Source organism: Acanthochromis polyacanthus, chromosome 5 (assembly GCF_021347895.1).
Source record: "Acanthochromis polyacanthus isolate Apoly-LR-REF ecotype Palm Island chromosome 5, KAUST_Apoly_ChrSc, whole genome shotgun sequence".
NCBI classification, from domain to species: domain Eukaryota; kingdom Metazoa; phylum Chordata; class Actinopteri; family Pomacentridae; genus Acanthochromis; species Acanthochromis polyacanthus.
The window spans coordinates 4,587,420-4,648,367 of record NC_067117.1 but is presented as its reverse complement, the minus strand read 5'-3'; the positions used below and the strand labels follow the sequence as shown (position 1 = coordinate 4,648,367).

At 39.4% G+C, this 60,948-nt stretch overlaps 3 protein-coding genes across 6 annotated transcripts; all 3 read right to left on the bottom strand.

Annotated features, from left to right (window-relative positions):
• Positions 1–610: 610 nt before the first annotated feature.
• On the bottom strand, positions 611–30,238 carry LOC110955599 (potassium voltage-gated channel subfamily A member 10-like). 4 transcript variants are annotated; one of them, XM_051947904.1, is made up of 4 exons: positions 24,490–30,238; positions 16,158–18,226; positions 14,327–14,390; positions 611–4,139 (listed from the first exon to the last, which is right to left on the bottom strand). In XM_051947904.1, the coding sequence occupies exon 4, from the start codon at positions 3,971–3,973 to the stop codon at positions 2,282–2,284; it is 1,692 nt and encodes a 563-aa protein (XP_051803864.1). In that variant the 5' UTR covers positions 3,974–4,139; positions 14,327–14,390; positions 16,158–18,226; positions 24,490–30,238; the 3' UTR covers positions 611–2,281. The 4 variants fall into 4 exon arrangements, with proteins under 4 accessions (XP_051803864.1, XP_051803863.1, XP_051803865.1 ...); XM_051947903.1 differs by lacking the exon at positions 24,490–30,238 and having other exon boundaries at positions 16,158–18,963; XM_051947905.1 differs by lacking the exon at positions 24,490–30,238 and having other exon boundaries at positions 17,919–18,963.
• Positions 30,239–30,354: 116 nt separating this feature from the next.
• On the bottom strand, positions 30,355–38,423 carry LOC110955598 (potassium voltage-gated channel subfamily A member 2). The gene is made up of 2 exons (XM_022200655.2): positions 37,500–38,423; positions 30,355–36,501 (listed from the first exon to the last, which is right to left on the bottom strand). Exon 2 carries the CDS (start codon positions 36,362–36,364, stop codon positions 34,868–34,870), a length of 1,497 nt encoding a protein of 498 aa, XP_022056347.1. The 5' UTR covers positions 36,365–36,501; positions 37,500–38,423; the 3' UTR covers positions 30,355–34,867.
• Positions 38,424–53,167: 14,744 nt separating this feature from the next.
• LOC110955597 (potassium voltage-gated channel subfamily A member 3-like) lies at positions 53,168–56,037 on the bottom strand. Its single transcript, XM_022200654.2, is given in 2 exon segments — positions 53,168–55,030; positions 55,033–56,037. Coding segments are annotated over 2 exon segments (1,542 nt in total). The 5' UTR covers positions 55,412–56,037; the 3' UTR covers positions 53,168–53,867.
• Positions 56,038–60,948: the final 4,911 nt, after the last annotated feature.

Sequence of the window (60,948 nt, the reverse complement as noted above, 5' to 3'; positions counted from 1 at the left end):
CATTAAGAACATTCACAAAAAATCCAGCAAATTTCTGATGTTTTACATCAAATTTTTTCAACATTTCTTTTTTCCATCAACAATTTTTTTTAAAAATTCCCAAAAATGTATAAAATGTCGACATCAGAGGTTTCACTGTGAAAATATTTTTTCTCATATTTTTAAACTTTAACTTTGCAAAACCTTCAGAAAGAAATTTCCAATAATTCATTAAAGTTTCCCTAAAAAATTTTATTTTTAAAAAAATTACCCAAATTTGGCAAGAAAATTCTTGTAAATACTTTCAAAAATGAGTAAAACACAGCAAATTTTATTGGGTTTTGGCAGATTTTTTTATGTGAATGTTCTTAAGAAGCTTATTTTTTAACATTTCTTTTTTTTTCCCACTGAAAAATGTTCAAAAATTTCCAAAAAAATGTTGAAAATGTGGACATCACTATGAAAATAAATTTTTTCTCCACATTTTCAAACTTTAAAACGGCTCAGTTTGACCCGCAGGACGACACACGAAGGTTAAACGGGGGTTAAAAAAAACAAAAACGAAGCGAAAACCTTTAAAGCTGCTCGATCACATGTGCACTTTAAAATGAATCACGTGAGGGAAACGTCACACAGTTATGATACGTGTTTAATGGAAGGCACTCTCTGCAGGACGAATTAAACAGAGCAAATGATGATACCGTACAGTGTTGACACAGACAGCAACAGTCCTCAAATATTAAGTGCTTCATTACATCGTAAAGTGCTGAGTACCCAAGTGACGGACGGATGGACGTCACCTTATTGCATTTCATTCTAACCGCAGGTATTGCTCTTTCCGTGGGCGAAAAAACAAAACGCTACCCCTCCACCCACACGTCATTATTGCATATTGTAGGATTATTAGAAAGGCATTGACTGAGTTACATCCATTTACATTTCAATACAAGCTGCGTTTATATGTATTTATACATTCTCAAGACTGAAATGTGGCATGCATATATTGTACCAGCTCGTTTTATTTTTGCTCGAACTGTGCACTTTCATCTTTATATCGTCTTCGTTTCACAAATCCGGTTAAGGTATTGGCTTTCCCTATCACGTGGAATATAATGATAATTAGCATATGATTAAAATACTCTTAATACATTCAGCCACGATAAATAAGTCAAACTTTCAGTTACTGGTAATAGGAGTTAAACCTCATTTCGGCACACGATGCCATGCAATAAAAAAATGAGAGAATAGAGGCAAATGGAGAAACGTTCAAATAAGAGTGCCTTCTCTCGCTCTGATCACAAATATATATCTCACTTTTCTATACATTCTAATGATTTTTTTTTTCCCTGCCAACAGTGGATGATGTAAAGCTCCAAAAAGTGCGTGAGTGATACGTGGAATAAAGCTCTCAGTGCAACGACTTGATCCGGTTTTTAAAGGGGAAAAGTCACATTACCATAACACGTTATAGGGCGATCCTTACACAGCTAAATCTGCATGGTTTTGGAGCAAAAACACAAAAAACAGCCTGTGGTTTTATCATCTGAAGCTGCCGCATGTCGTGCTATAAGACATTAAATGGTTTGATCTATACTTTGCAGCTTACCTACAAGACTAACATGCCGGCTACAGATATTGTTCTGTCACACGGAGAGGCGCTGCTGGCTGAGCGTTCACAACTATGGATTTGCTGATAAGACAATGTGTGCGCTGATGTCCTCTTGCCTTACACTGGACACATTCGCTTGCCCTTGAAAACCATGCCAAGTCCTATCTAGATTTTGCTGAATGCGACGGCGTGCCGACTAACATGGAGCTGTGACGGAATATGAGATCTGAGTATACTTCCAGTTCAAATGCTACGATTAGCACACCCTTTTGTTTTCTTTTCTCAAGTGGGATAAACTCACCCAGAAGGACATTTCACAACCTGCATTACCTTTCTTGTCTGTACAATATTCGATCTGACAATCTACATTTTCAAGCTCATTTGTGCTACTGTCTGTAGCACCTATGAGCTATCACGTTCCTTTCAGTCTTTCCCACCAAAGCTAACTGACAGTAGCTGCTGAGTTGTGTTAATTGCACTTTGACACATCCACATGCAGGCAGACGGCTCGTGTAAATGCCGTCCCGCCACACAGTGCCTATTAATACTGTAATTAACCGCACAAATGCTGCCATGTTTGAGTACAAAACAGCAAGGAGGATGAGCTGATCACCCGGTGTGTCTCACTGATGGATATGTTTGGTTTGTCCGTGTGTGTTTTCCATGCCCTTTGTGTAAATAAACGCCGTCCTATCAGTGCATGCCGTTCTTCTCGTTCTGCCAGGTGCCGTTACTTTTGTTCAGTGAAAGCGTGCTTCCGTACTTGTTAGCCGCTGACATTTTCTGGGCAGCCTCTGCTGCCGCATCCATCACCTGTTTCTCCTCCTGCTCAGTCTCTCGGTGGTAGAAATAGTTAAAGTTGGAGACGATGACGGGGACGGGCAAGGCGATGGTCAGGACACCGGCAATGGCACAGAGAGTGCCGACCATTTTTCCCCCCATGGTGATGGGGCACATGTCTCCATAGCCCACGGTGGTCATGGTCACCACGGCCCACCAGAAGCCGTCAGGGATGCTGACGAACTGCGTCTGGGGCTCATCCACTTCTGCAAAGTAGATGGCACTTGAGAACAGGATGACTCCTATGAAAAGGAAGAAGATGAGCAGCCCCAGTTCCCTCATGCTGGCCTTCAGGGTCTGCCCCAGAATCTGAAGCCCCTTCGAGTGTCGGGAAAGCTTAAAAATTCTGAAGACCCTCACGAGTCGGATGATTCTTAGGATCGCCAGGGACATGTTCTGACTGGAGTTCATGTCGTCGTCGGGCGTGGTAGCCAGCTCTGTTCCCAGGGTTACAAAGTAGGGAATTATAGACACGATGTCGATGATATTCATGATGTTGTTGAAGAAATCACTCTTGCTGGGGCACACCACAAAGCGAACGCCGACTTCGAAGCAGAACCAAATGATGCAGATAGTCTCCACGATGAAAAAGGGGTCTGTGACGTACGCCATGATGTCTTTAGCGGCGGGATGCGGGGCGGAACCGTCTTGGGTCCCGTTAATAATTTGGGTTAAACCCGGAGGAAAGTCATTGTCGTCCCTGAACTCTGGCAGAGTCTCCAGGCAGAAGATGAAGATGGATATGACGATGACAAACACAGAAACCAGAGCTACAGATCTGGCAGCGCTGGAGCTCTCTGGGTATTCAAACAGGAGCCAGAACTGTCGCTGGAGCTCGTTGCTGGGCAAAAGGACTTCGGGCTCTTTGATGAAGCCTTCGTCTTCGCGGAACTGCTCCATCGCTTCGTGACCCAGCTCATAGAAAACTATTTCATTAGCAAAAACATCCAAGGGAACATTGGCTGGTCTGCGGATTCTGCCCCCTGACTGGTAGTAGTAGAGAATCCCATCGAAGGACGGGCGGTTTCTGTCAAAAAAGTACTCATTTCTCATTGGGTCAAAGTAGCTTATCCTCTTCATGGGGTCACCGAGCAGCGTCTCCGGAAACCTGTTCAGGGTGCTGAGCTGGGTCTCAAACATCAAGCCCGAAACATTAATGATGACTTTCTCATCTTTTTCTTCCAGGCAGTGCCTTTCAAACAAGTCTTCATTTTCATAGTGTTCCTTCGGCATCTTGCTGAAGACGCTGTCAGTGGGAGACTCACTGTTGATCAGGAGCTTCAGATTGGAGATCAAACTGCCGCTGCTGGAGTTCGCCTTCGTGGTCAGAGTCGGAGGAGTGGAAGGCGACAACCCCTCCTGAGCGGAGTGATGCCCACGCCGTCCTCTGTGTGGCGACTGGTGAGGAGAAGTCAAACGGTGGGTTAGGAGAGTCTGATCGGGGCCCTCTGAGGTGGGAGAGGTCGGGTATCCAGAGTCGTTCGGGTCTCCCAGGTTGATGCCGACATCATCCATGTTTTCAAAGTTGACAAGCGGCACCTCCATCACACTATCTCGTCACTGCAGCCACACCTCCGTCTATCAGCCTGGTCTGGGAGACAGAGGAAACACCACAACCAGAGCCACGCTGAAGATCCTGGCAGGGCCTCCCACCTCCTGGTTATCATTCAGGCAGCTGGACGCTAATTCTGGATTCAGCCCTTTTGGTAATCTATAAAACAGGAGGGAGGGGGGGAAGAAATGTTGTGTTATATTTTGTTAAATGCTGCAGCACAGTTTTGTTGGTAAAGAGATTTTTCTGTCCGATCCTGTTTGCATCAGCAGAGAACCTGCCATCTGATACTCTGCTTGTACAGTTATTTTTTCCCATTTCTCTCCCATGACCTAAACGAAAACACAAGCTCGGCAAGTCGGGCTGTGAAAGTGCTTACACGGAGTATGGATAGTGTTATTGCTGATCATGTGCTGCAAAACTGTTTCAATTCCGTACGAAAACGACTGAACATTCGCTTACGACTCAAAACAGAAACTCATCAAAACTAAAACACACTACCCTTCTCAATTTCTAAATGCGTGATAGTACGTTTGTAACTGCTGATTTGGTCGATCTATCCGGACCCGGTTCAGGTTTACACTGCAAAAACTCCAAATCCTACCAAGTCTGTTTGTCTTGTTTTTAGTCCAAATGTCTCATCCCACTTGGTTTAAGATAAATTCACTTAACAAGAGACACTTCAGCAACATAGAGGGACTTGTTTTAAGACAATGCAGCTTAAATATCTTGTTCAGTCAAACAATTTTGAAATTATCTTGTTTTGAGTTGAATTTTACAAGAAAACTCAAAATAAGTTTAACCCTCGTGCCGTACTGTGGGTCAAATTGGCCCGTTTTAAAGTTTGAAAATGTGGGAAAATAATATATTTTCACAGCCAAACCCACATTTACAACATTTTTGGGAAATCTCTGAACATTTTTTGGTGGAAAAACAGAAATGTTAAAAATGTTTCTTGAGAACATTCATATAAATATTAACCAAAATCCAGTGAATTTCACTGAATTTTGGTAGATTTTTTTGGGAATGTTCTTAAAGAAAATGTTAGAAGTTTTACTGATATATATGTAATCATTTTAGATATTTTGGTATTTTTTGGTAGATTTTTACTCATTTTTTGAAAATATTTACAAGAATTTTTTTTTGCCATATTTGGGGGATTTTTCAAAATAAAAATTTTAAAGGAAACTCTGAAGGAATTATTGGAATTTTCTTCCTAAAAGTTTTGCACATTTTCTGAAATGTGGGGAATTTTTTTGGCTGATATTTTGGATTTTTTTCAGACACGGAAACTATATTTTTTGGTGACTGTAAATGAAGACAGCAGGAGCGTTAATAAATCTCAAATTAGGAGGTTACATGAAAGCAAAAATCTATTTTTGAGTGAAAAACTACTTTTTTTAAAGCATGTCTGGCTTATTTTAAGACACCTAAGCTTGACAATCCTGGTAAAATATAACTTAAAATAAGTTTTTCAAGCTAATTTTAAGATCTCAATAATATAAATATCAAATCGTATTTCAAGAAATCTTCCCAAGCCATTTTTCACTTGTTCTATTGGCAGATTTAAGGTAAAAGTTACTTCAAATGAGTTTTTTTTCTTGTTTTCCCAGTGTAGCGTCACATTTACTTTATCTGTAAGTTGCTGTTCATCGCTCTTTTGCCTCGTTCGGACAGGTAACCGAATCCTGATGGGAGCTTTAAGACAACAACCTCGGTGTCCACTTGACACTGAGGGCCCTGCGGGACTCTGAGACTCTATTTCCACTCGCAGTGCGGCAGATAACATAACAGTCCAGGATGTAGACCTGCATCTTCTTATGTAAGGATATCACATGGAGCTCAGGCAAAAAATAAGTGTATTGATTGTGCCCTGTCAGCAGAAAGAGGTTACCGAGTCCAAACGGAAGGACAGATGAAGACACAGAGGAGTGAAGTCTCCTTGGAAGTTAAATTGTTTCTGAAAGCAACTTTTTGCTGCTAAAATCTAGTGTCCGAACAAACTTAGCCTCATCTGACACTGAGCTGACATTGAAAGACACACCAGCTCCAAAGACATCCAATGACCGCAGCTTAATTGCAGATGTGTCTTTAGCTGAAAACGTAAAGCTTAAATCCAGCTGTGTGCAGATGTGTGCAGCACTCACCCGTGTCCCCCGGCTCTGCACAAGTTGTCCTTATCTATCCTGCGTGGAGGCTCCGCTCTGCTCCCCCTTTCCTCCCTTCACTCTCCCTCATCCACACTCACAATCAAGAGTGTCTCTGGCTCTATTAAAGCTCCCGCTGGGTAATTTAACACCGTACAGGAAACCAGAGATGCCAGAGGTACCCACACGTACTCACAAACATGCACAGGGCGCGCACACACAAACACAGACAAACACAGAAACACATGCGCGGCCAGCTCACTGGGTTTGAAATGTGGGGGTCACCTGGCTTTGTTCTCCCTGCTCCCTCCTCCTCTGTCAGCGGCTATAGGTGAGCTCTGTGATAGGAGATTCACTCTGCAGGAGCCAATCGCTGTTTGATGAGGAGAAGGGAGTGTGGGACCCGCTCTTTCCCTCCTTTCTTGCAGAGTAAGCATCCCACTTGCAGGATCGTCCAATCCAGCCTCACCTTGGGGATTAAACTGTACCCTTCCTCTGTCACAGCCCTCGGTCCCTACAGCTGTGCACATCTGCATCCTCTCCTTTACATCTTTAGTGACACATACTATTATTTCATCTGACATCAGTGTTCTATGCATTTATACTGACTGAGCTGCATTTCTTTTCAGGATCTTTCCAGAAATCGACCGTGCAATCGTCAGCTCCACTTTGGAAAAACAACAACTAAGGAGTGCAGTCAGCTGTATTGATAAATACTTGAATTTTTCATTAGATTATATTTTGGGCACACATTTCAGTCTTTCCCAAGAAAATCCTGCAGATGTCTTGAGGATTTCTCACTTCCCACTGAAGTACATCTGCCCTTTCCAGCAATTAAAGGTGTCAGGTTAACCCTCCTGTTGTCCTCATTCACAGGCACCAAAAAATATTGTTTCCTCGTCTGAAAAAAAATCCAAAAATTCTGCAAAAAAATTCCCCAAATTTCTGAAAATTTGCAAAACCTTCAAGAAGAAAATTCCAATAGTTACTTAAAAGTTTCCCTAAAAAGTTTTATTTTAAAAGAAATCCCCCAAATTTGGAATGAAAAATCTTCAAAAAAAAACCCCTAAAAATATCTAAAGTGATCACATCTATATCAGCAAAACTTCTAGTAGTTTCTTTAAGAAACTTTCTTCTTAAAGAAACTTTTTTCCCCTAGCATTTATATTATTTTCACCAAAAAATGTTCAAAGATTTCACAAAAATGTTGAAAATGTGGACATCAGAAGTTTCACTGTGAAAATATTTTTTTTCCCACATTTTCAAACTTTAAATTTGCAAAACCGTCAGGAAGAAAATTCCAATAATTCCTTAAAAATGTCCCTTAAAAGTTTTGTTAAAAAGTAAAATAATCCTCTAAAATTGCAAGAAAATTCTTGTAAATATTCTTTTTAAAAAATGAGTGAAAATCTTCCAAAACAATTCTAAAAATATCTAAAGTGATTACATATATATCAGTAAAACGTCTAATATCGCTGGATTTTGGTTGATTTTTTGTGTGAATGTTCTTAAAGAAACAATTTTAACATTTCTTTTTTCCACCAAAAAACATTCAAAAAATTTCCCCAAAATGTTGAAAATGTGGACATCAAAAGTTTCACTGTGAAAATATATTTTTCCACATTTTTAAAATTTTAAAACGGATCAATTTTGACCCGCAGGACGACACGAGGGTTAACAAAGCAGCTGAAGAAAAGTGATGAGCGCAATTAAAAGGTTAATTTCCAATTAAAGAAACTCTACACTTCCTTTTCTTTTTTTTTTTTTAGTCCGCCTGAATCCCATCAAGGAGTGAAAACTTTAATCAAAGTTAATCTTGAACTTTTTCAGGAGGGCGGCCAATTTGGCAGCACAGGTTGAATATTGTGTTACCTGATGGAGAAGCGGCCGCCTAAAGCCAGAAATCACTCCTTCATCTCACTCTGCTCCTGCTGCAGCCAGGGGTTGGCTTTCTGCTGCTCCTCGGTAACACTGCGGTGCGAGCCGGACCGCTGCAGGCTCCGGCACATGACTTCAAGGTCACAGAAAACTGTTTGAAGACTTTACAGCCTCCATGCGTTCCCACACATCACCCAGCACACCGTCGCCTCTGGGACTCTTACTACTCACGTTAACATCACGCAGATGTGCATGCATGAATATAAATGTCAGGGTAAATATGAGGGGAAGGCCCATGCACGTACAGTGAGGGAGGAATGCATCACTCAGCTGGCTCTACATCCTCCACGTATGGGGACTTTTCTGTCCTGGCTTGTCACTGAGGAGCTATGACCTGTCACTTAAACACTTGGTAACAGCATCTGCTTCAGGCAAAGAGAGACAGGAAGATGGACAGCGAGGGGCCGATCATAGACTGTACAAGTCAGGCTGAGAGGGTAAATAATCAATCCATTCCCCGGCAAAGCGGTTTGTGTCAGTAAAAGTGGGAGAGGGGAGGTAAACGGGTGAGATATGAGCTCCAGGATGACGTGGATTGCAGCTGCTGCAGTGTCACTCGTCTCAGGAGTCCTGACAGAGTACCAGAGGGATAACGTCCCCCCCTCTGTCCTTCCACACAGCCCTCCATCCATCATCCATCCCTCCTCCCTCCCCCGAGTCCAGCCATCTCCCCGGTGACACTGTCACCTTACCAGTAAACACACAGTGTTGACAAAGCAGTTCCTCAATCAGGAGGCTTGTTTGTGAACTTCACTGACGCTGCACAGGTAGAAACACCTCCATGGAGTCTGACTTTGAGCCACGAACACCTGACAGAAATAGCAGCATTTGCTCAGGGAAAATAAATCAGAACTTTAACAGTGAAGCGACCGAAGCGAAGCGAAGGAAGAATCTTCAGTTACAGAGAAAACAAAACGGCAGTCCTCCATTCAGAAGGCGACTGAAGCTACAGTAAGCGAGTTTTAACCCTCCTGTTGGCCTCATTTAAAGGCACCAAAAGTATGAAAAAATATCCAAAAAATCAGCAAAATATTTCCCAAAATTTCTGAAAATGTGCAAAATCTTCATGATGAAAATTCCAATAATTCCTAAAAAGTTTCCCTTAAAATTAATTTTTAAAAAATAATCCACCAAATTTGGCAAGAAAATTCTTGTAAATATTTTCATAAAATCAGATTTGTCTCTGAATGGAAGCCAAGTCGAAACAACAAAGCCACGACCTACTCATCCTGTGCACACGATCCAGGTAATTCTACCCCAAAAGCCCATATGCTCGTCCATTTAGGGTGCATGTCAGGTAGCACGGATTAGATATTCCAGCCTCGTAATCCTATAGCTATTGAAATGGCGGCTGGTTTTTCCAGTCTCGTAATCCTATATATCGCGGCAGAGGTTTCCTTCACTGTAAATTACATACAAGGTTGGGTCAGGAGCATGCAAGGGCAGAGCGGTGAGGGCAGATGAACCCCTACACAGCTAAAGCGTCATGCTCATCCAACAGCTCAGAGTGCCACAAGTTCACGTGGATCCGGGGCGAGTGACAAAACCGAGAGAGGCAGTGATCAGGTTTGATGTCTCAACGTAGGTGGAAACTTTAAAGAAATAAATATAGAATGCTGGTTCATAAGAAATAAACAAGTTGGAAGTCCATCATCATTTGGATGTAATTCCTGAGAGCTTGCTGCTGAAAGTAGAATATAAAAATAAAAAAAAGAAGGCAGAAGGTTTGAGAGTTGCTCTAATGCTCTCCTTTTATTTACCCCGTTTAGCCTGAACCCTCGTGTCGTCCTGCAGGTTAAAATTTACCCGTTTTAAAGTTTGAACATGTGGGAACAAAGTATGTGTTTTCACAGTGAAACTTCTGATGTCCACATTTTCAACATTTTTGGGAAATTTTTGAACATTTTTCGGTGGAAAAAAAAAGAAATGTTTCTTAAGAACATTCACACACAAAAAAAAAATCACTGGATTTTGGTTATTTTTATGTCAATGTTCTTAAAAATATTAGAAGTTTTACTGATGTATATGTAATCATTTTAGATATTTTTAGGATTTTTTGGGGGGAAAATTTTTACCCATTTTTTGAAAATATTTACAAGAATTTTCTTGCCAAATTTGAGGGATTTTTTTTTTAAATAAAATTTTCAAGGGAAACTTTTAAGGAATTTTCTTCCTGAAGGTTTTGCAAATTTTCAGAAATTTGGGGATTTTTTTTTGCTGGATTTTAGGGTGTTTTTCAGACGAGGAAACAATATTTTTTGGTGCCTGTAAATGAAGACGACAGGAGGGTTAAAAAGCCGATGCAAAATAATTGCATCTTTATATTGTGTTGTTCACTTTTATTCATTTTTATTTCTCATCCTTGTACATATTATTATTATTAGTAGTAGTAGTAGTGTGTTTATTTGCTAAATATGTTGCTGTAACAATGTAAATTTCCGCTGACATACTGAGCAATAAAGGATTGTCTGATCTTACCTTAACATATTTTTGCTTATTTAGATAAAGTCAAAATTCTGTATTTTTACCTTCAAATGAAAAGACTGAATGACCAATTTTAAACCGACAGATTTTTGATGAGAGCACGATTTAAATTTTGGTCTGATTTTTTTATTTTATTTTTTAATTTTGTTTTTCTTTATTATTGTTTTTTGTTTTTACAGTTACTATGTAAATGAATGCCCTTTTCTATTATATTTTTATATTATTTTACTATTATTTTACTAAGATAAAAACACGTCTAACGTTACTCTGACTAAAATCCCTATCTTTGAATTTGTCTGATCAGAGTACAGAATTTATAAACAGCTGCTCTTTTCCTGTAGCTTCATTCAGAAATTATAGTTTTGCTCTAATGTTTTTGAGCGGCAGAGTAAAGTAATTCCACGCCTGCCTCTCATACAGGTCAGATTTGGACAATCTCTGATTCTAGATGCATTTTGACATAACTTTAGTGAGAATCGCCCGTAGATCCTCTGATGGCTTTTTGAAGGAGGAGACGGTCTGTAGTGGTCAGTCCTGGACAAACTGACACCCGATTAAAATCCGAGCTACTTTCCCCTATTGTGGAATAATTTATTTCCTTTTTAAATCCCTTGACAAACTCAGATGCGGCCTCAACCTTTATCTAAAAGCCTTCCAGACCTCTGTAGGTCTTGGCAGGACGACAGCAAACGCTTCAAGAGCAAAAACAACAACAAACCCCAGACGGCAGAGGTTAAGATAAGAAGGATTTCATTTGACTATCAGCGCCTAATCTGAAAACACAGATTCTAATTTTAAATAAATAAAAAGTGTGGTAAATGTATCAGTGTGCTTTTTCATTTGACAGGTTTAAAATATAAAGAGTTATATTTACACTACCGTTCAGAAGTTTGAGAAATGTCCTGATTTTTGAAAGAAAAGCAGCTTGTTTTCACTGAAGATGACATTAAATGAATCATAAATCCAGTCTAGACATTGTTAATGTGGTAAATGACTATTCTAGCTGGGAATGTTTAATGGAATATCTCCATAGGGGTACAGAGGAACATTTCCAACAACCAACACTCCTGTGTTCTAATGCTACATTGTGCTAGCTAAAAGGCTAACTGATGATTAGAAAACCCTTGTGCAGTTATGTTAGCACATGGATAAAAGTGGGAGATTTAATGGAAAACATGAAATTGTCTACACTGTAAAAAATAATTGTTGTTCTTTTGGTAAAATTCCGGCCAGAATGCTGCCGTAAAATCACAGTAAAACATTTTCTACATTTACGGTAAAGGAATGTATTGATATTTTTGGGTTAAAAACGTGCTTTAATCCATATTTTACTGTAAATAAAAACAATGTGACCTTTAAAAATGTGAAATTTACATAAATATCACAGCATTTTTCCATTAATAGCGCAACATTTAGTGTATTTAACATTTAATATGTGTATTTTTAGCAAAAATGCGGTTAAAGCTGCCATAAATATTAAAGCATATGTCCGTTATTAACACAAAAGTACATCAGTTTGACCGGTAACTGACTTCCTTTTCACTGTGTGGCCTGTAGCTGACAGACGTCTGTGCTCATTCTGACTCCAGTAAGGAGATTACGTATCACAGGAGATCAGCCTCGTGGATGAATAGCTGCACCAAATACTACGGACTTAATTGAAACATCTGGATTGTTTCCAGCGCCACTAATCAAAAGACAAGTGCTTATCTTGGCTGACTCTTTGGACCCGCCGTGGTGAGGAGCACGTCCAAAACAAACAAATATCTCTGGTTAAATTACACTTTCTACTCCTTGGTCGCATTTTTCTGAAGCACCAACTGAATCAGGCTAACACGCCGTAGACCAGGGGTGTCCAACATGAGGCCTGTGAGCCTAAACCGGTCCTCCAGAGGGTCCAATCCGGCCCTCAAAGTGTGAAAATTACAAAGAAGACATTAACTGCAGATTTATGAAACTATAAATGTAAAATAATTTCTAGACCATGACACGTTGTTTTGATCATAAAGTAAAATACTAGATTGTTCTTTGTTCTTTTGTCATTTTGGGTCTTGTTTTTGTAATATTTTGTCCTGTTTTTGTTGTTTTTTTGTCGGATTTTTGTAATTTGTCTCCTGTTTTTGTCGCGTTGTTTCTCCTTTTTGTCACGTTGTGCATCGTTTTTGTAATATTTTGTCTTGTTTGTTTTGTCAGATTTTTGTTGTTCATCTCATGTTTTTGTCGTTTTGCTTTTTGTTTTGGTCCTTTTGTGTTTCCCTTTTGTCTCGTTGGTGTTTTCTGTCTTATTTTCCTCATTTTGTTTCGCTTTATGCGTTGTTTTTGTCTCGTTTTAGTCATTTAGTGTCTTTTTTTGTATAGCTTGTGTTGTCTCTTTTTTTGTCGCTTTGAATCTTATTTTTGTCATATTTTGTTGGTTTTTGTCTTTTTTTGTCGCTTTGAGTCTTATTTTTGTCATATTTTGTTGATTTTTGTCTTTTTTTGTCACTTTGAGTCTTACTTTTGTCATATTTTGTTGATTTTTGTCTTTTTTTGTCGCTTTGAGTCTTATTTTTGTCATATTTTGTTGATTTGTCTTTTTTTGTCACTTTGAGCCTTACTTTTGTCATATTTTGTTGATTTTTGTCCTTTTTTTGTCGCTTTGAGTCTTATTTTTGTCATATTTTGTTGATTTTTGTCCTTTTTTTGTCGCTTTGAGTCTTATTTTTGTCAGATTTTGTTGATTTGTCTTTTTTTGTCACTTTGAGCCTTACTTTTGTCATATTTTGTTGATTTTTGTCCTTTTTTTGTCGCTTTGAGTCTTATTTTTGTCATATTTTGTTGATTTTTGTCTTTTTTTGACGCTTTGAGTCTTATTTTTGTCATATTTTGTTGATTTTTGTCCTTCTTTTGTCGCTTTGAGTCTTACTTTTGTCATATTTTGTTGATTTTTGTCTTTTTTTGTCACTTTGAGCCTTACTTTTGTCATATTTTGTTGATTTTTGTCTTTTTTTGTCACTTTGAGCCTTACTTTTGTCATATTTTGTTGATTTGTCTTTTTTGTCACTTTGAGCCTTACTTTTGTCATATTTTGTTGATTTTTGTCCTTTTTATGTCGCTTTGAGCCTTATTTTTGTCATATTTTGTTGATTTTTGTCTTTTTTTGTCGCTTTGAGTCTTATTTTTGTCATATTTTGTTGATTTTTGTCCTTTTTTTGTCACTTTGAGCCTTACTTTTGTCATATTTTGTTGTTTTTTTGTCTTTTTTTGACGCTTTGAGTCTTACTTTTGTCATATTTTGTTGTTTTTTGTCTTTTTTTGTCATTTTGATCATAAAGTAAAATACCATTTTGTTCAGTTCCAGATAACTGTGACTAAACATTGTGTTCCTTTGTAGACACTCTGTGATCTGCAAGTTGTAATGTTTAAATGATAAACTGAGGCTGAATGTTGTTGTAACTGAAGTCATTTTTCTGAAAAAATGTCTGGTTGTTCATAATGTTTTGTAAAAAGATAACTCCTTAAATGTGAACGATATCAGAATGCACTTTTTTACACTAAAACAAAGGAAACATTGGGAGTTGTGGCTATTTTTTACAGGTTATGCTGTGATTTTACTGCCTACTGGAGATCAAACTGGGCTGAATGTGGAACCTGAACTACAATGACTTCGACAGCCCTGCCGTAGAGTGCTTCAAAGCGCTATCACACGTCGTAGGAAGAATTGTTTAGCAGCCAGCAGCCACACAGGGAGGATGAATGCCACACACCACCCACTGTTTGGACATCAGCATTGCTCACCGTTGGACAGGGAGGTTCCACGGCTGCATCCAGCCTCCTCCTCACGCTCCCATATGGCCTGTTACTGTGTGAAGAAAGAAACACATTTTACGGATGACAGTAAATCTAAGCTGACATTTAAAATAACACATTTAACTGTAATGGCCAAATTAACCCTCGTGTTATCCTTTTATAGTTTGAAAATGTGGAGGAAAAAAATATTCTCACGGTGATGTCCACATTTTCAGGAATTTTTTTCTTACAGAAAATTTTAGAAGTTTTACTGATATATATGGAATCACTTTTGATATTTAAAGGATTTTAGAACATTTTAATTCATTTTTTGAAAATATTTACAAGAATTTTTGTGCCATTTTTTTTTAATTTTAAGGGAAACTTTTAAGGAATTATTGGAATTTTCTTCCTGAAGGTTTTGCAAATTTAAAGTTTGAAAATGTGGGAAAAAAAAAAAAAACTATTTTCACAGTGAAACTTCTGATGACCACATTTTCAACATTTTTGTGAATTATTTGATTTTTTTGGTGGAAATAAAAAAATGCCAGAAAGAAGTTTCTTTAAGAACATTCATAAAAAAATCAACTAAAATCCAGCGAATTTTTTGGAAGATTTTTACTCATTTTTTAAAAATATAATTCCAGGAATTTTCTGGACAATTTAAGAACATTTTTTGGTGGAAAAAAATAAATCTTTCTTTAAGAACATTCACAAATGTGATTGATTTGTGAATGTTCTTAAAGAAAATATTTGAAGTTTTACTGATATATATGGAACCATTTTAGATATTTTTAGGATCGTTCTGAAAGATTTGTATTCATTTTTTGAAAATTTTACAAGAATGTTCTTACCACGGCTGCACAGTGGCGTAGTGGTTAGCACTTTCACCTTGCAGCAACAAGATCCCCGGTTCAAATCCCGGCCTGGGCCTGGGATCTTTCTGCATGGAGTTTGCATGTTCTCCCTGTGCATGCGTGGGTTTTCTCCGGGTACTCCGGCTTCCTCCCACAGTCTAAAAACATGCTGAGGTTAATTGGTTACTCTAAATTGTCCGTAGGTGTGAATGTGAGTGTGATTGTGTGTCTGTATATGTAGCCCTGTGACAGACTGGCGACCTGTCCAGGGTGTCCCCTGCCTTCACCAGAGTCAGCTGGGATAGACTCCAGCACCCCCCATGACCCTAGTGAGGATAAAGCGGTGTACAGAGGATGGATGGATGGATGGATGTTCTTACCACATTTTAGGGACTTAAAAAAAACTTTAAGGAATTATTGAAATTTTCTTCCAGAAGGTTTCGCAAATTTTCAGAACTTTGGGGAATTTTTTTTTGCTTTTTAAATGTTTCTTAAGAAGTTTTACTGATATACATGTAATCACTTTAGATATTTTAAGGACTTTTTTGGAAGATTTTTACTCATTTTTGAGAATATTTACAAGAATTTTCTTGCCAAATTTCAGGGATTTTTTTTTTTAAATCTATGACATTTTTAAGGGAACTCTTTAAGTAATTATTGGAATTTTCTTCCTGAAGGTTTTGCGAATTTTCACAAATTTGGGGATTTTTTTTGCTGACAACACAAAACATTTTTTATACAAGGAAACTCTCTTTTTGGTGTCCGTAAATGAAGACAACACCACACTAATACTCTTACCGCCTTCACTGACAATAATCACAGCAGCATTTAGTCTCTGCTCTGTTTACCGCTTTACTATGACAGTATTTACTTTAAAAACAGACAAAAATATCGACCTGTGGCGTCGCTCGTTTCAATTAATAACGGTACATTCTTAACATGCAGCGTTAGTCTGAAAATTAAAAGCATGACGCTGATTTTACCTCATTATCCAGCGGTGAAAGAAGCTTGTCTGAACTCGCTCACGCATCCAGTTAGATTAAGAGTCTAATCAGGCGGTGGCAGAGTCTTAAGGAGCAGCGGTAAATCTGTCTGCAGCGTGAAGGAAGGAAGGAAGGAAGGAAGGAAGGTAGGAAGGAGGGAAGGAAGGAAGGTAGGAAGGAAGGAAGGAAGGAAGGAAAGAAGGAAGGAGGGAAGGAAGGAAGGAGGAAAGGAAGGGAGGAAGGAAGGAAGGAAGGAAGGAAGGAAGGAAGGAGGAAAGGAAGGGAGGAAGGAAGGAAGGAGGGAAGGAAGGAAGGAATTAAGGAAGGAAGGAAGGAAGGAGGGAAGGAAGGAAGGAGGAAAGGAAGGGAGGAAGGAAGGAAGTAAGGAAGGAAGGAAGGAAGGAGGAAATGAAGGGAGGAAGGAAGGAAGGAGGGAAGGAAGGAAGGAATTAAGGAAGGAAGGAAGGAAGGAGGGAAGGAAGGAAGGAAGGAGGGAAAGAAGGAAGGAAGGAAGGAAGGAAGGAAGGAAGGAGGGAAAGAAGGAAGGAAGGAGGGAAGGAAGGAAGGAGGAAAGGAAGGGAGGAAGGAAGGAAGGAAGGAAGGAAGGAAGGAGGAAAGGAAGGGAGGAAGGAAGGAAGGAGGGAAGGAAGGAAGGAATTAAGGAAGGAAGGAAGGAAGGAAGGAAGGAAGGAAGGAAGGAAGGAAGGAAGGAGGGAAAGAAGGAAGGAAGGAAGGAAGGAGGGAAGGAGGTAAGTAAGGAAGGAAGGAAGGAAGGAAGGAAGGCAGACAGACAGGCAGACAGATGTTCCAGATAGCAACAAGGTTCCACTGGATCCAGTTGGACGAAGAGCAAAAACACAGATCCTCACAGCGCTGCTCTGGAAACAGACAACATCCTTGTAGACATAAATGTTCTCCTGGACTAAACTGAAGAAAACTAGAACCTAGACCAGGGGTGTCAAACATGCGGCCTGTGGGCCAAAACCGGTCCTCCAGAGGGTCCAATCCGGCCCTCAAAGTGTAAAAATTATAGAAAAGACATTAACTGCAGATTGTAAATTAGTAAAACTATAAATTTAAAATAAATTCTAGACCATGAAAAGTTGTTTTGATCATAAAAGATTTAAATACTAGATTGCTCATTGTTCCTTTGTCATTTTGCATCTTATTTTGTAATATTTTGTTCTGTTTTTGTTGTTTTTTGTCTGACTTTCATCGTTTTCTTTCTCGTTTTTGTCGTTTTGTGATTCCTTTTTGTTTAGCTTGTGTGTTGTCTTATTTCTATCATTTTGTGTTTTGCTTATTCGTTGTTTTGTGTATCGTTTTGTGATTTTTTTTCTCTCTTTTGTGTTGTTTGTCTGCTTTTGTGCTGTTTCGTTTCTTGCTTTTGGCATTTTTGGTCTCATTTGTATCATTTGTGTCATTTTCTTTGTCTTGTTTTTGTCATTCGTGCATTTTTTGGTCATTTTGTGTTTCATTTTTGTATAATTTTGTTTTGTTTTTGTTGTTCTTTGTCATTTTGATGATAAATTAAAATACTACATCATTCAGTTCCAGACACCTGTGGCTGAATGTTTTGTTCCTTTGTAGAAATCCTGATGATTCAGAATTTACTTTTTTGCCCTAAAACAAAGGAAACATTAGCAGTTGTGGTTATTTATAGGTTATTATGCTTTGATTTTGCTGGCCCGGTCCACTTGAGACCAAACTGGGCTGAATGTGGACCTGAACTAAGATGAGTTTGACATCTCTGACCGGTACCTTTATAGAGGACACTGTGAAACCTCTTGGTGATTTCTTTTCACTCGTCTGTCCTCCATCGCTGCGACGAGCCAGAACCGTAAGCGGACCTCTGTTTGTGCAGCACCAGGCTCATTTTTCTCTTTGCTAGTAAAGTCCTGAACCCGTCCGTCTGCCTGCCAGGTGCTCTTGCTTGGCTCTCGATCATATTTCACACTGGTGCGTAGGATTCTCTGGTCACGTGCCAGCTTTCCTCCGTTCACCTCTCTGCCTCCTCTCTTGACCATCCACCGTTTGCTGAAAGTCATCGGGGGTTGAAGGACTGAAGGCTGAAACAGAACAACACAAGTGAGAATGTCGTGTTGTTGTTTTTCAGACATCCTCACCTGTTTGGACAGAGCTGTTTAAAATGACACGCCATCACTTTATTGAGCTTAATGCTGGTTTTATATCATCAGGGATGCTTTAAGTCAAGATGGCGGTGTGGGTTAATGGGTGTTAATGTTGGTTTGGTGGTCGTTTTACCTCTTTTTACCTTTTAATATGCTAACAAACATCGCAAGGATCACATCAAAGGTTTCCTATTTTCATTGAGTGCAGGGGTGTCAAACATACCCTCTCAAAACAAGAAAAAAATAACTTATTTCAAGGAACTTTAACCCTGTAATAAGTGAAAAAAATCTGCCAGTAGAACAAGTGAAAAATGGCTTCATAAGATTTATTGAAATAAGATGTGATATTTAGAATATTGAGATCTTAAAATTAGCTGGGAAAACTTATTTTCAGCTTTATTTTACCAGGATTGTCAAGCTTAGGTGTCTTAACCCTCCCGTTGTCCTCATTTACGGCACCAAAAAATATTTTTGCCTTGTCTGACAAAAATTCAGAAAAAATTCCCCAAATAAAAAATTAAAAAAATTACGGGCCAATTAAAAAAAATCCCCAAATTTGGCAAGAAAGAAAAATTTAATAAATACATGAATAAAATTGCAAATATTTAAAAAAACACAAATTACAAAATCTTCAAAAAATCCTAACAACATCTAAAGTGATTACACTTATATCAGTAAAACTTTAATATTTTCTTTAACAACATTCGTGAAAAAAAAAATCAACCAAAATCCAGTGAATTTTGCTGGATTTTGGTTGATTTTTATGTGAATGTTCTTAAAGAAACATTTTTTTAATGTTTCTTTTTTCCATCAAAAAATGTTCAAAAATTTCCCAAAAAGTGTTGAAAATGTAAAAGTGTTCACTGTGAAAATATATTTTTTTCCCACATTTTCAAACTTTAAGACGGGTCCATTTGACCTGCAGGATGACACAAGGGTTAACAAGATAATTTCAAAATTGTTTGACTTAACAAGATATTTAAGATGCATCGTCTTAAAACAAGTCCCTCCATCTTGCTAGAATGTCACTTGTTAAATGAATTTATCTTAAGTCAAGTGGGATGAGACATTTTGACTAAAAACAAGACAAACAGACTTGGTAAGATGTGGAGTTTTTGCAGTGTAAGGCTGACTTTTCAAAATATAAAAGTTACAGAGGTGAAAATGAATACTTACTGTGAAAATATCTGAAGACACTGAACATGGTGCAACAGAATGAGTCAGTAGAACCCTATTGTTGATGCACCATCACAACTTTTACGCATTTCTTTTACATCACAAGGCAGCCAGATTACTAGCCTAGCCATGCTAAACCCATGTTTCTGACGGCACAAGGGTCTAGGGAAGCTGGACAGGGAGGGAGGCGGGCTTAAAGGTTGTCTATCAAATCCCTCTGCAGCAATTGGGTAGGTATACAACCAATCAGTGCAACGAATAGGCTGACGTAGTTCCGAGAGCACCGGCGGATTGTGGCTAAGTCCCATTAGCTCCCCAACCAGCGGAGCCAACTGGTATATTAAGGATTTGCCATATCCCGTCGGCATAAGTCCAAATACGTCTTTCTTCTCAATGAAACACTTCAGTGCCGTCCTTTGTTTATCTTTCAAGTTGAATTTTAGCTTCAAATCTTTAAGGGCTGTGGCCAAAGCCGAGTCGAAAGATAACTGTTTATTGTGCGCCGGTTGTTTCTGTCAGAATCGTCGCGCCTCTGTCGTCACTTAGTTATGCCCGCCTTCTGACTCTACACTTCATGGTGATTGGTCCGGCCAGTTTTAGGAGCATCCAGCCTCGAGCCTTATGGAGGGTAACTAGACCCACCCTGGCAGAGAATTAAATTTGTTGCCGTGGGTTGTCTAGCGCGGCTAGGCTACCAGATTACCTCATCTTTTCCATAATAGCTCCCACTTTAGTTTGCCTGGTGTGTCCGGGTCAGATGTGGAAATGAAAGTAAATTCAAAAAAATTTCTAGATCTTAACACATTGTAAAATACTAGACTGTTGAGTTTCATATAAACTAAATGCTGTGTCCTTTGTAGACACATTGTGATCTATAAGTTGTGATGCGTAAATGATAAACTGAGGAATAATACTCCTCTTTATTAATAAAGTATCTATCTATCTGTCTGTACAAATTTCACTTTTTTTTCTTCAGAAATTTCAGGTTGTTCATAATGTTTTGTAAAAAGATAATTCCTTAAATGTGAACATTTTCAGAATTATACTTTTTGCACTAAAATGAAAGGAAAAAAACGCTCTGATTTTACTGCTCTGGTCCACTTGAGATGAAACTGTGCTGAATGTTGAACAATCTACTTTTTGCTGCATTTTGCACTCTTAAGCACAGCTGCATTCATATTTAGCTTCTATCTGCCACATAATGCAGGCCTTTGTCTCTGAGATCAGTATACGGCATTCCTTATCACTACAGTTAAGCTCTAAAACCCACAAAATACCCATCATGCACCTCCCTGCTGCTGCTGCTACACTCTCCTGGAGCAGCATTTCTTGTTGGCTTATAAAATATTTCTGCACCAAACCCTTGTGTTGAATCCTCAGGAGGTCTCTGGTTGCTCTGCTCAGCCTCCATGCGTCGGAGCGTGCAGGAATCAGATACCTCGGCGTGTCTCAGAGGTGCTGAAAAAGCCCTGGTCGCTGCCATGTTGCCGGGGACAGACGGACAGACGGACAGACGGACGGACAGGTGTTCAGCTCTGAACACCGGCTATCTTCTCATCCACTGGAACAATGCTGGCCGTTGTCACACTGAACGGATCGCTGCTTTGTGACAATAGAGAGGCGATAAATATTTAAGATTGCATGAGTGACGGCAGCGGATTTTACACATCAGTGTAATAAATCAGTATAATGATAAAACAAGCTGGTTCATGGAGGTTTACTGATCAGCTGAGGTATTCTCTGGGTAGTTTCTAGCTGCCTGTGCTCCTGAATAACCATCTGCGGGTCAAAATTGACCCGATTTAAAGTTTGAAAATGTGGAGAAAAATATATATTTTCACAGTGAAACTCCTGATGTCCATATTTTAAACATTTGGGGAATTATTTGAACATTTTTAGGCAGAAAAAAAATGTTAAAAATGTTTCTTAAGAACATTCACAAAAAATCAACCAAAATCCAGCGAAAGTTCTTAAAGAAAATATTAGAAGTTTTACTGATTTACATGGAATCACTTTAGATATTTTTAGGATTTCTTGAAAGATTTTTACTCATTTTTTGAAAACATTTACAAGAAATTTGGGCGATTTTTCAAAAATATAACTTTTAGGGGAAATTTTGAAGTAATTATTTGAATTTTCTTCCTGAAAGTTTTGCAATTTTTCAGAAATTTGGGGATATTTTTTGCTGAATTTTGGACTTTTTCAGACAAGGAAACAATATTTTTTGGTGCCCATAAATGAGGACGACAGGAGAGTTAAATGACTGAACAACATGGTTTGTCGGTAATATTTCACTGCCTGTGTGATGTGGCTGCTGAGGAACACACAGCTCTGGATAAAACACGCTTCCTTCTATTGTATTAAGACTTTGTTTACCTCAGCGCGGTTTCTAGCGAATCGCTCTCTTTGATCAGACATGAATAATAAATGAAGGTAAGCTGCTAAACCTCCTCGTTTCTTGCACCTGACATGAACGCTCCACCCAGGAACCCCATTATGTCAGAAGGCAGCCAGCTCCAGTTTCTCACACGATAATACAGACATTTAGGCTCAACCAGCGGAGAAAACAGTCACCTCTGCTGCAGTTAAAGCTGCACTGTTTCAGATTATCACAACGGGAAAACGTTGTTGTACACAAACACACACACACACACACACACACATATATATATATATATATATACATACACATATACAATGTTTTCACACGCTGCGACAATCTGAAATAGCGCAGCTTTAACTGCAGCAAAGTTATATATATATATATATATATATATATATATATATGTTTATATATAAAGATATCTTTATATATAAACATATATATATATATATATATATATATGTATGTATATCTTTAAATATAAAGATATATCTTTCTTTATACTATATATACACCCCTTGTCAAAAGTTTTAGGACGCTTTCTTATTCAAATAAATAAGAAAGCGTCCTAAAACTTTTGACAGGGTGTATATATATATATATATATATATATATATATACACACACATATATATACATACACATACATATATATACATACATACATACATATGTGTGTATGTATGTATGTATGTATATATATATATATATATATGTATTTATTTTTATTTATTTATTTATTTGTTTGTTTGTTTGGTTAAAATGAGCATCATCTTCTTGCAGTTTTTGCCTCGTCTGTTTCTGCATTTGCAAACCCCACAAATTAACTACAATGTTATTGTAAGCTAGTGGTGGTCAAAACAATGAAAATAAGCCCTGGGTTGTTATTAACCTGAGTTATCCTGTACAGTACATGTGTTTTCTGGGGCTACTGCTGCAGGTTATCTTCTACAAACCCACACTGCAGTAAAACATGCACAAACACTTCCATCTTTGCAGCGTATTTGTGCAAAAGGAGCACCGACAGCATCGTCCACACGGCGATGACGACGCTTTGTTGCAGGCAAGAGGCCTTTTCTTCATCAAGAGATCACTGCATACATAATGAATAAGCTCAGCGTTCAGCCGTCCTCCTTCTGCTCAGCTCCTTTTCTGTAACACACTGCGTATTAAGCCAATCTGATTGTCCTCATTTCATCAAGATTTAATTCTCTCCAAATGATTCCTCTCTGTTCTTTCATATCTGCACCAACATCATTCTATAAGGGAACTCTCAGTGAGTGTTAAACCCACCTCATGAGCGCTCAAAGCCATTTAGTTGAATGAAAATACAAACATACATGAGGCTGAGATGAGGGAAAATACAAAGAGCTGTTAAGTTTCAACAAAATGCAGACTGCAGGCGTTACGGTGGCCGCTCCTGGTCTGTGCACAATCTCAGAGCTGGAAGTGAGATGTGGAAGAGGGAAGAGGCCCTGGGACTGAGATGATGATAAAATATTAACTCACGCAGGATATTTAAAGCCTCTGACATTCTTTCCCTGGTCGGCATGCTGGAAACGGTCTCCACAAGATTTGTACGTAGCCAGCAGCAGGGATGCAGTTTCCCACCCGAGGTTGAAGTTGATCAAGAGTAAGGATCTTAATCAGAGATTTAGTGGATGGATTTTGACTTAAATTAACCCGGGTGTGGTCCTGTGGGTCAAACTGACCGGTTTCAAAGTTTGAAAATGTGGAAAAATATTGATTTTCACAGTTAAACTTTGGATTTCCATATTTTCAACATTTTGGGGAAATTTTTAAATATTTTGGGTTTGAAAATTAAAAAAAAAAAAAAAATGTTTTCTTGTTCTAAAAAAAATCCAAAATTTCAGCAAAAAATTCCCCAAATTTCTGAAAATTTGCAAAACCTTCAGAAGATAAACCCAATAATTCCTTAAAGGTTTACCTGACAAATTTTATTCAAAAATAATATATAATATATACAATAATATTTAAATACCCAAACATAAAAAAATTAGTGAATAATTTGGATAAAATGTAAAAACAGAAATAATAATAATAATTATAACAATAACATATAAACTCAAATATAGAAGAAAATGAGCAAAGAAAAACGAAAACAGAAAGAAAAAATATGAAAATATTGCAAAAATAATATATATAACACACACACACACACACACACATATATATATATATATATAATATAGAAACCAAAATATAGAAAAAATCAAGAAGAAAGAAAACAAAGAAAAACAAATATATAATAAAATATAGAAAAAACTGGCAATAATAATAAAAACTATAAACACACACACACACACACACACACACACACACACACACACACACACACACACACACACACACACACACACACACACACACACACACATATATATATTAAAAATAATACATAAATACCCAACTCTGTTTGTTTGCAAAAAACGAAAACAGAAAGACAGAAAACATAGAAAAATAGAGAAAAAATTGCAAAAATTATATATATATATGTGTGTGTGTATTTAAGTATATACATACAAAAAACAGAAAATATAAAAAAAATAAAGAAAGAAAGAAGTGTAACCAGATTTTTGCACCCAGCTCCACACTGACATCTCCAGCATGTTCAGCTCACCAGGCGTGCTCCATCCCTTCATTCATAAATCTCTCTGCAGACCAACCCTCCAACCTTGAGGCACAAACTGCTCGGGGCTCCTGAACATGAACTCGCTTCATTTGGACTCCATATGTCGTCGCCCCGCACGGCACAGGATTGCCAAACCCGCCTCCATACTTCAGATTAAACCCACTAGAAGAACGGCTCGCTGTGAATCATTCCCTGCTTGTCCCGGGTCAACACCACATCCACACCTGGAGCTCATCCAGCCCTGCAGCCTGCTCATCACTGGTTTCCAGTGACTTCTCGGTCGCTTCGTGCATTCAGACCACCTGTTCATTAGACAGACGGAGATTTGCGTGGTCGTTCATATTACTTCGTGTCGTCTGGTTTTGTGCACGTTTCTGAGCTCTGCAGCATCTGCCCATCTGCTCTGACAGCTTCAGGTTTCCTGTGAGATGGGGTTCATGGTTGGCTGAGCTTAACCCGGCACATTTGTCACCCCCAGAGGGTGGAGGAGGGCGTGTGTGAGTGTGTTAGTATGCCAGTGATTCTCCATACGACGGTGGAAGGAGCGCAGGTGGACATGTGTCTCATTGTGCCTGAAAACCCGGCAGAGTTACTGACTAAACGATGAAAACCTGCAGATTAACCCTCGTGTCGTCCTGCAGGTCAATCTGACCCGTTTTAAAGTTTGAAATGTGGGAAAAACAGTATTTTCACAGTGACACCTCTGATATCCACATTTTTAAAAAAATTGAGAAATTTTTGAACATTTTTTGGTGGAATAAAAGGAATGTTAAAAATGTTTCTGAAGAACATTCACCAAAAAAAACAACCAAAATCTAGTGAATTTTGCTGGATTTTGGTTGATTTTTTAGTGAATGTTGTGAAAGAAAATATTAGAAGTTTTACTGATATGTATGGAATCACTTTACATATTTTTTAGGATTTTTTTGGAAGATTTTTATTCATTTTTTTGAAAAATATTTACAAGAATTTTCTTGCCATATTTGGGGGATTTTTTTTTAAAATAAAACTTTGAAGGAATTATTGGAATTTTCTTCCTGAATGTTTTGCAAATTTTCAGAAATTTGAGGAATTTTTTTGCTGAATTTTTTTTCGGACAATGAAAACTTTCGGTGCCTGAAAATGAGGACAACAGGAGGGTTAATGCAGAGAACACACCAATGTTTATATTTCAAGCAGTATTCAAAGGTAATTCAGTACATTTACTACTGAACCGCTGCTACATTTAAAGGTGAAATGTTTTCTTTTTCCCCCACTATATTTGGCATTTAAAACACCACAGAAAAGCGGTGCATCCTGTTTGCTGGGGCCTTATCTGCAAATTTATTCCATTTATTTTTGATATTTTTTAGCTAAGAATCTGGAAAGTTCTTTAACCACTTATTTCCAGCATAACTTTAAAAACAAAACAAAAACGACTGGTGTGACAGAAACTGAGGAAAAAACATTGTGTACTTCCTGAAACAACGCCCCTAGAGGGCAGTAATCCTTTCTCCTTCATTTTCCCTCATTACTGAACAAACAACTTTCCCTGTAACGCCAAACAACCCCCTTCATGGCTTTAATCCCCCTGTTGTCTTCATTTACAGGCACCAAAAAATACTGTTTCCTTGACTGGAAAAAAAAATCCCAAAATTCAGCAAAAGAAGAAATAATCCCCAAATTTCAGAAAATTTGCAAAATCTTCAGGAAATTACAGTTTTATTAAAAAAAAAAAAACAAATGTGGCAAGAAAATTCTTGTAAATGTTTTCAAAAAATGAGTAAGAATCTTCCAAAAAAATCCTAAAAATATCTAAAGTGATTATCAGTTAAACTTCTAATATTTTCTTTAAGAACACTCACATAAAAATCAACTAAAATTCAACCAAAATACAAATTTGGTTGGATTTTGGTTGATTTTTATGTGAGTGTTCTTAAGCAACATTTTTAATATTCCTTTTTTTCCCACCAAAAAATGTTCAAAAAATTCCCAAAAACATTGAAAATGTGGAGATCAGAGGTTTTACTGTAAAAATATTTTTTCCCCCCACATTTTCAGACTTTAAATCGGCAAAACATTCAGGAAGAAAATTCCAATAATTCCTTAACAATTTTCAATTAAAAATTTTATTTAAAAAAGTCCCCCAAATTTGGCAAGAAAATTCTTGCATTTTCAAAAAATGAGTAAAAATCATTAAATAAAATCAGAAGATATCTAAAGTGATTACATACATATTGGTAAAAATTCTAAGACCTTCGTTAAGAACATTCACAAAAAAATCAACCAAATCCAGCAAAATTCACTGGATTTCGGTTGATTTTTTGTGAATGTTCTCAAGAAACATTTGTCACTTTTGTCTTTTAAAAAAAATTCCCCAAATTTCTGAAAATTTGCAAAACGCTCAGGAAGAAAATTCCAATAATTCCGTAAAAATTTCCCTTTAAAATTCTATTTTTAAAAATTCCTCAAGTGTGGCAAATGTGCTTCTTTTTTATGATCTTTTTGTGAATGTTCTTTAAGAAACTTTTCTTTTTATTTCCACCAAAAAAATGTTCAAAAATGTCCCAAAAATGTTCAAAATGTGGACATCAGAAGTATATAATTCCCCCCCCACACACACACATTTTCAAACTTTAACCGGGTCAAATTGACCCACAGGACGGCACAAGGGTTAATTTTAGTCATAAAGATCTAAACTCGCCTTTTTCCAAGACTCTGTGTTTCTCAGGTGTGGACAGAACAGAATGAGTGGCTGATACCAGGTCAGGAGTTAGTGAGCATAAAGCCCAACACCTTTTAATGACGGGGTGTGGTCCGATGCCAGGGCTGCCCTGTTGGATTAGCTCCAAGTCCCACAGCGCTCGTCTCCTAATTACAAGCCGGTAAGCACAGTGCCAGTCTGGGTGACTGCTCAAGCGTGCTCCTGTGGGCATGCTACCATCCCTGACAACACACACTCCCTAACAACAACAACAACAACGATGCTGTGGCAGCCACCTGCAGCAGGACTGCTCTGTCCTCGGCTGAGCTGCTCGGTCCCATCTGCCTCTCCCTGTCTGCCCTGGTTTCAGCAGAGCGAGCTGCAGAGTGCTGCACTGCACCGCCGGATCAAAGCAAGACTAATGACGGAGCAGAGCTGCAGCACCGAGGCTCAAAACGGAAAGAAGCGCTGTAGTTCAATCTGGTGTCGTCCTACAGGTCAAAATCATCTGTTTCAGAGTTGGAAAATGTGGAAAAATATATATATATATTCAATATACACATGATGTCCACATGTTTTAGAAATTTTTGAACATTTTTTGGTGGGGAAAAAATGTTTCTTAAGAACATTCACATTAAAATCGACCAAAATCCAGTGAATTTCGTTGGATTTTGGTTGATTTTTATGTGAATGTTCTTAAAGAAAATATTAGAAGTTTTACTGATATATATGTAATCACTTTAGATATTTTTGGTATTTTTTTGGAAGATTTTTACTCATCTTTTGAAAATATTTCAAAGAATTTTCTTATGAAATTTGGGAGATATTTTAAAATAAAATTTTCAAGGGAAATTTTTAAAGAATTATTTGGAATTTTCTTCCTGAAGGTTTTGCAAATTTGAAGTTTGAAAATGTGGAAATAAATATTATCACAGTGAAACTTCTGATCTCCAAATTTTCAACATTTTTGGGAAATTTTTGAACATTTTTTTTAGTGGGAAAAAAAAGAAATGTTTCTTAAGCATATTCAGCAAATTTTTTTGCTGAATATTCTTAAAGACAATATTAGAAGTTTTACTGATATATATGGAATCATTTTAGATATTTTTAGGATTTTCTTCTAGGAATATGTTTACTCATTTTTTGAAAATATTTACAAGATTTGTCTTAGCGTTTTAGTAAAACTTTTAAGGGAAACCTTTAAGGAATTATTGCAATTTTCTTCCTGAAGGTTTTGCAAATTTAAAGTTTGAAAATATGGAAAAAATATATATTTTCACAGTTGAACTTGTGATGTCCATATTTTGTACATTTTGGGGAATTTTTTGAAAATGTTTTGGTGGAAAAAAAAATGTAAAAAAGTTTAGCATTCACAATAAAATCCAGGGAAATTCACTGGATTTGGCTGATTTTTTGTGAATGTTCTTAAAGAAAATATTAGAAGTTTTACTGATATATATGTAATCACTTTAGATATTTTTAGGATTTTTTGGAAGATTTTTACTATTTTTTTGAAAAATATTTACATAAATTTTATTACCAAATTTCTTTATTTTTTGAATAAAATTTTCAAAGGATACTTTTAATGAATTTTTGGAATTTTCTTCCTAAAAGTTTTTGAAAATTTTCAGAAATTTGGCAAATTTTTCTTGCTGAATTAAAAAAAAAAATTCAGACAAGGGAACTGTTTTTTTTGGTGCCCGTAAATGAAAACAACAGGAGGGTGAAACCATGAGTGAAACTAAAGATAGCAGAAGACTAACAGCTGAGTTCTCAGGTGCTGATGTGTCAGGAGAGGAGAAGGTTTAAAAAATACATCTCAAGAGCCCAAGAGTACAGCGTCATCTCATAGGTGGATTGGTATCATCTCAATTTCAGCTGCAGATTTTATGGGTCTGAAGGAAATAAAACAATAAAGAAGGAAAGAAGGAAAGAAAGAAAGAAAGAAAGAAAGAAAGAAAGAAGGAAAGAAAGAAAGAAAAAAGGAAAGAAGGAAAGAAGGAAAGAAGGAAGGAAGGACAGAAGGAAAGAAGGAAGGAAAGAAAGAAAGAAGGAAGGAAGAAAGAAAGAAGGAAGAAAGAAAGAAGGAAGGAAGAAAGAAGGAAAGAAGGAAGGAAGGAAAGAAAGAAAGAAAGAAGGAAGGATAGAAAGAAGGAAAGAAAGAAGGAAAGAAACAAAGAAAGAAGGAAAGAAAGAAGGAAGGAAAGAAGGAAGGCAAGAAATAAAGATGGAAGGAAGGAAAGAAAGAAGGAAAGAAAGAAAGAAGGAAAGAAAGAAGGAAAGAAAGAAAGAAAGAAGGAAGGCAAGAAATAAAGGAAGGAAGGAAAGAAAGAAAGAAGGAAAGAAAGAAAGAAGGAAAGAAAGAAAGAAAGAAGGAAAGAAAGAAGGAAAGAAAGAAAGAAAGAAGGAAAGAAGAAAGAATGAAATAAACACGGAAAGAAGGAAAGAAAGAACGAAAGAACGAAAGAAAGACAGAAGGAAAGAAGAAAGAAGGAAAGAAATAAGGAAAGAAGGAAAGAAAGAAAGAAGGAAAGAAAGAAGGAAAGAAGAAAGAAGGAAAGAAGGAAAGAAGAAAGAAGGAAAGAAGGAAAGAAAGAAAGAAAGAAAGAAAAAAGAAAGAAACAAAGAATCCTCTGTTTTTAAACAAAAAGCATGTGAATAAATAACAACTACATTTGTCTGGTTTTGTTCACATGGATGTCAGGAAACTTCACAGTGAAGAATTTCTCCAAGATGCTTTCCTCCCTTGCCTTTCCACCTTTCTCTCCATCTCCTCCTCCTCCTCTCTTTCTCCAACAAAAAAAGCTATAAATAGAACACCCTGCTCTGTCTTTTAAACTGCAGGGAGCATATACTGTGCACTTAAAGGGAGGCAGAAGCTGAAGACACCAGGAGGCGTTTGAAAATGTCCTCTACGCTGCCCGCGGCTACAAAGACCGTCCTAAGAATAACAACAGAGAGGCCTTTGATCGATCCGCGGCATTTTGTATCAGCGCCGATGCTCTTCAGCTAAAATTAGCCCCTCCAACCGTTTGCACATTAAACACCTCGTTGTGATTTGAGGGAGAAACAAGAATGCAAAATACCTCTACCTGCAACGACGACAACAACCACATTGTTTTGCATGAAAAAGTGCAGTAAAACGACACACAATAAACACACCGAACACGTTTTCCTTTGAGTTATTATTGGCTTCATTATTGATATTACTTTGTCAGGGTTATGATCATTTGGAAGGAATATATGCATTTTTAATTTCACACCTTTGTCTCGTCCATAGATTGTCCTTTTTGTTGTAAAGTGCAGATAATACTATGTTTTGAATCCAGACTTCACATACATCATATAGTACATGGTCTTTGCTCCATCGTCCATCAGCTGTTATTTACATTATTCTCTCGCATTTCATTTCATAGAAAGAAACTCACTTTATCCACTGTACCAACTCTGATGGATGTGTTCAGGCCTGGTGACACGGGGAGGATGGGGGTGAGGTGAACAGCTGTACATGTCGTTTCAGTGGATGCCACACTGTCAGGCTCTGGGGTCAAACGAAAAAGAAACGCCTCAAACACACACGCGTACAGATTGCATATTGATCGTGTCGCTTCCTGTATGTGTGAGTTTTTTTATAGGAAAGAGCTGACGTGGCAGTTCAAACAAACCCGAAGCTCAGAAAGCTGATATTGACATTCAGCTAATGTGTGAGCGTTTTGACGTACAGCAGCAGAACATTGCCAAGGCTTTCACTTTTGCTCCGAGGTTTCTTTAAAACGCTCCGTCAGCTCGATGCATCCACACGGAATTGGGTGTCCGGTAAAACATAAAGAATCTGTACTTAAACCCTCTTCTCCCCCGAAAACTACAAGCTAATAATCGATCTCTGCATAGATTTCTCAGTGTATTCACTGTTGGGCTCCCTTCTAATGGAGTGACCTTGCTGGTGGGTCCCTCAGCAGGTGAGAGATGGTATTCTTGGAGGCCGTGGTGCTCCCGATGAAGCAGCACAACATCCTTTAATTGACTGTGTCGCCACTGAATAGAAACAGGAATCCAGGTGAGGATGAGTCTACTCGTCTTTGTGCTTTAAGCAGAAATAATCAACTACAATGTTGTGTGTTGCTACAGTGAATTTGGCTGAGGTACAGTAACATGCCCCAATGTGAAAAATAACAGATAAATGTCCGTGTGTGGCATCTATCAGAAATTCCTGTCCAAAGAAACGGAATGAAGACGCTAAGATATGATGCATTTGCATGCATAGACAAATATTTTTGGTCAGACTGTGAGTGTTTTCTTCCACGTACACAGATATGCAAATGGCTGTTGCATAAATGCAGCTGTACAACCAGGCCAAGACACCAACATTCAGTTTTTCTCTTTTTCTCTCTCACACAAACACACATACACAACCACACACACACACCTGCTATAAGTGCACACCTCAAACAACACTCAACTGATGTTCTTGGTTCGACTGTGGAGGTCCATACGGGTTCATTCTAGGGCTGGCCCGAATAGTAGTTTCTGGCCTCCGAATATTCGGGCCCTATTAAAGACGAATATCCGAATATTCGGATCCGTTCGTCTGGTCTCCTGGGTCCAAATTTTGCCTTCGTTTTGTTTTCAGTTAAACTGAAGAATTCCCGAACAGCAGAGGGCTACAGCATCTTGTCTTGTGTTTATGCAACGAAGTGAAGCGTGACGTCAGAGTCGGCAGCAACCCGGCCATTCGGGTGGTGTTTACAAACACGAATGGATGAGCCGAGATGAGCCGAACACGGCGGGGACGAATATTCGGATACCAAATTAATATCCGGATAACGCCGTAGCGAACGAATATTCGGGATATTCGGGTACAGTCCTAGTTCATTCTTTCCTTTGTTTATTTATTTTTTTTGTTTTTAAAATCAACGTCTATGTTCTCCACACAGACTCCTCCACCACATTACAATGGAAATATTGCTAATCACCTATTTAATCCGGTCCTACATCGAGCGACCGACCATTTTCTCACTCCACCTTCACGCTGCTCCTCTACAAGCATCAAATACAACTGCTCCACTTTAGCTCCTAAAACTCTTCAAAAACTTTTTTCCAGACACACAAAAGCAAACACGGGTTTGGACAGAGAGACGACTTCAGAAGCCTCACGTCGGGCAGTTGGACGAGGCATCCTGAGCACGTTATTGGCAGCGATGGCGTTCAGACATTTTGCTACTGCAGGTTGAGACTGTAGTGAGCAGAACGAGACCCTAAGAATAAAGAAGCACATCCTGGCATGACAGAACTCATCCGAGACGGTGCTTGCTACAGACCCTCTCCTAATCCATCACCTTTCTAATTACATGAGACATCTGTGAAAAGATGCGGAAAGGCGAGACACTCAGGAGGGACGTCAGAGGACCCCTAGGTCAGACGATATCTGCTACACTGCTGCTAATTATCACTTCCCATATTGATGTTACTGCCTTCGACTGTTACCTTGGCAGTGTTGAGCGAACGGTGGAAAAATCTTTGCTGGACGCAATCCTAGAATCAGAACCTAATTCACATTTGATGCCAACTTTTAAAGACAGACTGAGATTCTGGCATCAGAGACTCCGTATAAATCCTGACCAATTCAACGCCAACGAAAGCTTCCCGATAAAAGATCCTGGTTAGGGACGACGGTTTAGATGCCTTTCGACAGCTACTTCACAGAGGGCAGTTTTGAATCAAGTGAAGCAAACATCTGATGCGACGGGTGTCTGCGTTTTCCCTAAAAAAAAAAAAAATCCCCAGTAAAGAAAACGCTTTTTGAAATGGCTAGTGAGAGTGTGTCTTTGGCACTCTGAACAGGCTCTGAAACAGGAGAACAACGGCGCTCAGAACAATTATCATTAAAAATAAAAACATGGCAATGATCTGCACATTGTGGAAAGGCTCTTGCTTTCTCTTAAACATCGCTATTTCAGGTTTTTAACCCTCCGATAATAGTATATGCGTACTGTATATGTGTTCCGTCTGTATACATATATTGTTTTATATATAAGAAATAAATATGTCTATTGTAGTAATTATGCTTTTTTTGTCTTCGAGGCTTCTTCTTTGAGCTTAAACGCATGCTAGGAATGTCTTTGAGGTCATGCAACACTAGGAGAGTAGCGTAAACCCAGATAAAAGGCAGCTCGGGGGGGGGGAAGCAATTCTCTATACACGAGTCCTTAAAAGTTACTACTTCGATCATGAGGACGTGACCGTGTGACGAAACCTGTGAAAAAGACAGCACTGCAAGTCTATCGAGCAGGATTAATGTCCAGAAAAACTAGAGTCGGACTTTTCACGCCCAAAAATCACAGCAGCGACCTGGCAAAAAGTTTTAAATGACTTCTACGTGGAATGTTAATACCGACGAGGATGCCGCACCCTGTTAAGTGTGGGGGCTCGCGATTACTCCTTAAGAAACCCTCTAACATACAGCTTTAGGTTCTTGAGACGGCTACCTGCAGGCATCCTTTTAAAAGAGTGGATTTGTACAGAAGGCAGTGTACAGACAAATATACAGTGGGCGTGTGATGAAGCAAGTGGCAGTTGAGAAACACGTGGAAATTCTCATTCAGATTAAAAACGTCATGCAGTTATCTACGGACTAGGTTTACTACTAACAGCACCTACCTACCTATTGGCTATCGGTTAAGTCACAGTTAAGCTACCTATCTATATGAAGAAGTACCGCGTGTGTGAAACCGTGAAAAAAAACGAAAAACAAGAAGAAACATTCAAGTTGTCCTCAAAGCTCTGCAGTAAGACCAGCTTGGGTGAATGGAGGGGAGGGGGGCGGGGGAGCTTGCATTGCAATACATACAGTACATGTAAGACCAAAGCAGTGAAAATTCAAGGCCATTCTCAGTCATTCATCAGATACTGATGTCTACTGGGAAAAAAAAGGTGTCAAACCATAAGCTTAGCGCTGATGGCTGTCATTCATCCTTGAAATAACGTGGCGTACTTCACCACCAACCTCGTCGCAAGTCACCCACGGGCCGTATTGGCGCTGGAGTGGGCTCGCTTTACGCTCACACATCCTTTTTTTTTTTTTTTTTTTTTTGTTTTAAATCGCTAAATGGTGTAAGCATAAGACAGTTTTGTTTCATTGGCTCCAGGAAGCAGCATGTGTAGCGCGAGTCGGGCTCTCCGGAGAAGCGCATGGCAGAGCGGTGTGCCTCGGGAAATGAAGGACCAAGGAAGGGGGACCAAAGCAGGGCTCGTGTCGTGTTAATTTTTTTCATTTTGAAAGCATTATTTTTTTTTGTCTCACTGTGTTTCTTCCTTTTTCTTTTTGTTTGTGCACTACTGTTGGCTACTGTTGTGAGCAATAATTCTGTAGGTATTACTATTTTTTTTGTTGAAAACAGCCACACAGACAAAGCCAACTCCATGCAGAAAATGCAAAATTTTTGAAATTTCACTCTGACATTTTTCTGAAGTTTTAAGGGCAAGTTGTGAGGAGTGAAGACAGGATGAGCGCAGGAGGAGTGTAAGGTGTTTGCAACATTTTTTTTTCAGTCAATCATCATCAGCGTCCTGAATTCTATTGCCTTGATTTTTCCAGCACGTGTAAAGGTGGGAGGGCGTACACCCGTCCCACCCGTTTGCTCAGCTCCACATTTCCCGGCGACGGGGAGGGAAAACACCAGATGGCTACACGTCTGTGAGCATTTTGGTGATGTTTACATAGTTTGTGTTAGCCAGCGTGCAGTTGGCCGTCTTAAGGTTCTCCTCCTGAAAGTCCTCGTTGCTGTTGTTCACGGCCTCCTGGATCTCCATGTAGTCCGATTTGCTGATGGTGGAGCCACTGCGGCTCTTCTTCAGCTCCTCGGCCGAGTCGGCTTTGGGCACGTTGACCTGCAGATACTGCGCCTGCTCCTCGCCTTCGGTCTCGCGGTGGTAGAAGTAGTTAAAGTTGGACACGATGACAGGCACGGGCAAGGCGATGGTCAGCACACCTGCGATGGCACAGAGGGAGCCCACGATCTTGCCGCCAATCGTCGTCGGGACCATGTCACCGTAGCCGACCGTCGTCATGGACACCACAGCCCACCAAAATGCATCTGGGATGCTCTCAAACTGTGACTCAGGCTCATCCGCCTCAGCAAAGTAGACAGCGCTGGAGAACAGGATGACCCCTATGAAGAGGAAGAAAATGAGCAGGCCGAGCTCTCTCATGCTGGCTTTCAGGGTCTGACCCAAAATCTGGAGCCCCTTAGAGTGACGGGAGAGCTTGAAAATTCTGAAGACCCTCACTAAGCGGATGACCCTGAGAATGGCTAAGGACATGGCTTGCTGACCCGCTTGACCATCCTCCGGCCTGTCTGCCAGCTCTGTGCCGAGGGTGATGAAGTAAGGGATGATGGCGACAATATCAATAATGTTCATTATATTACCAAAAAAGCCTGCTTTGCTTGGGCAGGCGAAGAAGCGCACTAGAAACTCAAAGGAGAACCATATAATGCAAAGCGTCTCCAGGATGAAGAAGGGGTCGGTGAAATAGGTGGACGTGTAGCTGATGATTGTGGTGTTGGTCTCAGGCGAAAAGACCGCAGCGTGAGACTTGTGCATCTCGTCCTCGTCGTTGCGGAAAATGGGGAGCGTCTCCAGGCAGAAACTGACGATAGATATCAGGATGACCATGACAGAGATTATGGCGATAATCCTAGCAGGACCTGAGCTCTCTGGGTACTCAAACAGTAGCCACACCTGTCTCTGAAACTCGTTGTCGGGAAGAGGCCGCTCCTCCTCCTTGATGAAACCCTCGTCTTCGCGGAACATCTCGATGGCCTCCTCGCCCAGCTCGTAAAAGCGAATCTCCTCTGAGAAAATATCTAAGGTGACGTTGACCGGCCTTCTTAGCCGGCCTCCTGATTGATAATAATACAATATGGCATCAAAGCTGGGTCTGTTCCTGTCGAAAAAGTACTCGTTCCTTAGCGGGTCAAAGTACCGCATCCTCTTTTTGGGGTCCCCCAGCAGAGTCTCTGGGAACTGGGAGAGGGTTTTGAGTTGTGTCTCAAAGCGCAGCCCTGAGATGTTGATGACCACCCGCTCACAACACTCATGGTCGGCTTCTGGGTCGTAGTCCTGCGGGTGTCCCGGGTGTGCAGCCGCCTCGTCAGAGGGGTCGCCTGTGGCAACAGTCATTCTGCAGGGGGAGGAGACCTGCACTTTTCAGTGAGTCTGGGTCCTGCAGCCTGGAGAACTGCAGGCGGGGGCCAGGAGAGGGAGGGGGCTCAACACTGTAAAGACCTGACGGCCACAGGATGTCACCTAGGATCTGACTGCATGTAGGACACACAAAGCAGAGACAGACAGCAAGGTCAGGTAAACCTCAGACATGATTCAGCACTCAATACTTGTTCTGCTAAGCACACACATATCAGGAATTTGCTTGAGCCTGAAGATAAAACAACTCTGAGGAAAATGAAACCGCCCCTGAAAAATGTCATAAGATTTGACATGAATAATGTAAAGTTACGCTGTCGTGAGAAAGCAGACGGCACTAAAATGAATCAGCTCATGGAAACGTGAGGCTGACACTCCTGCTCCTGACTTCGGAAAATTAATATGCAAATAGGAAGACCGCCTTGCATATAAATGGCTTCAATGCAGGTAAACTCTGGTGCTAGCAGGCAAATAAAACGCACAGAAGCTCATAAATTAGGACACTGATCTGCTGCAATGGACAGTATCTGCTGAAATGAATGGGACTACCTTTTTCAGTGAAGCCATGCATGAATATGGCAATGCAGCAGACACCAAATTCATACAGACAGCATCCTGTCTAGAATATCACAGAAAAGCACTGCAGTCTAAACACAAATATATGAGGCACTTTTAAGATTCACTGTTGCACCAAACGGATTCAGAATTGGCTGGTATGAACTGACTTCAGTTTAGTTTTGATGGAGCGTTTTAGTCTTGAAATGGTGCCTGTCTCTGAAATATTAAAAAACATCTATAAATAATTTATCCACAGAAGGAAATAGGTTCCAAGAGAAAAAAAAAAAACTGTATCTCTCTCCGACATCATCTCCACTCACAAAGTGGGAGCACAGTTGTTGCGTGTGTGTGGTTTTTAAAAAAATATATATAACCAAATAAAAGCCTTTATGAAACATACAGAAAACATACAACTGCAGATTTCCTGCTCATTACCGCGTCTGCTGCTGCTGGAGTCCAAATCAATGCATGATCTACCAAACGCCACGACTCGTAATTACATTTAATCCACGGGCAGATGACAGGTGAAGATGCTCCATGTGAATCTCATACATACCTGCAGACATCTTTTCCATATGTGGATGTGAGCTAACGCTCCCGCTGGAATCAGAAAAGGTGAAAAACCCGCAGCGACGATCAGCTCTTGTGCCTTTAGAGCAGGTGGGGAGAAGAAAAAAAAGATCCCGAATCTCCAATTTGGGGCAGCAGTCGATGATCTTCATCTCATGTTGTCTGCAGCATCCTTACCGTGTACACCGGGTACAGTATGTGCGGGTGTGTCCTCGCTTTGCCCTCCCCGACTCCTTTCCTCCGGGTAGGCTGTCGTGGGATGGCGATTGGCAAAAAAAAAAGAAGGGAGGGAGGGAACCGATCAAGGAGGTGCTGCTGGAGCTTCCCTTAATAACCAAAGGTGCTGGGATCAGCAGAACGATCTGCCTCCAGCCGCCGTGACGAGCTGCTGGACGCGGACAGCCGCAAAGGTAAACACCGGTCCTGGTCAGGTGCTCAGAGAGGCAACATCTGCAAAGACAGCGAGGGTTAAAAAAAGGAAAAAGGAAGGCGAGGCGGCAACAGAGGAGGAGGAAGAGAGCTTAAAAATCTAATCTTATTAGCCAAGATTTAATAATTGGACGCGTTGTGGGATGCATCAATAATCTTTTCATTTCAGTGTGGGAATAAATCTGCTGCTCAGAAAATCTATTCATGCGTCACCCGGCCCCAAATTTACATTTCCCCCTCTTTTTTTTTTTTTTTTTAAATTTAGTCATGCACCACATAAATCAGCATCTCCTCCAGACTCCTGAGCTGCTGATCTGTGATGCTCAGGCGGAGTCTGGTGCGTCCCAACGTCGAAGCGCACAGCTCCTGAGCGTCCTAATAGCCTCCATGGTGAGCAGAGCCTCGTCTTCAGACACTGACTTGAAACGACATGCATGAAAGAATCGCCCTGCGTAGTGGGCAGCGAGATTATGAAATTTCACTGAGCCAGAAACCCCCCCACGCACACGCGTAAACATACATATAAAGCGGCCTTTATTGGCCCTGCATGGTCGCTGCTCGGTAGGAGGAGGTGGTGAGGGCTTTTTCCCTGTTTTTTTTCTTTTTTAGGTGGCAGAAACATTTCAGGGTGGAATATATCTGTCGTCAGCCGTGGCCGCAGGGCTGGTATATAAAGCTTAGTCAAACCTGCAGTCGGGCATTGCTATGCATACCAAGAGACGAGCTGCTGATGGAGAAGAAGGAAAGGGCGGAAAAACGCGCTCCCCATCCGCACTGTAGCTTAACACTACTTACCTTATCTGCAGTGTAGGCAATTTAAAGGGGTACACAACTCAACCAGCACTGCTGATGCTCACTTGATTGCATATTTTCTGAACCGTGCAGCCAAAATCACAGACAGAGCAGCCGCTTTAGTCCAAATTACAGCATATAGGTTGTTATTGCAGCATTCTGTCATCCTGTGGGTGTAATTTTGCAATATGTTTTTTTCCCAGGAGTATTGTTCCTGCAACAATCCAAACACCTGTCTAAGGAGATGATTTTTCTCTTTTCTTAGCTGCATTAGCATGAAGAGGGGCAACAGCGATCATGCATTCATATAATTCTTGTTTTTTATTTTTTTCACAGCAGCTCTACTTGTAATCTTTCCTGGCAACAAGCTTCATGAATAATAGAGAGGAAGGGGACAAAAATAGAGCAAAACCTCCACCATTGTGCCGTGGCTTTATTCAGAACGAAGAGCGAACTGATCGATACTAAACCCTTTCATCGCTATCGACACTGGAGCTGGGAATGAAAGTGGCCACGAGTGACCTCCGGAGAAGCCAAAGGTCAGCGGGAATCCCTCGGTGGGCGGAGGCGAGGCGAGGGAGGCGGACGGTGAGGAAAAAGGGGGGGTGGGGGAGGACAGCGGGGTGATTTGTGTGAGACTCGGCTTTGCCAAGGTTGCTCCTGGCAGACCTGAGAGCGTCACGCCTCCCATCCTCGTCCCTTCTGTCCGTCTGCCTGCTGACACACTAGCGGATGCCTCTCAGTATCTCTTAATGGCTTTCCCAGGTTCCTCATGACAGCACAGCCATTATTTATGAGCCAGGGGCCCGTAACAAAGACTGTTAATGCAGGCTCTAAAGCTCAGTTCACTCTGTATTAGGTGGCCGGTTTTAATTAAAAGCGAAGGGTCCCGGCACTCTAAACGCTCGGCGTGCTTTAATCATACGGGGACATGAAAATTGCTGGCTGGGTTGGTTGGCAGATGAGAGTGTCAACAATGAATTTGCTTCCAAGAGGTATTGATTTCAGGACTTACCCTCATCTCCATCAGAAGTTGTTCTGGCACGGGGACAGACGGCAGAGAAAATGAACTTGAGAGCCGAGAAGACTGAAGGGTCATTGTTACCGATCCGTCAGACGGGTGACAGGTGTTCTCTTCATGTTTGTTTTTTCTGCTCCTGTTTTATTCATCTTAAAGACAGAAATATTTAGGCCGACTGCCATCTAATTATCAGCAAGAAGTACCGTGTCGTTTCCTAATCGTTGTTCTGTTTGTGTTATTTAAAGTCAAACTTACTACTACTGCTTATGTTTACTAGCTACTTGTGTTTACACTCATTCACAGAAAATACCACAGACATGGGTGCGGCACTGGTAAAGTGGTATGTCTAAAGATGCAAAATCATGTTTTTCACTTAACTAATTAAGGAAAAGGCCTTTGCTGAATGTTGTATCAGCAAAAACAGCTCTCTAAGACTTTAAAAGTATACGATGGGAGAACTTTTGAAAAGTTTTTGCTCATGTAAAGACACAAAATGCCCATTCTGATTAGACAGGTAAGACATCAAGAAAAGAATCACCGGGAAAGTCACAGTTAAATGTTATGCATCTAAATTTGCAGCCAGGAGGCCTCAAATCTGTGGTACTTTGATTTGGATTCTGATCAAATACCAAACAAGAAAAGCCTTCAGAGAGCGCAGCACTCCTCCAAGGCTGCTCAGTCTTTGGACCATTTCTGACGGATGAAATCTTGAATGAAAAATGACCTTGCCCTGAGCACAGGTGTGTGCTCTGCATGTGTACGTTATGTACGGATACCGAATCGCCTGACCTAAATATGAAGCTGAATTGATGAGACTCAGATACATCCTCACAATTTAAGCAGTTGTTCCTTGTATCATTTCCAACGATAAGTCCTGATAAGTCTGTGGATTTGTAGTAGGATCACAGTCATGTGATCATCAGCAGGCCGCTGACGTTGCGGTCACTTGTTGTCATGGTTACAGTGACGCTGTGCCGCTATCTAGCAATGATACAGAAATCCTTATCAAAGAAGTGGATCCAGACTATAAGCCGCATCACTGCCAAAATCTAATCACTTGGTCCTTGTGTCATTTCTGAGCTTCCCTGAAAATTTCATCCAAATCCGTTAAGTCTGTTTTTGAGTTAACGTTGCTAACAGACAGACAGACACGTACATCGATCGTTAGGTTCCTTGGTGAAGAAATAAACCATTCTACGAAACTGACTAAGACAGTTGACGGCAGCTTTAATTTGACATGTCTCTATGCCAACAACTGAACTTTAGTGCTGCCGCTTTTTCTGATTTTGACAAACACAAACACGGATGAACATTTTACATTCTCTGAAATGGTGTGCCGTCTTGGCCAGGTGTCCTGTTGGAAAAGACGTTTTTAATCTCAAGAGACTTCTCGGTAAAATAAATGTTAAACAAGACGACATGGTCATCAATATCCCCCGCCACATGTGATGTCTATGAGTCTACAGCCAAAATAGTGATCAAGGGCCATAACTCTGTTAAATATTATCGCACAGGTCTCATTTTCGAACTTGATCAAGGTGTCCATGGTGTGAAGCTACACACTAAATTTCGTAATCCTAGCTGTAGTGGTTTCCGAGAAAAGCTGTCCCCTTCATCTCGGACGAACGAATGGACGGAGGCCAAACCTATATCCCCCTTTTCCACTTCGTGGAGGCGGGGGATAATAAAAATAAAACAAAAATATATTTCACCCTTCCACAGAACACGGACCCAAAAGCTAATTTTGGTTGAAATTGTGCGCCGGTCGCTACAGTACAACAAGAAGCTATAAAACCCTGCTGCTGTATTATTAGCTCATTTTGGAGCCACGTCTTGTCAAAACACTTTTAAAAGTTTTCAAAACGGCTGGTAGCTTCAAGGAGCACCAGAAAATTAGCTGTATTCAAGGTGACACATGATGTATGTTTATTAATGCGGACTGTCAGCGTGGCTCAGCTCATGTTCTCCCTGGAGTGCAGCGGTCTGTGTGGACACTGGAGGTCTGCTGCTCCTTCATACTGCATTGCAGCAGCCACAGGTCTCCAGCACACACACACACACACACACGGTCTGAATTCCACCATGCTTCACTTCTAAGATCCGTCTCCGTCTGTTACAAGCACAATAAAATTCAGCATAACGTGATAAGACGGAACAGACGAGCTCTGCATATCATGTTCACTCGTGGATTTTCTGCTGCATTAATACACATTTTCTGCTCCTGGATATGACGATGCAACACTCTGCTATGTAGAACGCAAAATCCTCTCAGTCTTCATCGAGAATCATACACTAAAATCATCTCCCCTTACACAATCTGACTTTTTTTTTTCCCCCTCGAGGTCTCAAGCAATCTTGCACACCTTTAACCCTCCTGTTGTCTTCATTTACGGGCACCAAAAAAATACTGTTTCCTCGTCTGAAAAAAATCTAAAAATTCAGCAAAAACTCCCCAAATTTCTACAAATTTGTAAAACCTTCAGGAAGAAAATTCCAATAATTCCTGAAAAGTTTCCCTTAAAAGTTTTATTTTAAAAAATCTCCCAAATTTGGCAAGACAATTTTTGTAAATATTTTCAAAAATTAGTAAAAATCTTCCAAAAAAATCCTAAAAATATCTAAAGTGATTACATATATATCAGTAAAACTTCAAAAAATTTCTTTAAGAACATTCACCTAAAAATCAACCAAAAACCAATGAAATTTTGGCTGAATTTTATGTGAACGTTCTTAAGAAACATTTTTAACATTTGTTTTTTTCCACCAAAAAATATTCAAAAATTTCCCAAAAATGTTGAAAATGTGGACATCACAAGTTTCACTGTAAAATATATTTTTTCCCCACATTTTCAAACTTTAAATTTGCAAAACCTGCAGGAAGAAAATTCTTTAAAAGTTTCCTTTAAAAGATTTATTTTGAACCCCTCCCCCCACACACAAATTTGACAAGAAAATTCTTGTAAATATTTTCAAAAAAATGAAGAAATTTTTCCAAAAAAAATCCTAAAAATATCTAAAATGATTACATATATCAGTAAAACTTCTAATATTTTCTTTAAGAACATTCACATAAAAATCAACCAAAATCCAGTGAATTTTTGGTTGATTTTTATGTGAATGTTCTCAAAGAAAATTTTTAACATTTCTTTTATTCCCCACCAAAAAACGCTCAAAGATTTCCCAAAAATGTTGATTATGTGGACATCAGAAGTTTCACTGTGAAAATATTATTTTTTTTCTCCATATTTTCAAACTTTAAAACGGGTACATTTTGACCCACAGGACAACATGAGGGTTAACCTGTGTATCCTTACTGAGACTCACTTTATTTTTTCACCATTGCTGCTCAGGAAATAGAAACTGTGGTGCCCTGGACCAAAAAAATGGACAATAAATAAGTAGTTTAGGTACATGAATATCAATCAATACAGGCCATTTTGTCCTCAGCGTCCCCTACTTCAGCTGACAGCACATCTGAGGCACGGACAATAAGGGATGGTGGTGAAATATGGGTGGACAGGGATGAGAGAACATTGAGCAAAGACAGGGAGGAGCAGGAGAAAAGGAGAGTGGTGCTCGTCAGATTGAGGCCCAGCAGGACGAGGGCAGACGCTGGACGACAGCCAGACACCAGGAGAGGCACAAGGACACTGGTCCACTGCGGTACACTGCCAAGCTGCATAACCTCCCACAAATCTGCACACACACCCAACGCACAAGCTCATCCCACAAACCTACAGGCTCGTAGAAATGCTAGTAGCTCCCTGTACAACAGCAGCGATTCTACAGTTCATGAGTCACACCGCCGTCTCACAACATTTGGCCGAAACAGACACTTTACAAAGCAGCTTCTCCATTCGTCACGGGTACCGACAGCAGCAAAACGACATGAAAAAAAACCCCAGAAAGATATGGGCTACGTTCAGTTCAACGAGCCGCCCTGATGCTGAGGGGAAGGACTGTGAGTCAGGCAGCGAGTGAGTCAGGGATACCCTTCTGCTGCATCGTACAGTGTGTCTGTGTGTGAGTGAAATCCAAGTCAAGGTAAGCGCTCGCTTCAGGAACACCGGGTTATATTATACCAAGGTCAGGCTGGAAATAAGACACGGTTCGAACAACGAGGAGACAATACAAATCAACCTGTGTGTCCGCTACCTAAGTGGTGGACTTTATGTTCTGCATGCGGCACTGACTTTACTCCTGATCTCAAGGTACAGAAAGACAGATAGACAGACTGATAAACAGACAGACAGACACTTTATTAATCCAGAGGGAAATTCAAGTGTTCAGCAGCTTACATACAAAAACATAAAATAACAAAAAAAGGCCGGTTAGGAACATTAACCCTCGTGTCGTCCTGCAGGTCAAACTGACCCAATTAAGTTTGAAAATGTGATTTAAAAAAAAACACATTTTCACAGTGAAACTTCTGATGTCCACATTTTCAACATTTTTGGGAAATTTTCTAAATTGTTTTGGTGGAAATGAACATTCACAAAAAAATCAATTTTGGTTGATTTTTTTTAATGAATGTTTTTGAAGAAAATATCAACAATTTTGCTGGTATCACTTGAGATATTTTTAGGATTTTTTTTGGGAAGATTTTTACTCATTTTCTGAAAATATTTACAAGAATTTTGTTGCCAAACATGTTTTTTTTTTTAAAAAAATAAAACTTTCAAAGGAATTATTAGAATTTTCTTCCTGAAGGTTTTGCAAATTTAAAGTCTGAAAATGTGGAAAAATATATATATTTTCACAGTAAAACTTCTGATGTCCACATTTTCAACATTTTTGGGAAATTTTCTAAATTTTTTTGATGGAAATGAACATTCACAAAAAAAAAAAAAATCAACCAAAATCCAGCGAATTTCGCTGGATTTTGGTTGATTTTTTTCATGAATGTTTTAAAAGAAATTATTAACAATTTTGCTGGTATCACTTGAGATATTTTTAGGATTTTTTGGGGAAGATTTTTACAAATTTTCTGAAAATATTTACAAGAATTTTCTTGCCAAACATGTTTTTTTTTTTAAAAAATAAAACTTTCAAAGGAATTATTAGAATTTTCTTCCTGAAGGTTTTGCAAATTTAAAGTCTGAAAATGTGGGAAAAAAAAAAAAAAAAAAAAATATATATATATATATATATATATTCACAGTAAAACTTCTGATGTCCACATTTTCAACATTTTTGGGAAATTTTCTAAATTGTTTTGGTGGAAATGAACATTCACAAAAAAAAAAAAATCAACCAAAATCCAGCGAAATTCGCTGGATTTTGGTTGATTTTTTTAATGAATGTGTTTGAAGAAAATATCAACAATTTTGCTGGTATCACTTGAGATATTTTTAGGATTTTTTTGGGAAGACTTTTACTCATTTTCTGAAAATATTTACAAGAATTTTCTTGCCAAACATGTTTTTTTAAAAAAAAAAAAATAAAACTTTCAAAGGAATTATTAGAATTTTCTTCCTGAAGGTTTTGCAAATTTAAAGTCTGAAAATGTGGAAAAATATATATATTTTCACAGTAAAACTTCTGATGTCCACATTTTCAACATTTTTGGGAAATTTTTGAACATTTTTAGTAGAAAATAAAAAAGTTTCCTAGGAACATGCACACACAAAAAAATCAACCAAAATCCAGTGAAATTTGCTGGGGTTTTTTGGATTTTTATGTGAATGTTCTTAAAGAAAATATCAGAAGTTTTACTGACATATGTAATCACTTTAGATATTTTTAGGATTTTTTTTGGAAGATTTTTACTCATTTTTAAAAAAATATTTACAAGAATTTTCTTGCAAAATTTGAGGGATTTTTTTTATATAGTTGTGCTCATAAGTTTACATAATCTGACAGAATTTGTAAAATGTGCTCCATTCTGTAATGAAAACATGAATGATCAGAGCAAATACAATTGCATGACAATAAATAGCTTTGTCAGAACACCAGCCCGAAAGGAAAGAAAAATGTTTCCATTAATAAACATTTGCTAAAAAAAAATAAAGGACAATATTTCACAAATTTGGCCAGGGTATGTAAACTTATGAGCACAACTGTGTATACAACTTTGAAAGGATAACTTTTAAGGAATTATTGGAATATTCTTCCTGAAGGTTTTGCACATTTTCTGAAATTTGGGGATTTTTTTTTGCTGATATTTTGTATTTTTTTCAGACAAAGAATCTACATCTCAAATTAGGAGGTTACATGAAAGCAAAAATCTTCTTTTGAGTGAAAAACTACCATTTTTTTTAGCATGTCTGGCTCATTCTAAGACACCTAAGCTTGACAATCCTGGTAAAATAGAGCTTAAAATAAGTTTTCCCAGCTAATTTGAAGGTCTCAAAATTCTAAATATCACATTTTATTTCCAGAAATCTTACGAAGCCATTTTTCACTTGTCCTACTGGCAGATTTTTTCACTTATTTCAAGGTGAAAGTTCCTTGAAATAAGTTTTTTTTTTTCTTGTTTTGGGAGGGGCATTTTTTCCAGTGTTGTTTTAGGTCAGCATCTCCTCTGTAGTCGGGCTGCTCTTCTGCTCAGCCTCATCCGATCGCTACGGAAACCGTCTCCAGGGCGGCAGAGGGAGGAGGCTGGGCAGTGAGATATTTCAGGTAAAGTTACAGCACGATGACAAAGCACTTTCTATTCCCCTGCGCTCAGCTGCGTTCGTTAAAGATGAATTAGTGGTCAGAAAAAGTGGGAAACACGTGGATTTAGTGTTTTTTCTTGCTTCCACACCTGCGACTGCCTCCCAGCATGTGCTGCTGTATGAACTACACTCTGTAATGGTTTCACTCTCCGGGCTCTGTGTCTGGCCTATGGGGGAAGAGGGATATATGCTTTCTCTGATATGCTTCCTGGGCTTTCCTTTGTCTCACTGAAAGCCCCGAACACAGAGTCTTGATGCAGAAGAGTGAACTTTACGAATAGCCCCCAGAGTGCCATTACATGTTCTCCAAAGAGCAGATGGATGAATGGCACCCAGAGAAAGAATGGCAATATGTCTCACGGTTTCTATTTTTGGCAGCGCTGAGTTACAGTTTTAGGGCAAATACTGTACCATATAAAAATATCATCAGATCAGGAAGAGGGAAAAAAAAGAATCTCCAACGCCGATGCCTTCTCTCCTCCCTGCGCTGATTTGCAACCGGCACGCTCCAGTAAAGTTCAAGGATGACAGGAGGCGCCTCTCCTGGCAGACGCTCCCCACGTCTGCACGCCGGGCTTCATCAGAGGTAGCACGCTGCTGCGAGGCCCGACTCCTCTCATGTGGCGAATGTTGGCATGACGAGGACGGCAAAGGAGATGAGAGGAGAGGGGAAGCCCGGGGTCTCCTCCGCCTCCCCGCCCCGACTGATCACCATCCTGGATCTGCATCCTCACATCAGCCTGCAGCGTCAGAGAGCACCAGCTGTGGAGCTAAGCCACTGCAGCTTCCCTCTCTGCATGTGTGCTGGGGCACCACGCATGCAGTCTCACATGTGGAGTGCCTCTTTTAATGACCAGGATCTCACGGCAGAGCGCATCGAGGCGTATCAGCTGTGACCGTCTTACAGCTGTGCAGCGCTCGAGCGTGTTCACTCACATGTGCATACGAAGACACACAATCACGGTTAGATTATGTTTGAACAGAGCAGTTTAAATACATGAGCGTGCATCCTTCTTTAGCCCTCCTGTTGTCTTCATTTACGGGCACCAAAAAGTATTGTTTCCTTGTCTGAAAAAAATCCAAAAATTCAGCAAAAAACATTCCCCAAATTTTTGAAAATTTGCAAAACCTTCAGGAAGAAAATTCCAATAATTTCTTAAAAGTTTTATTTTTAAAAAATCCCTCAAATGTGGCAACAAAATACTTGCAAATACTTTCAAACAAATGTGTAAAAATCTTCCAAAAAAATCTTAAAAATATCTAAAGTGATTACAAGTAAAATTTCTAATATTTTCTTTAAGACAACTGACAAAAAAATTGTGGGAATGTTCTTAAAGAAAGATTTTTTTTAAATTTTTTATTTCCACCCAAAAATTTCCCCAGAAATGTTAAAAATATGGACATCAGAAGTTTCACAGTGAAAATATATTTTTTCCACATATTCAAATCCTTCAGGAAGAAAATTACAATAATTTCTAAAAGGTTCCCTTAAAATTTTTATTTTAAAAAAATCCCCAAATTTGGCAAGAAAATTCTTGTAAATAATTTCAAAAAATGAGTAAAAATCTTCCAAAAAAATCCTAAAAATATCTAAAGTGATTACATAGATATCAGTCAAATTTCTAATATTTTCCTTAAGAACATTCACAAAAAAAACAACGAAAATCCAGTGAATTTCAAATATTTACAAGAATTTTCTTGCCAAATTTGAGAGATTCTTTAAAACAAAAGTATAAGGGAAACTTTTAAGGAATTATTGGAATTTTCTTCCTGAAGGTTTTGCAAATTTTCAGAAATTTGGGACATTTTTTTGGCAAATTTTTTTTGGGTTTTTTTAGGACAAGGAAACAATAATGTCTGGTGCCTGTAAACGAGGACAGCAGGAGGGATAAAGACGAATGACACTGATCTCCTCATTATTCCAGCCCACTAAGCCTATCACCTCTGACGTCGTCCTTACCTCACCCAAACCAGAACAGAATCAGACAGTCAGGACTGCAGGTGTCCCTTGCTGGCGCAGCCGTCGAGCTGGGCAGGAAATGATTAACGGCGCTGGGTAATTTGTTCGCAGCTTTTCATTTTCCCCCGAGTTAAAAATACACTGAAGAAGGGCTGTGACTCCTGCAGGGGACACTGAGGGTACAGGAACGCTCAGCACTTCTGAGGCACCTGGAGTCGTGGAACACATGGCGTGTCGTCTGCAGGACCGAGGTCTTTGCAGCTCTGCGTGGAAAACAAAAGACTCAGCAAAGAAGTGTGCAGAACTTTTAAATTACCCTGTGTGCATATTCTAGGTTAGTTTGTGTCATCTCAAGGCTTCTGTTCTTCCATAACGCTGTGTTTACCTTCCTTTGTCTGTGTGTGTGTGTGTGGAGTTTCTGACAGCACATCTGAAAAAATCAAACCCGTCTCAGTCCAGTTTGACGTTTAAATCATTGTCATCAAGACCAAATCTCACCGTAAGAAAACAGACCCAGCAAAACACGTACTTAACCTAAACTCAGGCAAATTATTCTAAGAGCTAGCTTGTAGTTTTCCATGAAGTCTATTATGGATGTAAGTGCCAGACAGCGGTTAGAATGGTTAGAGCATAATTTCTAAACTATGACACGTTGTTCCGATCATAAAGTAAATTTCTCGATTGCTCATTGTTCTTTTGTCATTTTGTATCTCGATTTTTTAATATTTTATCGTTTTTGTCTGATTTTTTTCGTTTGTCTCATGTTTATGTGGTTTTGTTTCTCGTTTTTGTCGTTCTGTGTTTCCTTTTAGTCTCGCTTGTGCTTTTTGGTCTATTTTTTTGTCGTTTTGTCCAATTATCAATTCAATTCAAACTTGTTTACATTTTTTAATATACATTTTCTCAATTTTATTCAGATTTTTGTCGTTTTGTTTCTTGTTTTTGTCGTTTTGTGCTTCCTTTTTGTGTTTTTTATTGTCTATTTTTTCATCGCTCCATTCAATTTTCAATTCAATTTTATTTATGTGGCGTAAATTACATTTCAGATCGTCTCATTGCGCTTTACAGAACCCACACGTTCCTTTCTTGTCATATTTTGTCTCAAACATTTTGTCGCTTTGTAACTTTTTTTTGTTACTTTTTTGTCTAGCTTGTATCATGTGTCTCATTTTGGTAAAGTTTTGTCTTGTTGTCGTTTTTTTTTGTCTTTTTGTCTGACTTTTGTCATTCTGAACTCAAATACTGCATCATTCACTTCCAGATACCTGTGACTAAATGTGTTCTTTTGTAGACACTCTGTGATCTGGAAGTTTTGACATGGAAATGATAAACTAAGGCATAATGCTGTTGAAATTAAGCTTATTTGTCCTCACAAATTTCAGGTTGTTCGTGATATTTTGTAAAAACACAGAGAAACGTGGTGGTGTGGTTATTTACAGGACTATTATGCTGCTTCTCTTGGTTGATGATTTCATCGTTATCAAACCAATTTGTCCATTTGCTTAAATGCTTCTTTATAAAAGAGACCCCAGGAGCTTTCATTAGATTCTAAAAAAGGGAATTTGCCTGGAAACAATTCACCGTACTGCAGAGAAAACTTCAAGCAGCCTTGATGTCCATTTTTCTGTGCTTGTTCCAAGTCATACTAAGTTTAAGTACAGAGTTTTTTGGGTTTTCTTTTCACAAGCTCTGGCTCACAAACTGTAATTCTCCTCGTCTCATGGGAAACACAGGAATTATGGGTCATACTAAAAGCCTCCAGGTGAAATTTTAAAGTAGTTTACTGACCTGGATGACAAATCCCAGACGGCCCCGTTCGCTCGTTCCAGGACTAAACATTTTCTTCCTCGTTGCTGCATGTGTAACAACAGTAACAACAATATTTGCTAAATTGACTATTTTTGCTTCACCAAACAGAGTATTTCTCTTTCCTCCTGGTCTGAATAAATCCCAGGCAGCACAGAAAACACAAATATTTACCGTAAGTGTTCCCGACTCTCATGAAAACAGCGACACACTGGAAGGACCGCTGAACAGAACTTGTACAGTAAATCAGGAATTCACTGAGTGAAATTCAACTGTTTTATGATAAAGAACAATGCTTAGTGTTTGGTGACGTTTTATATAATTGAATTTAGGTCTTTGTTGTGAATTTGTCCTCGACTTCATTGAACTTGGAGGTGTTTCTCCCCGGCTTGTTTATAGGAAGACCAAAAAAATGAGATGTTAACATATAAAGCAAAAAACAGAAAGCTACAATCCAAGTCTGTGACAAATCTGTCCCAATAAATGAGCCTATACAGGTGTACTTAACCCTCCTGTTGTCCTCATTTACGGGCAACAAAAAATACTGTCTCCTTGCCTAAAAAAAAAAATCCAAAAATTCAGCAAAAAAAAAAAGTCCCCAAATTTCTGAAAATTTGCCAGAAAATTCCAAGAATACCTTAAAAGCTTCCCTTGAAAGTTTTATTTTTAATAAACCCCCCAAATCTGGCAAGAAAACTCTTACAAAAAATCCTAAAAATATCTAAAATGATTACATATATATCAGTATAAATTCTAATATTTTCTTAAGAACATTCACAAAAAAAATCAACCAAAATCCAACAAAATTCGCCCGAATTTGGTTGCATTTTTTTGTGTACAGGTCTCTGGAATATCATCAGCTCTTAATCTTGGAGCTGTTTGGACTACATTAAAAAGTGTACACAACATGCATATTAGTAAAGGCATTATTTTATATTTACTCCTCCAGACATTAACTCTGGTAAGAAGAGGCTGAATATTCCCTCCTGAGGCTGATTACTTGCTTCTTTTCTATCAGTAATAACTCAGAAAGTCCACTAGGGGGCAGGACTGAGCTACTTTCATAACAATGAAGGTCGAGCAGCAGAGCTCAGCTGGAAACCAAGCACGACTAACCCTCCATTCCAGAGGCATTACAGACAATCAGACCACTTAATGGGACAACTAGTAGTTTATGAAGACTGTGCCGTGTTCACCTGTGGAATTTATATTAATTTCAGATGCAACAATTAATCATGCACACTAAAAAAATAAATACAAAATGCAACTAAATGATACTGAGTGACTGATCCTAATTACTCCAAACACAACAAAGTAATTAGAGCTGAAATTATGTGATAAATTGCTGAGTTAATTTACACAAATAGGATGACAGTCAACAACTGACTTGATTCATTCTGTGAAGCAAACCAGATGTGAAAAAGTTAAGGTTTGCTGATTTTTTTTAAATTTTAAAAGACATTTAACCCTGTAAGACCTGAAAATAGAAAAAAAGAGCAAATATATAAATAAAATTACACACACACACACACACATACATATATATATGTATATACAAACATAAATTAAATAAATGAAAAAATTTTGCAAAAACATAAATGTCGAAATAGAAAAAAATGAAAAAAAACACAAAAAATATACTCAAATATAGAAGCAAATTTGTGAAGAAATAAATTATATATATATATATACACACACACACACACACACACACATACATATATACATAATCTAGAAAAAATGTGCAAAAACAAATAAATAAATGAAAAAAGTAAGTATAAACCCAAATATAGCAAAAAATTGCAAAGAAAATAAAACTCAAAAAATATACAAAGATAGAAGAAAATTAGCAAACAAAGAATATCTGTGTGTGTGTATAGCAAATTAGCAAAAATATAAATTAAATGAAAAAAAATTATATGTAAATTATATATGTAAAACCGAAATATAGAAAAAATGCAAAAATAATTTAAAAAAAAATTATATATATATATATATATATATATATATATATATATATATAATAGAAAACAATATAAAAAATAAATCAAACTGATGTATTTCTGCAACAGTGGGTTTTAGAGGGTTAATATGTCAGATTGAAGGTACCCCTCTAAATTATTAATCAGTTAATCTAGAACATAATTAGCATACACATTTTGAATGAAAACAACTGCAAGTCATCTGCAGCTGTAAGAACAACAGAAGTCATAATTAAGATTCTGCAAAGCTCTCGTGCGCGCTGCAGGCCGTCCTGACACATTAAAGGACACACAGCTGTGTAATTAATTTCCAGGCTCCTTTGAGTTTTGCTGCTAGTTTGTGTCACTTCAGCTCTCAGCCACTTTGTATTACAAGCTCACGTGCACAGGCGTCTGCTGGAGGGATGAAAGGTAGCTGACGTCACACCTAGTTGGCATGCCAACTCAGAGAATGGAGCTGAAAAACAAGAGCAGCTGAGGCCGTTTCAGTGGAAGGACACTGAAGCAGAGGCACGACAGCTTTTCGTCATATTCAGATTGCTGCACATCTGCCAGAGCAAAGGCCAAGGCTGCAGACTGGCCTCTAAACACTAGCACTAACATACCAACACTGCTTTAACCACCTCTTAGGAAACCGGTAAAATATAAAACTGAACATTCTTCATTGTAAACCCCCCCCCCGGACTAGATGTGCATGTTGAGCATTCACCCCTTTCCCCTCCTCTCCAACGACAAAAAGCTGGAGCATCTTTGTGAAAATGCTACACAACGCCATGGTAACATCAGAGGGGGTTACCCGGGAAACCACCGTCGTCATGGAGACTGCATCACAAGGCGGGCCTGGACACGCAGGAGGCGGGGACGTCGCCGCACGTCCTCCCTCCTTTGAGCCGTTTTCCTCCCGTCATCGCTGCACATGACCCCTCAGCACCATCATCCACGGTGTCCACGGAGCACGTCCCTCCCCGCTCGTTTCTGAATCAGAGTGACAGCTACAGCCCGGCATCACTTCATTTCGGCTTTTATTGAATATGGTTATAATAGGCAGTTCTGAATAAAAATACAACTTTACCAAAAGCTCAAAGTGTAATTTCTGATAAACGTTTCCATCTGCTCCGCTCTGCGCTTTTACTACCTGAATAAAAACCCCTACAAGTCCATCATCTCGACCGGTTATGATATTAAATATAACCTAAACAGGCATTTGGCTATATGAATTACCATAGTCTATTGGTTACATTACTGGACAATGAAACTTTTCTTTCCACGAAGCACAAGACGTCGTTTTTTGTTTTGTTTTCTTTTTGACTGGCGGGTAGATTCAGTAAATAACAGACTATATGCTACACGTGTATTCGCGTTAGAACATCTAGATATGTAGGCATCGTGTGGCACTATACACTGAAAATCTGTGTTAACAAGCCACTTACTTGTTCATTAAATGTTTTTTATAATCTTCTGACAACAGCTTGGACTGAAACATTTACTTTTCCAGTGCAAATGTGTTTGATTGCTGCAGAGATACTCAAAACACACCAACTCGAATATTGCTGAAATCAAAATAAATCAGACACGCCTTGTTAAGACGGACATTCGCAGCGTTCATCCGCGGATATGGGCCGACACATCACGACGGGCTATTTAAAAAAATATCATAGCTACTGCTTTCTGTCATGCTCCATAAATGATCCGGTGTGCGGTTCGTTCACACGTCCGTGAAGATCTTCTTGATGTTCACGCAGTTCTGGTTGTTCTCGGTGGTGAAGTTGGGCTGCTTGAACGCACTGTTGATGCCCTCCTCCACCACCATGTACTCCGACTTGCTGAGGGACGAGGAGCTGCAGGACCTCCTCAGCTCCTCAGAGGGGAGGTGCTCACAGCTCCCCGTGTTCAGGTAGTGGGGGTGCTCCTCTCCGTCCGTCTCCCTGTGGTAGAAGTAGTTGAAGTTGGACACAATCACTGGCACGGGTAAGGCAATGGTCAGCACGCCTGCTATTGCGCACAGAGAACCCACTATTTTGCCACCAATGGTGACCGGGTGCATGTCCCCGTAACCCACCGTGGTCATGGTGACCACCGCCCACCAAAACGCGTCCGGGATGCTGGTGAAGCTGGACGTGGGGTCGTCTGCTTCTGCAAAGTAAACCGCACTGGAGAAGAGGATAACTCCGATGAAAAGAAAGAATATGAGTAAGCCCAGCTCCCTCATGCTGGCCTTGAGGGTCTGTCCCAATATCTGGAGTCCCTTTGAGTGCCGCGAGAGCTTGAAAATGCGAAAGACTCTGACCAGCCTGATCACCCTCAGGATGGCCAGGGACATGGCCTGCTGGCCGCCGTTGGTCTGCCTCTCAGCCAGCTCTGTCCCCAGAGTGATAAAGTAGGGGATTATGGCCACGATATCAATGATATTCATGATGTTTTTGGAGAAGGAAGTTTTGCTGGGGCAGGCGAAAAACCTGACCAGCAGCTCGAAAGAGAACCATATAATGCAGAGCGTTTCTATGACAAAGAACGGGTCAGTGAAGGGGCTCGGCACGTAGGGAGCAGTGCCGTTCACCGTGGGAGCCACCGTGGCTTGGTCTTTCTCATCCCGAAATTCCGGCAGAGTCTCCATGCAGAAAATAACAATGGAAATCAAAATCACAAGCACAGAAACGATGGCTATCCCCCTCGCTGGCCCCGAGCTCTCAGGATACTCAAACAAAAGCCAGACCTGCTTCTGGAAATCATTTTTGGGCAGTACGCGCTCCTCTTCTTTTATAAAGCCTTCATCATCGCGGAATTTCTCCATGGCCTCCTCTCCGAGTTGGTAAAACCTGATCTCCTCAGAGAAAATATCAATGGGGACGTTAACAGGTCTCCGTATGCGCCCCCTGACTGGTAGTAGTACAGGATGGCATCAAAGCTCGGTCTGTTCCTGTCGAAGAAGTACTCGTTCCTCAGTGGGTCAAAGTAGCGCATCCTTTTCCTGGGGTCGCCCAGCAGCGTGTCTGGGAACTGGTTGAAAGTTTTCAGTTGCGTTTCAAAGCGTAGACCCGAAATGTTGATCACCACCCTCTCGCAGCATCCCTGCCGGCTGCGCTCATATCGATCCACTGACAGGTGAGGCGCCGACAGCACGACGGACTCCTCCAGCATGTTTTCCACCGTCATGACGCCCTTCTCCACCTCGGCATAACCCCAGCTGTCGGTGCTCTGCTGCCTGGCTGACGCAGGCGTTCGGATCACGCCGGAGGTCTGCTCATCCATACAGGTGGTTTTCGGTCCGGAGGGGCTCAGTGCGCCACGCCACTCCCAGCCAAAGCTCACAGCTCTGGAGAGCTGAGGCCGACGCCACTTACATCTCTTCTAACCATCACCTATCTCTGCTAACCACACGCTGAAGCGCTGCGCTCCCCTCTGCCTTTTCTTTTTTTTTGTTACAAACACGTCGACACCCGCCCACGGCGCGCATATGTCTGACATACGTCCACCACCCGCCCAATAGGAAACTAACTTGACACTTAACGTTGAGCACCCACCCCTCGTGTGCTGAAACACTTGATGGAATCACATCCACACCTGTTAGATCCAAGTTATATTCTTACTCTTTGCGCTCCTCTGAACCCATTTTCACATTTTTTTTCTCACGTGGAGATGAAAGCAGATCAGTGCTGCTGTTTCTGTTTCATCGTCCTATTCTCAAGAATAACAACAACAAAAACAGCACGAATCCAAAATGTACTGCATGGAATGAAAAGAAAAATCACAACAGGGAGGCGATGTCATCTTTTTCCTTTTCTGCTCTGAGATAAAGTTTGTCTAACTCTTCCAAACCCAGACCGAGCGGTGTCAAGGCTGATCTAATCTGGATTTAGGCAACAAACGACAACAAAAAGAGGGGGGCTGCTTGTGGATGACAACACCATCTCTGTCCGAAAAGCCTGGAACAAAAGCAGAATATTAAGAAGCTCCTTCTTCTGTTCTTGTCGTGGCTGAGGGGGTGTTGCTGTCCATGGTGCTGAAAACAAGCGCGCACCAGCCTGGAAATCAATGCGCGCTCTCCTCAGCAGCAATGAGTTGGGTTTATTATGAGACCAGTTGGTCTAAAGATGCTTCCCTTGATGCTGCAAAAAGACAACACAGAAGCTCTGGCACCAGTCACCTCATTTCCACTCAGGAGGAGGAAGAAGAAACAGTTTCGCCGCCATGTGTTGATGCTATCGCCTCACAGAAGCGTCTCAAGTGCCTTCCTTTGTTGCAGCTGTGATTAATAGCGACAATGCCACATCTGTGTTGTGTATAATCCGGGGTGACAGGCTTCATCAAAGGAGTCTGTGGCCGTGTGTGATGTGCGCAGGGGTTAATGAGTTCAAACGGGATTCAAGGCTGGAGTCTGCTCTTTTTTATCCTCATGGTGCCACTAAAGGTTTTAATTCAACATGTGGAGCCCAACAGTAAAGCTCAGACACTCTTCTCTCCAAATATGGCGATATCTAGTAGAGAAAAAGCCTCTTCAAGTGGATGATCAAAACAAAAAAAACCTCTTGACCTCTTTTGCTGCTGGGGGAAAAATAGTTGAGGGGCATGGGAAAAGTTCCAGGATAAAAAGACAAACAGAGCAGAAGTAGTGGGGAAATAGGGGTGATAAATTAGTCTATTAGCCGGTGTTTAAGTTTTTAGGACAGAACAAATAAATCCATGTCTTTGAAATGCTCAACTAGGAGCCACTTCTTCATTTAATCTCTCATGTTGCACAGTGGGTTGAAATTCACTCGTTTTAAAGTTTGAAAATGTGGAAAAAAATATATATTTTCACAGTGAAACTTCTGATGTCCACATTTTCAATATTTTTGGGGAATCTTTGAATATTTTTTGGTGGAAAAAAGAAATGTTATGTTTCTTAAGGACATTCACCAAAAAATCAACCAAAATCCAGCGAATTTTGCTGGATTTTGGTTGATTTTTTGTGAATGTTCTTAAAGAAAATATTACAAGTTTTACTGATATATATATATGTAATCACTTTAGATAATTTAAAGATTTTTTTGGAAGATTTCTACTAATTTTGTGATAATATTTACAAGAATAATCTTCCTAATTTGGGGGATTTTTTTAAAATAAAATTTTGGGGAATTATTAGAATTTTCTTCCTGAAGGTTTTGCAAATTTTCAGAAATTTGGGGAATATTTTTTGCTAGTTTTCGTTATTTTTTCAAACAAGGAAAAATATTTTCTGGTGTCCGTAAATGAGGACAACAGGAGGGTTAAAGAAAATATCAGAAGTTTTACTGATATATATGTAATCACTTCAGATATTTTTAGGATTTTTTTTAGCAAGATTTTTATTCATTCTTTGGAAAATATTTACAAGAATTTTCTTGCCAAATTTTGGAGATTTTTTAAAAAATAAAACTTTTAAGGAATTATTGGAATTTTCTTCCTGAAGGTTTTGCAAATTTTCAGAAATCTGGGGAATTTCTTTATTTTTTTTTGCTGATTTTTGGATTTTTTTTCAGACAAGGAAACAATATTTTTTGGAGCTCGTAAATGAGGACAACGGGAGGGTTAAACATCCTACAAGGACCTGAAAGCTGCAGATGTTTCAGAGAAGGGCCTGCTCTCCAAAGAAAATCACGTCTTGCCACTTTTTAAAGCATTAATTTAACTATTCAGATATTAATACTACAAGTCTCTCCCTTATTGATCTAATTGCTACTGCAGAGACATCTCTAATCTCCACATACGGTTTAAACCTCATGTAGTGTTGCCTCCTCCTCTGGCTGTCAGACTTCCAGCCTCTCCAGACACAAGACATAAGCTCAGCTGTCTGTAACGCCCTGTCTGAGTGTTAAATACAAATGTAATATAAATAACCACGTCAGGAAACACAAAAAAAGAGCAGAAACCAAGCCAAACACCACCACTACAGTGCTAACCCCACTTTCAGAATCTCACATTTGGCTTAAATTCGAGAAAGCACGCCGTCACGTCCGAAACATCCCGTTCAAAAGCTCATTTTCTCCTGATTTCAATGTTCCACTCCATGTTTTCAGCAGTATATTTCTTCTGCGATTATATATCATTCAATGAAACAGGGAAAATCTGTCAAGTGAAAAAAATATTTATCATTTTTTCAGCATTTTTCCCCCCAAATATTGGCATTTGATGTGTTTCATTTATTCACAGTTACACTAGTGGATATTTATGGAGAGAGCAAGTTATCATATTTACAGTTTTGACCTGTTTTTTTTTTTTTATGATTAACATATAAATAAATAGGGCTGCTCAGTGGCGTAGTGGTTAGCACTTTCGCCTTGCAGCAAGAAGATCCCTGGTTCGAATCCCGGGGTGGGCCTGGGATCTTTCTGCATGGAGTTTGCATGTTCTCCCTGAGCATGCGTGGGTTTTCTCCGGGTACTCCGGCTTCCTCCCACAGTCCAAAAATATGCTGAGGTTAATTGAGTACTCTAAATTGCCCGTAGGTGTGAATGTGAGTGTGAGTGTTCGTCTGTATATGTAGCCCTGCGACAGACTGGTGACCTGTCCTGGGTGTCCCCTGCCTTCGCCCGAGTCAGCTGGGATAGGCTCCAGCTCCCCCCGCGACCCTAATGAGGATAAAGCGGTGTATAGAGGATGGATGGATGGATATAAATAAATATGTTTTTTCCTGCAGGTTTACTGGACATAAGCTGTAGTTGTAGTAAGATATCATTAAATTGTTCACAAAACTACAGTTCCAGATGCTTTTAGTACTTTTTTTTGGATGTACAGACATTATAATTACTCTAAGCCCCTGTTTCAGCTCTGAACATCCTCCTCCGTCGTCCGCATTGCAACTCGGAAATCATCCTCACTCCAGCTTTGCTTCGGTCTCATCTCCTCACTGCAGCCCAGAAGAGAAATGACCTTTTCCTCCTCTGTCTGATCCGAGCCTCTTCTTACTTTCCACTCAGACTGAAACTCCACCTCTTCCCAATCCATTTCTGTAATTCCACAGCGGCACACCGCAACACTTTAGGAGCACTTCAGAGTAAAACCCCAGCCCAGACCAGCAGCACATTTACAGCGATTTGACGGCACAGTTGGAGGTGAATTCACAGTTTACCCAGACAGCGGTAATTTTACCATCGCTGTTAAAGTAGTGCAGTGATGATTTAATAAAGGTAAAGACAGCACGGTAAGCATACTGCAGTCCTGGTGCATGATTAAGACAGGCAGGGCCAAGTTTTGAACAGTTAGTCTGATAAAAAAACAACAAAGAACACACCTTTGAAAACATCAGCATGGACTGTGGAAACATGAAAAGTCTACAGTGCTGTGAAAAAGTATTTCAGCTCAATCTGATCTCCAGTGAGCAGTAAAATCACGGCATAATAACCTAGAAATAACCACAACTCCAAATTTTTCCTTTGTTTTAGTGCAGAAAAGTAGGTTCTGAAAATGTTCATGTTCAAGGAATTCTCTTTTAACAAAACATCATGAGCAACCTGAAACTTTTTCAGAAAAATAAGTTCAGTTTCAGCAATATTTTGCCTCGGTTTGTCATTTATACATTAGACCTACACAGGAACAAAATATTTAGTTACAGATATCTGGAACTGAACGATAAGTGTTCCAAAATGACAAAAATGAGACAAAAAAGACCAAAAAAACCAACGAAAATCCATCAAAATTCGCTGGATTTTTTGTTGTTTTTTAGGTGAATGTTCTTCAAGAAAATATTAGAAGTTTTACTGATATATATGCAATCACTTTAGATATTTTTAGGATTTTTTTGGAAGATTTTTACTCATTTTTTCGAAAATATTTACCAGAATTTCCTTGCCAAGTTTGGTGGATTTTTTTTAAATACAACTTTTAAGGGAAACTTTTAAGGAGGTATTGGACTTTTCTTCCTAAAGGTTTTGCAAATTTTCAGAAATTTGGGCAATTTTTTTGCTGAATTTTTGGATTTTCTTCAGACAAGGAAACAATATTTTTTGGTGTCCATAAATGAGGACAACAGGAGGGTTAAAATAATGTTTTTTTTTGCTCAGCTTTGGAGGCTGACCTTAGATAATAGGAATGCTAATCTATTGGCTAAAGACAGACCTGTCAGTACAGATATTGATCTCCCTCTCCATTTGGTTTCAAAAGAACTACAGCGGAGCACTGCTTGGTGAAATGGAAGTAAATAGATTTATGTTGCTTAACTCATTCTGTAGAGATCCGGTAATGCTTAAGTGATTTTGCATAATCAATATTAACGTGATCCACTTGTGCCCGACTGTCGGTACCGTGCATATAAATCTGCAAAACGCTAGGAAAAAAAACAAACAAAAATAACAAGATCCTTTACAGCGGAGAAAATCCTTCTGCTGTTAACAACCTCACAGTGTTTGCAAATCAGCGAGCACGTGAAGTTTTGTCTGAGTTTTGGTCTCCATGGCAACGAAACATCAAGTGTTTTGTAAAAAGAAAAAAGGAGTTAAGTTGAAGAAGTTACATAAGTTCCGGTCCAACTCGTGCAGGAGCGAGCAGACCAGAGACTATTTTTCACAGTCCCACTGAGGAATGAACACGTTACGTATCAGGATTAAAAGAAATCTGCCCGTTTCTGAGTGTGTGTGTGTGTGTGTGTGTGTGTGTGTGTGTGTGTGTGTGTGTGTGTGTGTGTGTTGACTGCAAGGCCACCTCTCAAACACAGAACAATCGCCTCAACTTAAAAGGACAGATGCAAAGCTGAGACAACGGACAGGAGGAACACTTTGATTTTACAACAACACTCATTACCAAGCCGCCTTTGGCTATTCCCTCACCGTCTC

Bases quoted from the DNA above. Each gene is read 5' to 3' on its own strand.
- LOC110955599 (XM_051947904.1), bottom strand. From the start codon at position 3,973: ATGGAGGTGCCGCTTGTCAACTTTGAAAACATGGATGATGTCGGCATC.
- LOC110955598 (XM_022200655.2), bottom strand. From the start codon at position 36,364: ATGACTGTTGCCACAGGCGACCCCTCTGACGAGGCGGCTGCACACCCG.